Raw genomic sequence first — 58706 nt, 5'->3', positions numbered from 1 at the left:
AACTTGGAGAGATAAAGTGAGAGAAAAAGAGATTCAGAAAGATACTTTTGTGGAATAACATAATCTTATGACCTTTTAAGAGATTGCAACCAAGGAATTTAGCCACGTTGTATTTTTGCAGCCATAGGCATCGGGGATCATCATTTCTTGTACTTCCCAAGTGAAATTAACACAAGGACTGATTTCAAATAGTGTCACTAAAGCACAAGCACTAATTTGCTCTACATTTAATTCAGAATCCAGAAGTCCACAGAATACTCTTCTCTTTTTTATACATACAGATCTGAAAATTTTTTTCTCTTTACCACATAAAGCCATATCACAAGGGTTTTTATTACAGAAATGTAAAATGACTCCACCCAAACTATCCAAGTGATTTAAAAACAATAATTTGACTGTGACATCCCAAGTGGTATATACTTTTAAGGACAAAAAGAAGTGCAAAGATATTTTAAGTAGTCATATTATTGGTGGTAAAATTGGTATAGTTAAAAAAAAAAAGAAAAAAAAATTGGTATAGTTATTCTGAAAGTATTCTAGGTGCTGTTGTCGTTCAGTCGCTAAGTTGTGTCTTACTCTTTGTGACCGCACGGACTGCAGAATGCCAGGCTCCCCTGTCCTTCAGTATCTCCTGGAGTTTGCTCAACTTTGTGTCCGTTGAGTCGGTGTTGCTATCTAACCGTCTCATCCTCTGCTGCGTACTTCTTCTGCCTTCAGTCTTTTCCCAGCATCAGGGTCTTTTCCAACGAGTCAGCTCTTCACATCAGGTGGCCAAAGTATTGGAGCTTCAGCTTCAGTATCAGACCTTCCAATGAACATTCAGAGTTGATTTCCTTTAGGATGGACTGGTTTGATTTCCTTGCAGTCCAGGGGACTTTTAAGAGCCTTCTGCAGCACCACAATTCGAAAGTATCAATTCTTCACTGCTCAGCCTTCTTTATGGTCCAGTTCTCACATCTGTACATGAATACTAGAAATACCATAGCTTTGACTATAGAGACTTTCGTTGGCAAAATTATGTCTTTGCTTTTTAATACACTGTCTAGGTTTGTCATATCTTTCCTTCCAGGGACCAAGCATCTTTTAATTTCATGGCTGCAGTTACCGTCCACGGTGATTTTTAGAGCCCAAGAAAATAAAATCTGCCACTGCTTCCGCTTTTTCCCCTTCTATTCCACTATTTTCCACTATTTCCACTTTTTCCCCTTCTTTTTCCCCACTTTTTCACTTCCCATGATGTGATGGGACTGGATGCCATGATCTTAGTTTTTTGGATGCTGAGTTTTAAGCCAGCTTTTTCACTCTCCTCTTTCACCCTCATCAAGAGGCTCTTTAGTTCCTCTTTGCTTTCTGCCAGTGGTATCATCTCCATATGTGAGGTTGTTGATATTTCTCTGGGCAGTCTTGATTCCAGCTTGTGATTCATCCAAACCAGCATTTCGCATGATGTACTCTGCATAGAAGTTAAATATGCAGGGTGACATTACACAGCTTTGTTGTATTCTTTTCCCAGTTTTGAACCAGCCAGTTGTTTCATGTAAGATTCTAACTGTTGCTTCTAGAGCTGCATACAGATTTTTCAGGACACAGGTAAGGTGGTCAGGTATTTCCTTCCCTTTAAGAATTTCCCACAGTTTGTTGTGATCCACATAAAGACTTTCATGTAGTCAATGAAGCAGAAGATTTTCTGGAATTCCTTTGCTTTCTCTATTATCCACTGAATGCTGACAATCTGATATCTGGTTCCTCTGCCTTTTCTAAACTCAGCTTGTATATCTGAAAGTTCTCAATTCAAGTACTTCTGAAGCCTAGCTTGAAGGATTTTGAGCATAACCTTACTAGCATGCTAAATGAGTGCAATTGTCTGGTAGTTTGAACATTCTTTGGCACTGCCCTTCTTTGGGATTGGAATGAAAACTGACCTTTCCCAGTCCTGTGGCCACTGCTGAGTTTCTAAATTTGCTGACATATTGAGTACAGCACTTTAATAGCATCATCTTTTCAGATTTAAAATGGCTCAGCTGGAATTCCATCACCTCCACTGGCTATAACAAGAGAAATTAGAAAATATTTGTAATAGAATAAAAATGAAAAGAGAATTTGCAAGAATTTGTTGCACTCCCTTAGGCCCACTTGACTTCACACTCCAGGATGTCTGGCTGTAGGTGAGTGATCACACCATCATGGTAATGTGGGTCATTAAGACCTTTTTTGTATAGTTCTTCTGTGTATTCTTGCCACGTCTTCTTAATGTCTTCTGCCTCTGTTAGATCCCTACTGTTTCTGTCTTTTATCATGCCCATCCTTGCATGAAATGTTCCTTTGATATCTCCAATTTTCTTGAAGAGATCTTACCCTTTTTATTGTTTTCCTCTACTTTGCATTGTTCATTTAAGAAGGTCTTCTTATCTCTCCTTCCTATCTCTGCAACTCTGCATTCAGTTGGGTATATCTTTCCCTTTCTCCCTTGCTTTTCCCTTCTCTTCTTTCCTCAGCTATTTGTAAAACCTCCTCAATCACTTAGCCTTCTTGTATTTCTTTTTCTTTGGGATGGTTTTGGTCACTGCCTCCTGTACAATGTCATGAGCCTCTGTCCATAGTTCTTCAGGCAGTCTGTCTTCCAGATCTAATCCCTTGAATCTATTTGTCACCTCTACCATACAATCATAAGGGATTGGCCTTATGGCCTAGTAAGTTTTCCCTAGCTTCTTCAAATTAAGTCTGAATTTTGCAATAAGGAGCTAATGATCTGAGCCACAGTCAGTTCCAAATCTTGTTTTTGCTGACTGTATAGAGCTGCTCCATCTCTGGCTGCAAAGAATACAATCAATTGGATTTCAGTATTGACCATCTGGCGATGTCCATGTGTAGAGTCATCTCTTGTGTTGTTGGAAGGGGTATTTGGTATGACCACTGTGTTCTCTTGACAAAACTCTGTTAAGCTTTGCCCTGCTTCATTTTGTACTCCAAGACCAAACTTGCCTATTATTCCAGGTATCTCTTGACTTCCTATTTTTACATTCCAATTCCCTATGATGAAGAGGACATCCTTTTTTGGTGTTAGTTCTAGAAGGTCTTTTAGGTCTTCATAGAACTGGTAAACTTCAGCTTCTTTGGCATCAGTGGTTGGGGCATAGACTTGGATTATTGTGATGTTGAATTGTTTGCCTTGGAAATAAACCGACATCATTTTGTCATTTTTGAGATTGCACTCAAGTACTGCATTTCAGACTCTGTTGTTGACTATGAGAGCCACTCCATTTCTTCTAAGGGATTTTTGCCCACAGTAGTAGATATAATGGTATCTGAATTAAATTCACCCATTCCTATACATTTTAGTTCACTGATTCCTAAGATGTTAATGTCAACTCTTGCCATCTCCTGCCTGACCATGTCCAATTTACGATGATTCATGGACCTAACATTCCAGGTTCCTATGCTGTATTGTTCTTTGCAGCATCAAACTTTACTTTGACCACCAGACACATGCACAACAGACCACTGTTTCTGCTTTGGCCCAGTCTCTTCATTCTTTCTGGAGCTATTAGTAATTGCCCTCTGCTCTTTCCCAGTAGCATATTGGACACCTTCATATCTTTTTGCCTTTTCATATCGTTCATGGTTCTCACAGCAAGAATACTGGAGTGGTTTGAGATTCCCTCCTCCAGTGGCCACATTTTGTCAGTGTCCACTATGACCCGTCTGTCTTGAGTGGCCCTGCACAGAATGGCCCATAGCTTCATTGAATTACGCAAGCCCCTTTGCTTCAACCAGGATGTGATCCTTAAGGATTGTGGGTATACTATTGGATAAAACAAATGTGTAATAATGTTAGTGTCTTTGTGAACCAGGATTTTTTTTAAGATTTACTTATTTATTTTTGGTTTTGGTGGGTCTTCATTGCTGCGCATAGACTTTAGTTGTGACTGGGGGCGGTGGGGCTGGGCTGCTCTTCCCAGCAGTGTGCAGGCTTCTTATTGCAGTGGCTTCTCTTGTTGCAGAACACAGGCTGTAGGCGCAAGGGCTTCAGTAGTTGCAGCTCCTGGGGCTCAGGGATTGTGGCTCATGGGCTCTAGAGCACTGATTCAGTCGTTGTGGCACTTGGAGCTTAGTTCTTCTGTGGCATGTGGGAACTTCCCAGACCATGGATCAAACCTGTGACCCCTGCATTGGCAGGCAGATTCTCAACCACTAGACCACCAGGAAAGTCCCATAACCCAGGGTTTTTGATGTAGAATAGAGAGATGTAGGAGCTTCCCCAGGGGCTCAGCAGTAAAGAATCCACCTGCAATGAACGAGATGTGGGCTTGATCCCTGGGTCAAGAAGATCCCCTGGAGAAGGAAATGGCAACCCACTCCAGTACTCTTGCCTGGAGAATCCCATGGACAGAGGATCCTGGCTGCCTACAGCCCACATGGTCACAAAGAGTCAGACACAAGTGAAGTAACTTAGCACACATGAGTTTAAATTAAATATAAAGGCATTCATTTTTCATAGTTTGGGATGTTGCTGTTTTACTCATTTGGCGCATTTATATAATAAAGATGTATTCTTTGTGCCACCTCACATTTAATGTTTTTATCAATTCCTGCAAAGGTGAAGAATGCAGTGTTTGCATTTCCCTGTATTAAGATGAGAGCTCCAAAAATAAAATGTTTCTAAAATCAAAGACTGCAAGTGAGCAAAAGATAGGTTTTCTTTTGTTGAACTGCTTAGGATGGTGGCCATATGAGATTACTTGGGATTAAGAATTTATAAATCAATAGTTCTTAATTTTTTTGGATCACAAACTCCTCTTGAAAATCTAATGAGAGATATGAGCCCCATCCTCAGAGAATGCTCAAGTATGTCTGTGCTTTTCCTGTTCCAAGAATATTTTATATTCTCTTTGAAGCAATTCTATTATGGCCATTGTGCGAGTATGCTAAATCCCTTCAGTCACATCCAACTCTTGGCGACCCTATAGACTGTAGCCGGCCAAGCTCCACTGTCCATGGGATTCTCCAGGCAAGAGTACTGGAGTGGGGTTGCCATTTCCTCCTCCAGGGGATCTTCCTGACCCAAGGATCAATCTGGCATCTTCTCCATTGCATGCAGATTCTTTACCACTGAGCCAGTGGGAAAGCCCCATGGTGGGGGTGGGTTGGGGGGCGGTATGCATCGAGTAGTTCTAAAAAACTTACCCCAGTTGCTGAAGAATATCCACTATAGTATATGCCCTCGCAGATTGTGTTTTATTTGGGTTTATATTAATTTCTATCTTGAGGTCTTATAGGGGAGAGAATTAACTAGTTGGATAGAAAATCCTGTCATGTTGCCGTAAAGTGTTTTTATATTTCATGTTTCTTTTGTTGTATATGCAGCATCTGGATCACTAGCACACTTATCTATTTATTTTATGGTCCAGAGGCTCCTGATCTCCATGGAAACTGTGGATCTTCTAACATCTGAAAAAGGATTATCCTCTCAATCATGAGGGTGGATTTGAGAATCTGAGATGGGTAGAGAGCAGAGGCAGTGAAAGTGATGAAAAAGGGATATTAGGGCTCAAAGCATACTGAGGTGTGTCAGAGGGGCCTTGAGTATAAAACTGCCTTCAAGGTTTCTTAATGGGGCCTTATTAACATTATGGGAGGGACAATTTTGTGTGTGTGTGTGTGTGGAACTGTCCTGCCCAGTGGAGTACATTTAGCATTCTTGTCTCCCCTCCCCTGTCAAGTGCCATCCCCAGTCAATGTAAAATTTTAAATGCCCCTACATGTTTCCAAAGGCCCCCCAGAAGGTGGTAGCACTCTGGTTGAGGAATACTGCCAGATAGTCTCAATCCTAGGTGGTCTCATACTACCATGACCTAAACTGGTTTAGCAGAAGTCTTTTCTCTATAGTGACTATCCTTGCTTTAGCAAGATACAGGACATTTCTATCAAAGGATCCCCTATGTAGCCACACTCACTTCCTTCCTATCATCATCTCCACCTTAATATCTAGCAACAACCAATCTGATCTCCATTTCTATAAAAATGCAATATAAACAGGTTAGAGTATATAACCTTTGGGGATTAGCATTTATCACACAGCAGAATTCTCTGGAGATTCATCCAAGTTGTGTGTCTATCAATAGTTTGTTCCTTTTTATTGCTGAGTACTATTCCATGCTATAGATGTACCACAGTTTCTTTAACCATTCACTTGTTAAAGGAGGACATCTGTGCTGTTTCCAGTTTTTGGCTTTTCATTAATAGATTTCCACATAGGTTTTTTTGTGTGAACATTAGTTTTTATTTCTCTGGGATAAATGCCCAGGAGTGTAAACACTGGATCATGTAAAAATTGCATAGTTAGGGTTTTTCTGTAAATAAACTGTTTTTTTTTTTTTTTTTTTGGTAAATAAACTGTTTTCCCCAGTGGTTGTACTGTTCTACATTCCCACAAGCAATGTATGACTGATCCAGTTTCTCTGCATTGTTCTCACCAGCATTTGAGATTGTCATTTTAAATTTTAGCCATTCTGATAGGTATGTTGTGATATCTAGTTGTGGTTTTAATTTGTATTTCCCTAATGGCTAATGATGCTGAACATGCTTTCATGTGTTTATTTGCTCTCTGTATATCCTCTTTGGGGAAATGTTCCATTGTGTCTTTTGATCATTTTCTCATTGTATTTTTTTTTTTTGTACTGTTGAGTTAGAATGTTCTTATATATTCTACACAATACATATTTGTTCCCAGTTAGCTTGTCTTTTTCATTCTCATAATAGTATCTTTTGCAGAGTAAACATATTTACTTTTGATGACATCTTCTTATTCAACTTTTCCTTTTACAGATTATGTTTTTGGTGTCAAATTTTTGTCTAGCCTTAGATCATGAAGAATTTCTCCTCTGTTTTTTTCTAAAAATTTTATGCTTCACATTTAAACTGTTGATCCACTTTGGTGTTAGTTTTTGTATAAGGTATGAGACTTAGGTTGAAAGTTTTGTTTGCTCTTTATTTGTTTGCTTATGGATATCCAATTTCTTCAGCAATATATATTGAAAAAGCTATTCTTTCTCCATTGAATTGCTTTTTCACCTTTATAAAAAAAAATAAACTGGCATATTTGTTTTGGTCTGCTGCTGAGTTCACTATTCTGTTTCATTGATCTGATATTTATTTTTCTGCCAGTACCATACCATCGTTACTGCTGTAGCTTTTAACAAACCTTGAAAATGGATGAGCTGATTCTTCCCACTTAATTCTTTTTCAAAACATATTTTAGCTATTCTAGTTCCTTTGCCTTTCCATACAAGTTTTATAATAATTCTGTCTATGTCTACAAAAAAATCTTGCTAGGATTTCCCTGTTACTAAGTTTTAAATTGTGGCAAAATACATAAAACACAAAGTTCACAATTTTAACCATTTTAAAGTGTACATTTCTGTGGCATTTAGTACCTTCAAAATGTTATACAACCATCACAATTATCTAGTTCCAGAATGTTTTCATCACCCCAAAAGGAAGCCCTGTTCCCACTGTGAAGTCATTCCCCAACTTCTGGCAATGACTGATTGCTTTCTGTCTCTATGGACTGGTCCATTCTGGACATTTCATATAAATGAAATCATATGTGACCTTCTGTGTCTGGCTTATTCCATTTAGCATGTTTTAGAGGTTCATCAAAGTAGTAGCATGTCAGTATTTCATTCTTTCTTTTTTTAAAATGTCTAATATTTATTCATTTGACTGTGTCAGGTCCCAGCTGTGGCACACAGGGTCCTCGCTGCATCATGCAGATCCTTCATTGCAGTGCACTGGACTCTCTAGTTGTGGCACCAGGGCTTAGCAGCTGCGCAGCATGTGAGATCCCAGCTCCCCAACCAGCTATCAAACCCACCCACATCCTCTGCATTGGAAGGCAGACTCTTAACCACTGGACCACCAGGAAAGTCCCTTTATTCTTTCTTATGTCCAAATAGTATACCATTGTATGTATATACTGCAGTTTGTTTATCCATTTATTCATCAATGGACACTGGGGCTATTTCTACCTTTTGGCTATTGCTCATATCATGCTACTATGAGTGTGCATGTACAAGTATTTATTTGAGAACCTGCTCTCAGTTCTTTGGGATCCATACCAAGGAGAGAAATTACTGGATTGTATTCTATGTTTAACATACTGAGGAACTGCCAAACTGTGCTCCACAGCAGCTGCAACATTTTATATTCCTGCCATGAGTGGATTAAGGTTTCAATTTCACCTTCTCCTTACCAACACTTGTTATTTTCCATTTTTAAAAACTATAGCCTTTCTGGAAAGTGTGAGTGGTATCTTACTGTGATATATGTGCATTTCCTTAATGACTAATTGCATTGAGCATCTTTTCATATGCTTGCTGGTTATTTGAATATCTTCTTTGGAGAAACTAAATTCAAATCATTTGCTCATTTTTTGAGTTGTTTGTCTTTTTCTTGTTGAGTGGTAGCCTCTTCATTCTTAAAGGATATTTTTGCTGGATATAGGAATCTGGGTTGACAGTCTTCTTTCAGTGTTTGAAATAAATTGTGCCACTTCTTCTGGCCTTCGTGGTCTTTGAAGAGAAATCTGCTGTCATTCAAATTGCTTATCCCTTGTAGGCAAGGTGTCATTTTTCACCACTTTCAAGATTTTTTTCTTTTTTCAGTTTCCAGCAATTTGATGATGATATGTCTTGGCATAAATTTGTTTGGGTTTATATTCTTTATAAAGAATATATATATATATATATTCTTTATATATCACAGATTCTTGAATCTGTGGGTTTGACTTTTGCTAAATTTGAGGAGTTACTTATTATTTCTTTTAGTACTTTTTTTAGTCCTGTTCTTTTTCTCTGCTCTTTCTGGGAATCTGATGACACAAATGTTAGATCTTTTGTTATAATCCCACAAGTACCTGTGACCCTGCTTTTTTTTTAATTCCATTTTCTCTGTTGTTCAGATGGAGTAATTCCTGTTTTTTTATCTTTCAGTTCACCAATTCTTTTCTCTGTCCCCTCCACTCTGCTGTTGAGCCCATCCATTGAGAGTTTTTGTTGTATTTTTTTAGTTATAAAATTTCTGTTCAGTTTTTCTTTATATTTTCTATTTCTCTGCTTAAACTTTTCTTTGCTGGAACTTTCTAATTTTTCATTTGTTTCAAGCATGTTCACAATTGCTTGTTGAAATATTTTTATGATGATGGCCTTAAAATCTTTGTCAGATAATTCAGCCATCTCAATCATCTAGGTATTGTCTGTTTTCATTCAATTCAAGATCTTGCTTATTGACATGATGAATGCTTTTTAATTAAAGCCTGAACGTTTGGGACCCTGGATCTTATTTAAACCTTCTGTTTCAGTTGGCTGCTTCTGATACTAATCAGGTAGAGAAAGTGGTGGGTGAGATGTCTTATGAAAACCACATAGGTGTAGAATTCTAGGTTCCCCACTTGGTCTCCATTAACACCTGAGGAGAGGGGTTCCTCATTACTGATGGGCAGGAGTAGGAGTTCCAGCTCCCTACATGGCCTTGTTATCAGCAAATGTTGGTGAAAGTACCATGAAAGTATCATGTTTCCTCTGATAGCAATCCGGCAGGGAAGATGAGGAATACTTCCTTACAGGCCTGCTGAGAATGGAAATCTAGGTATCCCACTCAGTCTTTGCTGGTGTGGGTTGATGTGGGCCACAGTTCTTTCTGTAGCATTTGGCTGGAATAGAGCAGTTATTATCTAAAAGCTTTTTATTTTGCTAGGCTACCTCTTTCCCAGTCCTTTGACTAGAGAGAGCAGGCTTTTGTTGTTGTTATTGTTTTGGTTTTGTTTGGCTGCATCCATTGCATTTCCAGGTTGCCAGCTTCTTCAGCTCCAAGTCTGGGATATATGAGGCACTAAGAAAACCCAGGGAAATCATCACTGTGTGGTTCCTTGGGCTCTGAGGCCCCTTGCTAGTCTGCCTCTTTCTATTTTTCAGAGCCTCATATGTTTGTTCTATATGAAATGTTCAGGGTTTTTAGTGGTATTAGCAGAGAGAACAGAGGAAAGTACATCTGCTCAATCTCCTCCTATCTATTCTCTTTTATTCACTTGTTTATTTGGTTTTCCTCTAGACTGTGAGCTTTTTACATGTATTTTTGTATCTTTAGTACCTACTCCGGCACATAATCTGTAAATGTTTGCAAAAAGGAAAAAAGAAAATAGAATATGGAATGAAGTAAATGAATTGCACTCCCCCTCATTCGTCTTTAGGTGTGTAGTGCCAGGAAGGAGGAGGCTTAATCCTATTCTGAATGATGAGATTTCTCCTGGTGCTTTGAGGTTGAGAAAGGAGGCTTGCTCCAAGCAAGAGCTAATACTGCAGTACTTTCCAGTTTTTCCTGTTACTGAAAATTACCAGCAGGTGGCAGAAAAACTGATGAAAGTAGACAGTTGACCAAAACATAAGGAGGCTGATTTCCTTTGTGACACAGAAAAATAAAACGGATTGCCTTGTACCCACCCTGGATACAATCCCAAAATGTTGCCCTGAGGGTTAGATTTTTCTTTCAGCATTTGAATACAGGTAGCTGCCCAGTGGGAACAGAGATGGAGTAAAAGAAAGTGGGCTTTGTTGGGTTCCTTGGTGACTGTGACACCAGGATTACTTGGGTTTTGTGAAAATAAATGTCTAGTGTTTAGTTACTCTTCTCCCTAGGAAAGTGTGGATTGGATGACCAGAGGATTGACACTTTTCTTACACAACTGTTTAATATTGACACTTTGAAAGCAAAACGAAGCAATAAACTCCCCCAAAACATCTGGCAATGGCACCCCACTCCAGTACTCTTGCCTGGCAAATCCCATGGACGGAGGAGCCTGGTGGGCTGCAGTCCATGGGGTCGCTAAGAGTTGGACACGACTGAGCGACTTCACTTTTACTTTTCACTTTTCATGCATTGGAGAAAGCAGTGGCAACCCACTCCAGTGTTTTTGCCTGGAGAATCCCAGGGACGGGGGAGCCTGGTGGGCTGCTGTCTCTGGGGTTGCACAGAGTCGGACACGACTGAAGCGACTTAGCAGCAAACATCTGGCATCCTACCATTCATTTTTTCTATCAGGTCCTGCTGATTTTTGCTTCAATTTTTTAGTTCTCTTTTTCACTTATTATCAGAAGTGTTTTCTGATCTTAAATTATGGAGGCTGTTTTTAAACTTTATATTTGAACTTATGTGCAGAGAATTAATCACAGTGCAGTCTTCTGACCAAAAAATGTCTGAGAGGAGACTTGATTGTCTCTTTCATTTTTGGTTTTCTCAAATTTTTATTTTGGAAAAATACCAAATGTACAAAAATTTAAAATAATAAAATTTCAATTACCCTTCACCAAGATTCATTGTTAACATTTTGCCATATTTGCTTTCTGTCTCCTATAAAGCTAATTTGCATACATTGAGGGGTACGGTTTTTAAGATTCTTTCAGTCTAGGTATGCACTCCAGTTTTCTTTTCTTTCTCCTCTCTCCCTCTCTTCCTTCTTCATATTTGAAATTGCTGAAGCTCCAAAAGTCTTCTCTTAGTCTCCCACAAGCGAATTATGCCCAGATCCTGCTGACAACCAACCACGCATGGGTTGAATCACTTTTACTTGTCTGTAATGTTCGCTTTGGTCAACAGAGTTTGGCCTAAATTCATAAGCGATTTAAAAGAAAAAAACAAAAACAAAAACTGCTATAGGACTTCTATATTCCTTAAGGAAAGATTCCTGGGAGAGCACAGCTAGGGGCTTTTACCTTCCCGCTGATCACAATTCAGGAAATACTGCAAACAGGGGAAGCTGAGAGTTTCCTATTAGTCTTTAGATCTTTTCTCCGGACATTTGTCTTTAATTTTGAAAACTGCGATCGTGTGCATACGATCCTCACTTAGCTCTGGGAGCCAAGCTGGGGTGTTCTTTTCAGGGTTTTCTACTTCAAGAAAAAAAAAAGTAGTTTTTTACGAGGAAAAAGTAGTTTCGGGGTAGTTGGAGGGCCCAGTAGTGAAGAATCTCAAAATCTAGATAGCTGAAAGAACACACGTCACGGAATGGGTAAGCAGAGACACACATTGAATTAGCCTCATATATTTCTATCCGCAAAGCTCTGCCATCGTCCCTGGTGGTCTAGTGGTTAGGATTCGGCGCTCTCACCGCCGCGGCCCGGGTTCGATTCCCGGTCAGGGAAATACTCGTTTTCTCTCCTGAATACTTTTAATGATTAACTTCTTTTCTTCTACTCAGTTTCCCCATGGGTGGCCTTAGCTGAAACATAAAAAATACAGAAGAACATAAAAAATGGCTTCTACCCGTTTTTGAAATACAAAATGGAATATGCTCTACATACTGTTTTATTACAAACTATTTTTAAAGTTATTTCTAACACTTTTTCAGTGGAAATAAATATACTTAAGGAAAATCATATTTCTTTCAATTTATTTAATTTCTGCAAAGGTAATATAGTCGCATGGTTTAGGATTCAAATATGCAAAAGGGCATAACTATTAAACCTAATTTTCACCTCTGCCTTCTAGTTTTCTTCTAATAAGGCAGTCAATAGTAAGTTTTGTAATTATACTGTAGTGTAAGTATACTATAAATATAAAAAATAAATTTTTTCTAAATGCAAGTACATGCATACATACATATATCTAAATACGTTCCTCTTTCTTACACACATGATAGCAATCCATGCACACTTTTCTGAACTTTGCCTTTTTCACTTAACATATATTTTTAAAAATAGCTCCAGATTACATATGAAGACCTTCCTCATAGTACAATACTATGTACTATGGTACATAGTATCCATTGTATTGATACTCCATAATTAATGGAACCAGCTTCCTATTGATGACACTTAGCTACAGCTGCTGCTGCTGCTAAGTCGCTTCAGTTGTGTCCGACTCTGCGCCCCCATAGACGGCAGCCCACTAGGCTCCCCCGTCCCTGGGATTCTCCAGGCAAGAACACTGGAGTGGGTTGCCATTTCCTTCTCCAATGCATGAAAGTGAAAAGTGAAAGTGAAGTTGCCTAGTCGTGTCTGACTCAGCGACCCCATGGACTGCGGCCCACTAGGCTCTTCCGTCCATGGGATTTTCTAGGCGAGAGTGCTGGAGTGGGATTCCATTGCCTTCTCCACTTAGGATGTTATTGTAATCCCTTGCGGCCATAAAGATAATCTTCTACATGTCATTTTGTCGTCATTAGTGGCTAAGTCGTGTCTGACTCTTGGGACCCCATGGACTGAGGCCTAACAGGCTCCTCTGTCCAAGGGATTCTCCAGGCAAGAATACTGGAGTGAGTTGCCATTTCCTTCTCCAGTCATTTTGTACATGTGTAAAATAAATGTCCAAGAACTGAAATGCTGGTTCAAAAAATATGTGCATTTATGGATGGGTAATGCCAATGGCACCCCACTCCAGTACTCTTGCCTGGAGAATCCCATGGACGGAGGAGCCTGGTGGGCTGCAGTCCATGGGGTCTCTAGAGTCCGACACGACTGAGCGACTTCACTTTCACTTTTCACTTTCATGCATTGGAGAAGGAAATGGCAACCCACTTCAGTGTTCTTGCCTGGAGAATCCCAGGGATGGGAAGCCTGGTGGGCTGTCGTCTATGGGGTCGCACAGAGTCGGACACGACTAAAGCCACGAAGCAGCAGCAGCAGCAGCAGCAGCAGCAGCAGCAGCAGCAGTGCCAATATGCCCTCCTTCGAGGTCCTATCAATTTATACTCCCACCAGCAATGTACAATATAAACTTTTTTTTTTTTTTTAAACTCGTGGGTTTTCATAAAAAGAATTTGATCAATTGTGTTTCTGGACTTTTACGTTTTTGTCCTTAAAATTTTGGCTTTACAAATAACACTTTAATGAACATCTGTGTGAATACATCTTTGTCTATCCTTGGATACTACTTTCTGATAAATTCATAGAAGTGGGATTACCATTTCATATATTATATGGATTAAATAATTAAATATAAGAACTGAAACAATTAAAAATAGTGGATAATTATTGGGCTGGAGAAGACTTTTTCAAGATAAAAACAAACATAGAAAGCAAAACTGACAGTTAAAACGACATAAAAACAGAAAACTGCCCATCTGAAAGCCTATAAATAATATTAAAAGACAAATGGCAAACTAGCATGTCAGTAATATACATATAAAACAAATACCCAATAGAAAAAGTCAACAAGTGTATGATTTAGTTCTCAAAACTAATACAAATAATTAGTAAAGTTTATGAAAAATGATCAACTTCAGTAATAGTACAGTAAATACAAGTTAAAATGAGACTCCAAATTTTTATGTTACACTTTCGTAAAAATAAAAAGATTATATCTAATTGACTAATATAATTTGGTAATACACTTTCGGTGAGGTTGCGCCACACAGCAATTTGGCAATATGTATCCAAATCCTAAAAATGTAGCTTTTCAATGGCAACTTTACCTCTATGCCTTTGTGCTAAGGAAGCAGTCTGAAACGCTTAACAATATATGTACAGAGATAACACCCACATTAAGGCCTGAACTTGTCCGCTGGATTGCAGAGGCACGGTTCAAAAGACAATAAATAAGCTAAATCGATTTTCGTTAAACCTCTGAAACAACTAAAAAACTATCACAAAATTTTTAATATACTCACAGAAGAAATCCTAGAGGTCTTCTTTTACTTTTCGTCCTTTGGCTTTGTGTTGAATATTACTCAACCTAAATCCCTAAACATGAAAGTCAGACCAAAATAATCAACTCGTCATAGGGAAATAAAGCGGTTTTGCTTCCTGTGTGCGTTGGTGGTATAGTGGTGAGCATAGCTGCCTTCCAAGCAGTTGACCCGGGTTCGATTCCCGGCCAACGCAGTGCCTATCTTTTCATCTGCCCAAACCTTGCTTGTGAAGGCCAAACGGAGGGAGAGAGATCTTTTGACCACCCTTTGTCCTCAAACTCTAAGCCTTCAAGGAGATTCTAACGAGAGTGAAGCTCCAGTTTTCTTGCAGCTACCAAGCCAAGCCTATCTGCTGGGTTTGGCCTCTTGCTTCGCACCAGTTTACGATAATTGTCCTCTGGGGGGCCCTTAGGTAATGTCTGTAAAGGAGGCTGATTTTATTTGTTTTTCTGAATACTCTGAGGCGACTTAGATTTACTGAAGTCAGCCCAAGAGTCCTTAGTTTCTGAGAGCGGGCGCCAAGGAACGGTGAGGGAAGCAAGAAAAAAATAAAGGGACCTCAAAGCCTTTCGCAACTCACCAGCTCCGCTTCTCTTTCGGTTCCAACATTCAGGAAACAGAAATATCAGCTCCAGGGTACCAGGTGGAGGTGTAAATAGGCAAATGCTCTGGTTACCTAGGCCGAACGCCTTGAATATTTGAAGGGGAAAGAGAGAAGTGGTTTGAGGAAGGCGACTGGGGACGCGGTCCCCGGGCTGCAGGCGACAGACCTCTCAGATCTCGACAGTGCGCCGCCGTCCAGCAAAGGGGGTGATATTGGTGCCGGCACCGCAGGATTCTCGGACCCAGATTCGGGTGTCAGACCTGGCTTCGAAGTTGTGAGTGGAAACATTTGGAATTTTCTGTGCAAATAGCGCCAATTAGGTAAAGAAAGCTACAGTAAGACAGTCCTGTTTCAAAGGATATTAAATCCAGCCGCACTGCGCCGCCGCGAAAGTAGCACGCCGTGATCGTATAGTGGTTAGTACTCTGCGTTGTGGCCGCAGCAACCTCGGTTCGAATCCGAGTCACGGCATATGATTGTAGTTCGCGTCAGCAGTCTGTTTTTCGGAGACTTTTAGCTATTAAAAAAAAAAAAGTTTGTAATCCTCTTTTGCTCAAGACTGCACCGCAGAATATGCAGTCTATGAATTAGACGAATAACTCACTCCGTGGAGCTCACTCTATGGGCTCATCGACCTAGGCGAACCTAACCAGCCCCGGCAGAGGCGCTTCGGGGCGATGTGCAGCGCCTCGGAGCTTCGAGAAAAGCCTGCCTTCACCTGAGCAGAGGAGACAGCTTTTCGCGGGTGACTCGGGAACTCAGCACCTCTTCCAGAAGTTGGAGAAATGAACGTTTCGGAGAGTGGAGAGAAATCTCCCGTGAGCGCCCACGCCTGAGGCTCTGAATTCCATCCGACTTGAAATCTCAGTGGGGCTTTTACACGTAATGAATATGGTCTTTTACTCAGGTCACACGAAGTTTAGTATTTAAAAACAAAATCGTGCCCCAAATGAATAGTGAATTGGACCTATTTTCCGAGAGACGCGTCCGTCAGCTCCACCTCCATCTCACCCCCTGGTCCTAATGGTTGAACCGGGAAAAGGGTTTCGGACCCGGAAGGAAGCAGGAGGCTCAACACCAATATTTCTCGAGAGCAGGTTCCCGCTCCCCTCCTAGTCCCTGCGGCAGTTTGCGCCTGTCATCCCCGTTCCCTCGCGCTTCTTCGCCTCCTTTTCAGTATTCCGGGTCCCAGACACCGGGTTCTCAAAGGAATTTGCTAACCAAAAGGTCTCAAAACCTGTATAAAAGGAATCTGAAGTAACGTCGGGGTTTCAGGATTCGTGATTCCTGGGTCCTCCGCGAGCCCCCTTGGCCTCTCGCAGTCCCGTCACTATCGAAGGGTCGAGTTTTTTGGTGGCAAAGGCTTCTAGTACATTTATAAAATCCTAGAGCCCGAGAATTCTTTCAAATTAAATTTCGTGTATCTTTGACCATGAAGGTAGGCCTTTGAAAGAAACTATACTTCTATAGGAAACACAGCTTGCACTGGTGCCCGGCTAGCTCAGTCGGTAGAGCATGAGACTCTTAATCTCAGGGTCGTGGGTTCGAGCCCCACGTTGGGCGACTTAAGCTTTTGTTTTTCCTACCCACCTTCGGTTTTATTCAATCTTCCTTTATTCGCTGCCAACTGAACCAGCAGCTTCTAAATAACTTGTTGTCACTGCTGTTTTCAACTTCAGTTAACTATTCCAGAAATCGCCTCTATTTGCCCGAATTTCAGCAAAAAGAGGAATCGGGGCTACCGATTCCAGCATCTCAGGTTGAGACCTGGGGTCCCTGATCCACGGCTCCCTGGAACCAGGTTCCTCCGAGGACCGAATCCGGGGCCCGCGGAGCTCGCCCTTTGTTCTGTTTCGACTTGCCCCACCTAGAAGACGTCTTAAGATAGGGGTCCCCAACCCTCGGGTCCGCTGCCTGTTATGAACCGGGCTGCACAGCAGGAGGTGTGCTTCATCGGCTGTTCCCCATCGCTCCCCATCCTTCGTATTACCTCCCGAACACCATCCCCGCACCCCGCACCCCCCTCACCCTCACCCCCACCCCAGCTGTGGAAAAACTGTCTTCTTGGTGTCAGGAACCTACTTCCTGGTGTCAAAAAGTTGGGGCCTGCACTGTCTTAGGACACGACCAAACGGAAACACTTTCGTTCTCTTTTAGTCAGTGGGAAATTCTGGATGAGGTTTTGAAGTGCCTTCTTAGGTAGTTAAAATGTTCGCCGTTAGGTGCTAAGCAAAGTGCCTTTGCTTTCTGGGTTTTGAAACGTCCATCAGCCTCAAAGGACTGATCTCCAAAAGAAAAAGAAGAGAGGGCCCAGGAGAAGACGCTGAGAAGGAGGGACGCGGAAGAGCTAAGAAAGGGGGAAAGGATCGGGAGGAGCAAGGATGAAGGCCTGGAGCAGGGCAGATGGGCAGATTGCAGTGCTGTTGTTGGATGAATACATCCTGTCTCTCTGGAACGCTGCACGCAAGCTTTTTGAATTGGCTATTGATCGGTCATTTTGAGTTAACTATGGATCGAACTTTGCTCTACCCGGAAGGCTCGAAATTGTTTACAATGTCCCTGTTAAATCTCCCATTCAGTGTTGTGATGGGTGGTGTGAGTAAAGTCCGTGTTTTCAAGGTGAGTGGAAGCCGAGTTTGGCACCAGTCATTAGGCTTCTTCATCACAATGCAGAGATTCCCTCTTAATTGGTCATACAGATCTTCCCACTTCTTCAGAAGGATCATTGGCCAGTCCTACTTTTTTTAAAGTTTGTAAATATTTAGACTCCATTATATATGGAACCATCTCCAAAATCATCAATACAGTAGCCAATTCTCAAGGTGTTGTGTCAAGACAAGCACCACCAAAATCATCTGGAAACTTTTGAGAAATGCAAATCCTCAAGCCCTACCTCAGACCTGCAGATTCAGAAACTCTTGAGGTGGGCCCAACAGACAGACTCACCAGGTGATTTGGATAAATGCTCAAGTTCAGGAACAGCTGTATTAGAGCAACTTCCTTTCCTATCAACCAAGATGTACCATGTTCTTGGGTAGGATACTCAACATCAGAAAGAACACCTCTCCTTAACCTGATGTCTGAATTTAACAGTTTTCATTAAAATGTCAAGAAATTTTTTTTAAATTCAAACCAGATAACATAATCCTAAAGTTTAAATGGAAAAATAACAAGCAGTAACTGTCAGGGAAATTCTTTTTTAGAAAGAGGAATGAGGATGGACTAACCCTATGAAATATTAAAATGCCATAAATTATAATGATTAAAGTGATAAAATATCTTGTATGAATGAAACAGCAATCAATAGGACAGCATAAAGTCCAAAAATAGACCAAAATACATAAAAAATGTAATATAGTAGAAAGAGGGACTCAAATCAATAATTCTAATGAACATTTTTTTAATAACTAGGTAGCTGTCTGAGAAAAAAAATAATGGTCAATGAATATCATACCCTTTGTGTGTTCAGTCGCTTAGTCTTGTCAGACTCTTTGAGACCGCATGGACTGTAGCCTGCCAGGCTCCTCTGCCCATGGAACTCTCCAGGCAAGAATACTGGAGTGGGTTGCCGTGGCCCCCTCTAGGGGATCTTTCTGACCCAGGGATGGAAACCGCATCTCCTGCATCACAGGCAGAGTCTTTACCACTAAGCCACACCAAGGAAGCCCAGTGACATCCTTTACATAAAAGTAAATTCCAAATTGATCAAAGATTTAAAATAAAAATGAAAAGGAACATAAAATTCTTGTAGAAACATGAAAATTATTTTTTCTTGGTGTGTGTGTGGAAAAGGCTGTTCTATGACACAAACTCAGTCCTGAGAGAAAATATTGATGAATTTCACTATATAAATGAATGGACTTTCCATAAAAAAAGTTGAAAAACAAATAACAATTTGGGGAAGTATTTGCAACTCATATCGTGTTAAAAACCCTCCATTTTGAGTTAATGCTTCAGTTTATCGACATCCTTCTCACAGCTCCTTGTGACTGCACATACAAAAACAACTGAAACCCTTGAAAAGCAACCCAACCAGGACTCTAACTTTCCCCTCCTCTGTCCACTTCTCTGTCTCCCTGCTGCTCCCTCCTCCTCTTTCCTTCCTCTCTTTCTCCATCTTGGGTTGCTTTCCTTAGATCCCACTCAGGACCCCAGTGAAGGCTGCAGCCCATAGGCCCTGGCTCTCACTGCTCCCCACTTGTTCAACTGAACACCCTACTGATTGCGCTTCTGTGTGGCCCTGCGCTTGCCAGCGGTGACCCCACTCTGGGACCGGTGAGTATAATAACCTCTTCTGGTTCTCCTCCCTTCCTGTGGCTGCACCAAATTTATCATACCATGCTGGACATCTACATTTTTAGAACACACATCATGTACAAAAGACTAATTTCCCTAATATTTACAGAACTATAAGCCAACAAGAAATAAACCAATAACCCAATAAAAATAGCAAACATATAAAGAATAGAAAATATAAAAGGCTTGCCCATATGAGAAGATACTTAACATTCAACATTGCTACTAACAAAAGTAGTGCAATTTAAAACTAAGTTGAAATAAATTTTCAGCTATAGGAAATGGTAAATTTTTTGAAGTTTAATATGTTGGAGAGTGAATAAACATTGTTAACAAGAGGGTAAATTGGTACAAGTTCTACAGGGTGCTTTTCGAGCAATATAAAAAATTTTCACAAACTTTTTTTTACTTCAGCAATCCACATTTAGAAGTTTATCCTACAATATAGCTATACAAGTGTGAAATTGTGTACAAAGTTATTCAAGAAACACTTTTTATTAACTAAAAAATTGGAAATTCTCCAAAGGTCCATCAGTTTGGGGGTGACTAAATAAATGGCAATACAACCACACAATTAAATATAGCTGTAGAAAAGAATGCAATGGCACCCCACTCCAGTACTCTTGCCTGGAAAATCCCATGGACGGAGGAGCCTGGTGGGCTGCAGTCCATGGGGTCACTACGAGTAGGACATGACTGAGCAACTTCACTTTCACCTTTCACTTCCATGCATTGGAAAAGGAAATGGCAACCCACTCCAGTGTTCTTGCCTGGAGAATCCCAGGGATGGGGGAGCCTGGTGGGCTGCTGTCTATGGGGTCGCACAGAGTCAGACACGACTGAAGAGACTTAGCAGCAGCAGCAGCAGAAAACAATGAGAAAGCTCTTGAGAGAAGCCTTACAGAAATTGGTTATAATTCAATAATAAATACATGGAAAATTAAGCAAATGGAAAAGTAACATAATTGTTACTGCCAAGGGAAAAATATATTCAAAAAGTGATCACATTAAATTCTCTGTTAATGGTTTGTATAGTAAAAATGATAATCATTAATTTCTCAAAATTATGACACAAGCATATTGATATATTAGGGTTTCCCAGAGAAACAGAACCAATAGAAGATACCCACGTATGTATATAGAAATTTAGTTTGTATACAGAGATGTTATTGTGGAGGGTGGTAAATCTAAAACTCTTCAGGGTAGGCCAACAGGCTGGGGACCCAGGGAAGAATTGATGTTGTAACTCTCACCTGAAAACAGAATCTAGAGGCAGAATTCTTCCTTCCTTTGGGGATCTAAGTCTTTTTCTCTTAGGGCCTTCAGTGGCTTAGATGAGGCCTACTCACATTTTGGAGGATAATCTGCTTTACTCAGAGTCTACTGACTTAAATGTTAATTTCATCTAAAAAATACCTTCAAAGGAACATCTGGATTAATATTTGACCCCAGTATCTGGGTACCATGGCCTAGCCAGACTGACACATAAAATTAACTGTCACAATTGGGAAAATGGAAAAGTGAAAAATGTATACGTGTGTGTAGTGCTAAGTGTAGTGGGAGTATGTAAAGGAGAGATAAAGTGCCTAAAACTAGAAAATCAAGAGTTAACATTATTTGTTTATAGAAACAGATTAATAGCCAATCACTGATTAAAAGAATTTAAAGTAGTTACTTCTAGGGACCAAGAAATGGCAGAGAGGTTCAGGGGACTGTCGGTTTTCATTACCAGGTTTGTAAGTGTTTGACTTTCTAAACTATGTGCATATATAAGCTTGCTAAACATAAATACTAAATAAAAAAGCTTTTCATATGTTGTAATGATTCAAGTATTTTACCAATTTGTTGTCTTTTGAATATTGTAGAGGAACAGTTCTGCTGTGGCACCCAAGTGACATTCTATGTATTTGCACAGGCCACACAAGCGAAGACTTGAAGTGCAACTATTGTGAAACTTACCACAAGGCAAAGCACCTTGTGATTGTCCCCAAACAGGAGAGGATGGGAGGCCTGTGAAGAGCAGCCAGGAGACAGTTTCCATTCCCCTCCCTGTCTACCCTGGGACAGTTTTTCATTGCCTTGCAGCTTCTAATCACACTTAAGGCATTCTGCTTACCTCCCCACTCCTTCTCTGAGGACAGCTGCAGACTGTAAAACTCTTAGCTGCAGTCTAGAATTAACTCCTCAATAACAGAGTATCCCACAACTTGCATTACAGTCACTGACCCCTTTTGTTTCAGTGACATCTTTTTGGATGTTGGAGATGAGGAGTCGTGAAGTCTATACCTTCAACTACTCTTCCTTTTGTTGTATATGTAAGTAATAAATCGTTTGAATCTAAAAGTGGCTTGTCATTGCAATGAGAAGGCCGTGCACCTCAACTAGAGAAAAGCCTGTGCAGCAACAAAGACCAAGCATAGTCAAAAATAAAAAAAATAATGACAGTAATAATAAAAGTGACTTATATCTTTACAAGCTGAATCACCCAGGCCTTGGCTTTGCCAGATGTTGAGTGCTTCATTTACCTTTTTTTTTTAAGCTACATATGTACATGTGAAAGTGGCTCAGATCTGTTCAACTCAGTCCATGGAATTCTTCAGGCCAGAATACTGAAGTTGGTATCCTTTCCCTTCTCCAGGGGATCTTCCTGTCCCAGGAATCGAATTGGGATCTCCTGCATTGCAGGCAGATTCTTTACCTACTGAGCTATCAGAGAAGCCCTTTTTTAGCTAAACAAATTCTTAAACCTTTTATGTAGGTAAAGGTATTGGGGTTTTTTTCTTTCCCTAGGGATTTTGAGTTTTATGTCATTCTTAGAAAAAAAATTTCCCTGCAAGACAGTAGAAGTTTTATTAGGGGTATTTTCTGAAGGAAGAAAGTTGTAATTGTACTTCTGCTAATGAGCTAAACAGATGCAATGAGCTCTCAGATAACTTTGTGGCATATTCCCTGAGGCCCTCTGAAACCCAGACCTGCTGAGGAGTAAGGGTTTCCTGGGACCTACCAACTCAGTATTCTTGGGCTCTAAGAAGGGGATGCAGTCACTAAACAGATGGTGCAACATCTTAGGGCTAGCTATAGTGAAGAGCAGTTACTAGGCCTGATTGGCCAAGGGGAGAGAGCTGTTTCTAGAACCTGGGAAAGCAATAGTTGTAGGTAAGGCTGTAACTATAGTATAGTGCCACTGAACAGTAACTGTCCTGGGGAGTGGCAAAGAACACAACTACTGCCAACCTGCAGGAAACAATTATCCTGACTTCGTATTCCTCCCACCCTCCCCATTCCCAGTCAGTACATCCCATTGGCTGTAGCCAACAAGAAGCAGTGGGCAGAGTCTTTCTGCACAGTTCAAGAAGACTCTTTCTGGGGTGTATAATAGGGTGGTTAATGATGAGAATATATCTGGAGGAACAAATGCATAATACCCAGCAAATACGGTCTTTCTGTTCTTGAGATTAAAAATAAATAGTCCCATGTGCTCTCTCTCCTCCACCCACACTGCTTCCCCTGTTATTAACTTCCTGAACTGGTGTGGTACATTTGTTACAATTGATGAACCAATATTGATTCATTATTATTAATGTTAATGGTTTCCACTGGGTTCATGCTTTGTGTTGTACAGTTCTAGTCCTGAGATTTTTAATTGTGAAAGCATCTCATTAGCTGCATTTTGTATCAAATAGGTTTTTCAAAGAAGGTTTTTTAATTTCCTGAATTCTTTCATTTATTTGAGAATATTTATTTGTTGTTTTTAGACCTGTATGATATCTGGACTGGAGATATGTATGTATGTATACTTTTAACTGGCTGCTTTTCATGCCATAGCTAGATTCTCTTTTCCACAAAAATACTGGTAATGCAAATGAAATTTCAAAATGTAGAGGTTTTAGATTTTTTTCTTTTCATTTTTGTTTGTTAAATTAATTATCCGTGAGCTTCTAGCTCAAATCAGACAAGCAAACAAGGGGAGAAAGAAGCAAAAGAAAATTCTGTGGGATTTCTAGATCCCAATGCTTTAAGAAGTCATAGAAATTGGCCAGTCATGGCTGGCCTTGTGGCTTCAGCATCCTATAGTCAAGTTTGAGTTACAGCAGGTGAATATAGCCTGGTTTGCCCAAGGTTTTTTATATATTTATAAAGTAGGTGACTATTTTGTTATAAAAATTATAAAGTCATGCTGTTGACTTTATTAAAAATAAATTTTTTAAATTTTATTTAAAATAAATTTGTTTATTGATAACCACCAGGTTGGTATTTGGCCTTTGGGAATGAGTAGTGGAGGTGAGAATTTTCTCAATATATGTACCTTTCTATAATTCCTTGATTTTCTGTGTATAAACACACACACACAATCTCTCCAGGAAGAAAAAATAAAAGAACTACACAGGACAACTTCTCTCCCACTCATGTGACTATTAAGTCTGTGCAATTAAGTCACTATGAAGGCATTTTAGACACTTGAGGAATGTCTATGTTACCACCTATTCTGCACTGAACGTCCCAAGTTCATATGTTGAATCACTAACTCCCCAGTGTAACAGTATTAGAAGATGGAGCCGTTGGCAGGTAGTTAGGTTTAGATGAGTTTCTGAGGGTGTGGCCCTCACTAATGCTGGGATTAGTGTTCTTATAAAAACAGAAGGGGCAGCAGTTTCCTTTCTCAGTGTACAAGCCTTCTGCAAGCCTCTGGGAAGACCCTCACCAAGAACTATATCTGTCCCGGACTCTGATCTTGGACTTTGCAGCCTCCAGAACTTTGAGATAACCTGAAGTTGCAAGAAAGGACTTTGAGCAAGTAAAAGGGTACGTCCCTGGGTGGGCTCGAACCACCAACCTTTCGGTTAACAGCCGAACGCGCTAACCGATTGCGCCACAGAGACACGAGGACTTGGTGCTCTTAATTTGTGTCCTGATCCCAGAAATTGCTTTGCAGCCTCTCTCCGGGACTACCTTCATATTCCCATACTTCGGAAACCGGAGGTGTGCGCGAGACCCTGAAGCCCGGAGTTGGTGTCGCTGGTCACGTTTGGACATCGATAGAACTTCTGAGAGTCAGCTAAGGGGTTCTGACGGCCGAAAGCCAGATCCACAGCCTTCCCACCGGCTCCTCCCCATCTCAATGCCCGCCCTGCGCCAGGTGACTACCGCAGCCTCCCGGACTGAGGGCGTCCACGTTACCACTCCGTGCCAAGGACACGAACCGGCTGTGCCCCCACTGCGTTGCCCACGCCCTGTGCCTCCAGCTGTGGACTCCGACCCGCAGGCATCTCGGAATTGCTCGCGATGCAGCGGGTCCTCCAGGGCAGGGCCTCGCACCTAGTAGTTCAGTTCAGTTCAGTTGCTCAGTCATGTCCAACTCTTTGCGACCCCATGGACTGCAGCACGCCAGGCTTCCCTGTCCATCACCAACTCCCGGAGCCTACTCAAACTCATGTCCACCGCATCATAAATGCTGGGTGAAGGATGCATACTACCCCCAAGGTCCTAGGGCAACGAAGAATTCCAGTGTGTGCTTTAAGCTTTTGGACCTACGAGGAACTCTGGAAACGGAAGGCGGGAAAGGTTTCTCCAAGCCGGAGGCGCTTTTGTTCCCGGAGCTGATTAAAAACAAGGCAAAGGTCCCGACTTTGGACATGTGCGCACTGGGACCGAAGCGAGCTCCCCACCGTGGACTGCGATTCAGCCGCAGTCTGGGGTCGTCCATCCTAAGGGGAAGGGAGGGTCGACCAGGGAAAGCTGAAGAAGAGGAGACAGCGAGTGGGAGTGGAGGCAGCCCGGGGAGGGACGGAGAGCGCGCGTGCTGGTGCTCTGGCCACTGAGGGAAAAGGCCAAAAGAAAACGGAAAATGCCTATTTTCGTTAGATCACTTTGATTACTCTTTCCCTGCCTCCTTTCTGTCCGCCACCGCGCTGACCACGATTGTTTACTGTTGTATGCTCTCGAATTGGAATGACATGTTCCTCTCTGAAATGCTTGGCTAAAGACCACCACGCCGAAGAGTCCAAACCTCTAAGCGGGTGGCTAGGGGCCCGCGGTCCCGCGCGGTAGAGGGAGCACACCCCCGGCTCACCACAGGACTGTTGAAAACGCCCCCCAGGGCGACTCCGACTCCGCCCCAGCCCTCTGCGGCAGGGAGTCGGCGGCGCGCTGCCTCTCCGCCTTCCTTGCCGAGGAATATTAAATGTTACTAACCCGGCGTACTGTCTAGTAGATGCACTGTCAGAGAAGGCCTAGTATCATTCCTGGAGTAATGCTGATTGTTTACTAAAGGTAGGATGATGACAACTGCAGCTTTAATCCCACATTAATAGAGTTGGAAGTCCACAATAGTTTTGTAGTCTTGTGTGGGCTACCTACAAGCAGGAGCTCTGACTTTTTTTCCTCAGTAATAAAATTAGCTAATACTCTATTTATCAATATGTGTGTTCCTTTGAGTCTGGATTTATTTCCCCAACAGCCCCCACAGAAGAGATGGAAGATGCGGCGGTGGGGGTGTGCTGAGACACAGAAAGTGCATTTGGTGCTGCGTGAACACTCACTTGTGACCTTGGAGAAAAGTACTCAGAATTGTCGTGGAGTGTCAGAAAATTCCAATAACAGGACTAAGAAGGTGGATCTGGTAAATCTCATTCTTGGGATGAATTGGAAAAGATCATTCCGTCTTGGATGTCTGAGGTTCCACCTGGGCGGAAATGAGCAGGGAGAGGCCTTTCTACAAGACCGGGTGAGGGTGAAGTTGCCCCCTAAACCCGACCCCACCTCTGGGCAGTAGTTTCCACCCACTAGCTGGGTTTCTGCTTGAGCTCAGAAGCAGCACGGTAGTAGGCCTGGTCCGGGACTTACTGGGGAGGAGGGAATCCATTACACTTATTACAAACCTAGTTCCTCATTAGCAGCTCTCAGAGTTTGCCTTAGGTCTTCGCTAAGCCGTTTTACATTTGGGCCACTGATCCCAAGCTGGTAGGGAGGAAAGCTCATGGCTCTTCGTCATCCTGCTAGCTCAGTTTGTAGCGTGCAAAACTTCTAATTTTAGTCTTGAGCGTAGCCCAGCATCCAGTGCATTTTATTTGGTTTTCTTTGGATTAGTAGCCGCAGTTTCAGGGCTGTAAGGGAGCTTGTGGTCCTTCTCATTGGAACTCTGTTCCAGGAACCACTACTTTTTCTCAGTTTGGATAGTAAAAATAGTGATGTACAGTAGTTTTAATTCCTCTGAGGCTGGCAGATCCCATGATCTCTTATTTTGCACCACCCCAACTCTAGGGTTATCTTGGGTCTAAGCATGGGGAGGTTGATTGTGTAAGCTCAGCCTTCCTGCTCATTCTTTCTGTGATGCTGTGGAAGCCCCAGAGACAATTGTATTTGATTCTGTGCATTAAAATTCATTGATCTAAGAAGGCTGTGCAGGTTTCAGCAGATCACCAGGGGAGGTTTTTGGTAGAAGAAAGATTAAAAACCCAAACACATAGAGGCATTGGTGGGACCAAGCCCCAGGCCCTGGGTGCAGCCTATTTACAGGCGGGGAAGAAATGGAAAGGAAGACTCAGAAGAAAGAAGGGCAGAACTGGGAGGAAGAATAGGAAAGGGGAGGAAAGAAACAGATTCAAAGGAGAAATTTAGTCACTGGTCCCCAGTTATATGACAGCTTCTCTCTCTGGGCCTCCCCTAGCAACCTTTGGCTTAAGGCAGACACCCTTCCACCCATCTGATTCTGGGAATTCAAACATTTCCTATTAGGTCTACCAAGCCTACACCAAGGGCCCTCTTGTCCCTTTTAGATAGCTTTTTGCTAATCCTTTCTTTTGTGGTCCTAGGAGAGTTTGCAGGAGAGGCAAACCTCACCCTAAGCCTCTTGGGGTCTCCAGCTAGGCCTGAGAATTAGATTGACATAAGACAGACTAACAGGAGGAAAACATATTGATTGTCATATGTCCATGGGAACTCCAATAGGAAAGTGAAAACCCAAAGAACTGGCTGCTGCTGCTGCTGCTAAGTCGCTTCAGTCATGTCCGACTCTGTGCGACCCCATAGACGGAAGCCCACCAGGCTCCCCTGTCCCTGGGATTCTCCAGGCAAGAACACTGGAGTGGGTTGCCATAGACCCAAGCATTTATATACTAGGTTGAACAGACAGGTGATGATGAAAAAGTAAAATATATGGGAAGACTAAAGGAAGATATGAGTTAACAAAATCTGTTTGTGTGGATTTCTCTGGGCCTTGACTTCCTGTCTCTGGTGATAAGAATGTACTTGCTGTTTTCCAAATGCCTTTAGCTCAAAATAATTCTTAGGCCAAATTGGCATGTTTTGGAGTAGCATGTAGTTGAAGCATTGGAACATAGCCAAAGAACAGGATACTGAGCCATGTCTCCTTGTGGTACTGTGAGGTCACCATGCTGAAACTGAATTCAGCAGGCCCAGATCAGTCCTAGTAGCACTTGTTAATAAAGTTAAAAAAAAAAAAATTCTTCAGCCAGGTCATTTGTAAATATGGAAAACAATGTTCAGCTTATTTAGACATCATAATGCTCCTGCCTAAACCTTAATTTTAAAGTCACTGAAAATAATCCAGGACTTCCACCTACAGCCATAGTATAATAACGTCAATCCATTAGACTTCTTGCCTGCAGTTCAGTTCCGTTCAGTCGCTCAGTCGTGTCTGACTCTTTGAGACCCCATGAACCGCAGCCGCAGCACGCCAGGCTTCCCTGTCCAGCACCAACTCTCAGAGTTTACCCAAATTCATGTCCATTGAGTTGGTGATGCCATCCAATCATCTCATCCTCTGTTGTCCCCTCCTCCTCCTGCCGTCAATCTTTCCCAGCATCAGGGTCTTTTCAGATGAGTCAGCTCTTCCCATCAGGTGGCCAAAGTATTGGAGTTTCAGCTTTAGCATCAGTCCTTCCAATGAACACCCAGGACTGATCTTCTTTAGGATCTTCAGGATGGAGTGGTAGGATCTCCTTGCAGTCCAAGGGACTCGCCAGAGTCTTTTCCAACACCACAGTTCAAAAGCATCAAATCTTCGGCGCTCAGCTTTCTTCACAGTCCAACCCTCACATCCATACATGACCACTGGAAAAACCATAGCCTTGACTGTCAGACGGACCTTTGTTGGCAAAGTAACGTGTCTGCTTTTGAATACGCTATCTAGGTTGGTCATAACTTTCCTAAAGGAGTAAGCGTCTTTTAATTTCATGGCTGCAATCACCATCTGCAGTGATTTTGGAGCCCCCCAAAATAAAGTCTGACATTGTTTCCACTGTTTCCCCACCTATTTCCCATGAAGTGATGGGACCAGATGCCCATGGTCTTCGTTTTCTGAATGTTGAGCTTCAAGCCAACTTGTTCACTCTGCTCTTTCACTTTCATCAAGAGGCTCCGTAGTCTTCACTTTCTGCCATAAGGGTGGTGTCATCGGCATATCGGAGGTTATTGATATTTCTCCCGGCAATCTTGATTCCAGCTTGTGCTCCTTGCCTTAAACAACCATAAAAATGGGCAAAATGTGTGAAGCACCTGGTTATACACACTGGACAGAGACAGTGCAAGACTGTGAGTGCCTGAGAGAGAGTTGTGGGAATGACCTGATGGTGGTACAGCAAGCAGAGCATGGTGCTCACACAAAGCTAAGGCAGAGATCAGAGGGCAACTGAAACAACCAGAATCTGTAGAGAAGGAGAGAGGAGAGAACAGTTTACAGGCTAGTTTTCAAAAGTCTACATTGGGTCTCCTGCCAGTCATTTGCTGAGTGCTAGGCTGGCTGCTCATGGGTGGAGTGCTTATGCAAGGCTTATGGGACAACAGGTGCTATTGGGATGAAAACCAGAACAGAGATTTTAGAAGTCTCTGCTGGCAACACTGGAATTCAGGCCCTGTTAACTCTGTATCACCCTGAGCATTCAGTTGATACTCCAGAAAGACTGTTTTAGGAAGAAAGACCATACCCTAGTGTAAGGCCTACTCTTGATCCTCCCTCCAAAAGTGTAAAACTAAGACCTGACAAGGTTAGCAGGGTTTGGAGGTTGAGCCACACCAAGGAGGGCTTGGGACGTTCCACAGATCTACCAACACAATCCGTAAATCCAGCCCTACACAAGTTCAAAGTGGTTGGCCAGTAATCAAATTGCTTAGTAGAACAAAAGTTGATACATTTTGGAGAAGATACCAGAATCCAGAATGTCTATAATGTATCATTCAAAGAGTCCTGTGAACAAAAGTGAAACATGCCAAGAAACAGAAAAATGCTACTTATTCAACACATAGTTTTAAAAAGAAAAAAAAAAAAAAAAAGACAACCCCAAGATGTCTCAGATGTTGGATTTAGCAGACTTTAAAGCAGAGTTGTAGATACTAGCTGAGATTTGGAAAGGAGAAATAGAAGTGGTTGTCATATTCGTTTGGACCCTGGGAAGAGCTCCGGAGGTCACCAGCACTGTTACCCCTCACAAAGGTACTTTATCTGCTGATACAAACAGACTCGCAGCAATGTATACTTCCTATCAGATGTCCTCTTACTGTTTCACAGCTCTTGGGCCAGGTAACTGTTTTGTTCTTTGACAAATAGCTATAGAAGGACACTTCTATTTTTAGGGTTGGGAGTTTAAAAGCAACAAGAGACTGAGGCAGTTTCTATCTAGCTCTTTTTTGTGGGCTTCAGTTCTCCATTAGGACCTCGCAAGCGTGGGCTCAGGTACCCAGCAAAAACTGTTGAATCTAATCTATTGCAAGTCTCTGTTATTAAGAATATACCAGGGTGCCTCTAGGATACACGTTTTAAAAACTCAAACTGTGTAAACTCTAAGGTGACACGGAAAGTGCAGTCAAAATGCAAGCAAGAATGGTGCTAAAGTTCAGAGGATGTGTATGAAGAAGTACTTATCTCCTGGCAATAACGTAGAGTCGGGAATGACTTAGCGACTAAACCACAGCAACATCATATTACCAAGTGAGTACGTGCGCAAAGTCGCTCGCAGCCTTAGGCACGACAATCATCAGTAACACCCGTAGCCAAAAAAAAAAAAAAAAAACTGCACTAAAAAAAAAAAAAAAAAAATCACCACTGTCCCGATTACAAGAGATCAAACCAATCAATCCTAAAGGAAATCAGTCCTGAACATTTGTTGCAAGAACTGATGCTGAAGCTTCAATAGTTTGGCCACCTGATGCGTAGAACTGGTTTATTGGGGGAAAAACCCTAATGCTCAGCTCAGTTCAGTCGCTCAGTCGTGTCCGACTCTTTGCGACCCCATGAATCGCAGCACGCCAGGCCTCCCTGTCCATCACCAACTCCCGGAGTTCACTCAAACTCACGTCCATCGAGTCGGTGATGCCATCCAGCCATCTCATCCTCTGTCGTCCCCTTCTCCTCCTGCCCCCAATCCCTCCCAGCATCAGGGTCTTTTCCAATGAGTCGACTCTTCGCATGAGGTGGCCAAAGTATTGGAGTTTCAGCTTTAGCATCAGTCCTTCCAATGAACACCCAGGACCGATCTCCTTTAGGATGGAGTGGTAGGATCTCCTTGCAGTCCAAGGGACTCGCCAGAGTCTTCTCCAACATCACAGTTCAAAAGCATCCATTCTTCGGCGCTCAGCTTTCTTCACAGTCCAACCCTCACACCCATACATGACCACTGGAAAAACCATAGCCTTGACTGTCAGACGGACCTTTGTTGGCAAAGTAATGTGTCTGCTTTTGAATATGCTATCTAGGTTGGTCATAACTTTCCTAAAAGGAGTAAGCATCTTTTAATTTCATGGCTGCAATCACCATCTGCAGTGATTTTGGAGCCCCCCAAAATAAAGTCTGACATTGTTTCCACTGTTTCCCCACCTATTTCCCATGAAGTGATGGGACCAGTTGCCCATGGTCTTCGTTTTTTGAATGTTGAGCTTTAAACCAACTTGTTCACTCTGCTCTTTCACTTTCATCAAGAGGCTCTTTAGTTCCTCCTCACTTTCTGCCACAAGGGTGGTGTCATCGGCATATCGGAGGTTATTGATATTTCTCCCGGCAATCTTGATTCCAGCTTGTGCTTCTTCCAGCCCAGCGTTTCCCATGATGTATTCTGCGTATAAGTTAAATAAGCAGGGTGACATTTGAAAGCATAAGAAAATGTGAGAACAGGAAATTATACAGTTTCATATACCATCACCGATTCAAAGCCGTGAATTTCAGTAACGTTAGGGTGACGGAGGACTACTTAGAACCTAGCGTCCTTCCAGTTCCAATCTGGGGGAGATCAGACCACTCCGTAAGATTTAATCTATAGTCCGGCGAGATAGAGCTGCGGTTTTTCAGGAATCCTGAAGGAATTACGTGAAAAACGAAGCTGAATGTCGAAGGGGCCAGGTCATTGCAGTGGGGCACTTCAGAGGACTGTCCGATAGTCCACAAGGGAAAAAAAACAAACCACTCTAACCAACTAGCCCTGCAAAAAAAAAAACAGTCCTTTGGAACACTCACCGAAAAAGAATAACATATGAACCCTACTTAACCTCATAAACGTAAATAACAGTTAAGTCACACCAATGGGGTTATTAGCGTACAGCACCATAAAAAGGGCTAAAGATCACTTATTAACACTTAAAAAGCCATAGTCTGACTTTCAGCAACCAAAGAGCACAGGGAAAAGCGCGAACGCAGTCCCCCACTACCACAAATTATGCAGTCGAGTTTCCCACATTTGGGGAAATCGCAGGGGTCAGCACATCCGGAGTGCAATGGATAAGCCTCGCCCTGGGAAAACCACCTTCGTGATCATGGTATCTCCCCTGCCAGGTAAGTATGAGTTGCCCGCCTGCCGCCCCACCGCAACCTCAGACGCCCTGCACTGTACACACACGCTCACTTTCCTCCCCGCATCCCCGACCCTTCTTGGACCTTCCACACAGCGCACCCACGCACTTTCAAGCAGAAACTCCTCAGTTCTCTCCCACGCCACGGGAGACCGTATCGTGTTTCAGCACCAGCTGACGGCCCAGCAGCCCCTGCGCTCGGGTATCTACATACGACACGCCTCGTCCGTGACGTCACGGGAAGCCCTCCAGCCCACGCCCCGCCCTAGGCCCCGCCTCCCTCCTCCCACGCCGTCCGGCCCGGCCAACCGGCCGGCGGGCGCCCTCTGGGGGAAGCGACGTCCGCCTCCCGCTCCTGTTCTCCCACCCGCTACGTGTTTGGGACCCGGCGCGCTCGGCTGCCTGCCTTAACTTTTGTCCTGCCCAGCCCCGGTCTGGCGGTCGGCTGAAACCTGTGCATCTTTTTTTCAAATAACGGCGTTCAGCGGGGAGAACAGAACATTTAGCAGTCCAGGGGAAACCGGTTCCTTTCAAATCCAGTTGTCTTTGTGATGTAGTATTGTGTGTATGTCTAGTAAAACGCATTAGGCGTCACGACTGGCCGTGAACTCAGTTCCATTCGTGAAAATTGGGTCATTCATCAGAAATTTCATTCATTTTATTTCCAGTTTCAGGGGTGGTTTTGACTCTGAACAGATTTTAACACCTGTCTGTATCCTCTGTCTTACTGAGACAGGCTGGGACCTGGGACCCTTTGCTGCAGTGTTTGCACCTGGACAGACCGAGGCAGGAATTTGATGGGTCCCAGGGTGAGCAGCTGCAATCTATCCCCTGCAGACGGTTAACTCCGGGCTAAGAGCAGGGACTTCCCTAGTGATCCAGTGATGAACTCCGTACTCCGGTTCAATCTCTGGTCAAGGAACTAGATCCCACAAGGGACAACTAACAGTTTACGTGCTGCAACTAAAGATCCTTCATGCCTAATAAATAAATATTTTGTATAAAGATAAGATGCTCCAAGATAAGGATATTAGGAGGAGTAAGGAGGAGCTGAGTCCTTATTGGATAGAAGATAGAGGCCACCTATTTTGCATTCTTGAGGTCCAGGAGACCTTCACAGACTACACATGCTCAGAAAAATTCCTCCCAGGTTAAAAAGGAGGGGAGGAGCCACCCGGTGATTGTTGGTGTCAACCTCCCAGGAGCCCTCTGTGCTACAGTCCTTCTTAGCAAAAAATTTCACATGCATGTCAGGAAGGGCCCCAGGAGAGGTCAGGTGTGGGGAAAAAAAGATGAGATAATTGGCCAAAATGGAAGAAATGCTCTATATAAGTGATTTGAATTACCTCTCTGATGCACTGCTCCTCGTTAAGGAGGACACCCACACCCTTTCCAAGTGTGCATCTCTGCCTTACTTCTGTCTTAAATAAGCTGTGTATCTATGTGCTCCCTGACTTGTGTTGTGGCTCTAATAATAAACTTTGTACCTACTTTTACAGCTTTTGCCTCTTTGAGAAATTCATTTTTCAGTAGAGGCAAGAGCCAGGCCAACCGTGCTTCTAGCCCTAGCTCCTGATGGAAGGGTGGCTAGGATTCCTGGTTTTCACACAGGCTGCTGCTGCTGCTGCTGCTGCTGCTAAGTCGCTTCAGTCGTGTCGGACCCTGTGCGACCCCATAGACGGCAGCCCACCAGGCTCCCCCGTCCCCGGGATTCTCCAGGCAAGAACACTGGAGTGGGTTGCCATTTCCTTCTCCAATGCATGAAAGTGAAAAGTGAAAGTGAAGTCACTCAGGCTACCCTGGTTCAATTCCTGGTCAGGGAACAAAGATCTTGCTTCAAGCGACCACTCACTGCTTCAAGCCACCACTCACTGCTTGTGTCCTCGAGATCAAAATGTCTCCTCCAGAAACAAAATAGAAAGAAACAATAGGGACTAAAAACAACTGCATGTATGCAGTTGGAGAAAATTATGGACAAGAGACAAAAAGACCGAAGATTCAAGTGTCATCTATGAAGAGCTGGTGGCAAAAAGAGGATCAGTTCCGTTCAGTTCAGTCGCTCAGTCGTGTCCAACTCTTTGCGACCCCATGGACTGCAGCACGCCAGGCTTCCCTGTCCATCACCAACTCCCGGAGCTTACTCAGACTCATGTCCATTGAGTCCGTGATGCCATCCAACCATATCATCCTCTGTCGCCCCCTTCTCCACCCGCCTTCAACCATTCCCAGCATCCGGGGCTTTTCAAATGAGTCAGTTCTTCGCATCAGGTGGCCAAAGTATTGGAGCTTCCGCTTCAGCATCAGTCCTTCCAAAGAATATTCAGGACTGATTTTGTTTAGGGTAGACTGGTTGGATCTCCTTGCTGTCCAAGGGACTCTAAAGAGTCATCTCCAACACCACAGTTCAAAAGCTGAGAGCAAAAGCAGAATACTGCACATTCCCCCTGCACACACCACCATCAAACTCATAGGCAAACCACCTAAGTCACCTTGAAAGCCTGACCCCTCTGTAACAGGAGGGAAAGGGGCAGGGCACAACTTTCGAAATAATGACATAGCCCAAGGACACAACATAAACCGGTTTTAGAATCAAATGGGACCAAGATGGCAGACAAGACTAGACCTTGGTCCTCAATCGGCAAGTGAAATGACACACCCAGAGGTGCCGTGACAGTTCCAAGGCAATGTTAAAAGACCAAGGAGTGGGCGGTGGCCCAAATCCTGGAAATCCCCACCCCTTCCCAAAAACAGTTGGGATAATCCTCCCACTCATTCACATACAAAACTACCCAGCTTATGAAAACTAACCATGCCACACTTGGCGACCGCACTCTTCCTCTGCAATGGCCCACACTCTGTCTGTGGAGTGTGCTTGCTTCTCTTGAATCTGAATAAATCTACTTCTTACCTATCACTTCGTCTCTCACTCAGTTCTTTCTGTGGAGACATCAAGAACCTGACCAGGTACCGTGGGTTTTGGCTGGGGTTGAGTCCCAAAGCAAAAACACCACCCAGTTGTGGATGTCACTACTGTTGGAAGTAAAGTCCAATGCTGTGAAGAGCAATACTGCATAGGAACCTGGAACGTTAGGTCCATGAATCAAGGCAAATTGGAAGCGGTCAAACAGGAGATGGCAAGAGTGAACATCAACATTTTAGGAATCAGCAAACTAAAATGGACTGGAGTGGGTGAATTTAACTCGGATGAGCATTATATCTTACTACTGTGGGCAAGAATCCCTTAGAAGAAATGGAGTAGCCATCATAGTCAATAAAAGAGTCCAAAATGCAGCACTTGGATGCAATCTCAAAAACAACAGAATGATCTCTGTTCGTTTCCAAGGCAAACCATTCAGTATCACAGTAATCCATGTCTATGCCCCAGTCAGTAATGCTGAAGATGGCTCATATGTGAGCAAGGAAATCTCATCCTCGATCTGCATCCTGTGTGCTTTTTGGTTAGTTTTCTTTGGACCTACCCTTAAGCATCACCCCACTCCCAGCACCTCCTCCGATCTCAGAGGCTTTTGGGGGCTGAGCGGATCTACGAGTGCCGTCCCCGAGGCAGCCACGAGGGGGAGGACAGTCCTTCCCGCCATGGTCCTGCCTTTTCTGTTTGGCCCAGTGGTTTCTATTTGCCAGCAGGACTTTGTGAATCAGAAGTGGGAACAACACATCCTGAGAAAGGGGCTGGCAAATAGCCCAGCAAACTGCCGACAACTCGGCGTGGGGTTTTCTTCTAAATTGTAGTTCAATGTTTTCAGATAGAAAGAAAAGGAAAACTACTTTTGACCAAAAGGAAAAAAAAAAAAAAAAAGTACGAATTCTACTGCCATTCAAGAAGGGATGTTAAGGAGGTTTCCTAGTTTGCCAGACTACTGAAGCATGTCAGGTGCACACTCGAGGATGAAACAGAGGTACGGCTTTTAACAGGAGAAGGCCTAGAGAGAAAAGGCGGGGGTGATGAGAGAACTGGATCCAGAAATGGGAAGAGACCCCTTGGGGTGAGAAGGGGTGGGTGGGAGAGTATCTAAGCAGTATCTCCAGCAATGACTGAGGCATGTATAAATAAGCAAGGCAGCTGACCACGCAAGAAATGAAGCCTCTGAAAGCAGGACACTGCTGGGAAAATGGCTAGTGGCAGACTCGCACAAGACAGGCCGACGAGAAGTTCGTCACGGGGCGCCTCCTGATACCTCAACCGACTTCGTGTGTTGGGCTCAGGTAAGGGCTTCTACTGCTTGGATCCTGCGCCCAGAAGAAGCCCTCCCTCACGCACAAACTTTTCAAGAAGAGGCCGAAAAGAGCGTTCAACGGCCGAACCTGCCACGAAATCCGCCTCCACGCGTAGTCCTAGGCAGGTTTCCAATGCCCCCAAAACCGAAAAACAAATGCCTGTTCCTGAACCAGTCCCTCCAGCCGCAAACGCGCGGGTCGTACCGCGACTCGAGCTCGAAAACCGACTATGCCTTTAAAGCGCTCTTATATGCTTCTGGTTTCCTCTATCACACGCAGACTTCACAAAACGACCCAACCAACACACAGAGGAACGTCGCCGGGTGATCAGAGGCGCTTCTCGAGCCTACTCTTGCACAGAGAATAACCAGGGGAAAGCGCGAACGCAGTCCCCCACTACCACAAATTATGCAGTCGAGTTTCCCACATTTGGGGAAATCGCAGGGGTCAGCACATCCGGAGTGCAATGGATAAGCCTCGCCCTGGGAAAACCACCTTCGTGATCATGGTATCTCCCCTGCCAGGTAAGTATGAGTTGCCCGCCTGCCGCCCCACCGCAACCTCAGACGCCCTGCACTGTACACACACGCTCACTTTCCTCCCCGCATCCCCGACCCTTCTTGGACCTTCCACACAGCGCACCCACGCACTTTCAAGCAGAAACTCCTCAGTTCTCTCCCACGCCACGGGAGACCGTATCGTGTTTCAGCACCAGCTGACGGCCCAGCAGCCCCTGCGCTCGGGTATCTACATACGACACGCCTCGTCCGTGACGTCACGGGAAGCCCTCCAGCCCACGCCCCGCCCTAGGCCCCGCCTCCCTCCTCCCACGCCGTCCGGCCCGGCCAACCGGCCGGCGGGCGCCCTCTGGGGGAAGCGACGTCCGCCTCCCGCTCCTGTTCTCCCACCCGCTACGTGTTTGGGACCCGGCGCGCTCGGCTGCCTGCCTTAACTTTTGTCCTGCCCAGCCCCGGTCTGGCGGTCGGCTGAAGCCTGTACACCTTTTTTCAAATAACGGCGTTCAGCGGGGAGAACAGAACATTTAGCAGTCCAGGGGAAACCGGTTTCTTTCAAATCCAGTTGTCTTTGTGATGTAGTGTTGTGTGTATGTCTAGTAAAACGCATTAGGCGTCACGACTGGCCGTGAACTCAGTTCCATTCGTGAAAATTGGGTCATTCACCAGAAATTTCATTCATTTTATTTCCAGCTTCAGGTGTGGTTTTGACTCTGAACAGATTTTAACACCTGTCTGTATCCTCTGTCTTACTGAGACAGGCTGGGACCTGGGACCCTTTGCTGCAATGTTTGCACCTGGACAAACTGAGGCAGAAATTCCATGCGCCCCACGCTGAGCAGCTGGAATCTGTCTCCTGTGGACAGATACTCCAGACTAAGGACAGGGGCTTCCCTAGTGGTCCACTGGCTAAGATTCCACACTTCCCAGTGCCTGGGGCCGGAGCTGGATCCCTGGTCAAGGAACTAGATCCCACCTGGGACAACTAAGAGTTTTCATGCTGCAACTAAATATCCCATGTACCTCTAAAGCTTCTTTAAGATAAGGATATCAGGAGGAGCAAGGAAGAGCTGAGTCCCGCTTGGATAGAAATAAAGAGACCACGTATTTCGTATTTTTGAGGTCAAGGAGATCTTTGCAGACTATCCATGCCTACAAAGCTTTTTCCTGGGTCAAAAAGGAGGTAGACGGAGCCACCCCTTAATAGGTGGTGTTAACCTCGCCCTAGGCCTCTGCGCCCGGAAGAAATGTCCTATATAAGTGATCTGAATCACCTCTCTGATACACTCCTTCTCGTTAAGGAGGACACACACACCCTTTCTCTCTGAGTGTGTCTCTCTGCCTTGCTTCTGTCTTAAATAAATTGTGTATCCGTGTGCCCTCCAACTTGTGCTGTGGCTCTAATAATGCACTTTGTACCTGTCTTTTCAGCTTTTGTCGCTTTAAGAAATTCAGTTTTCAATGAAGGCGCTAGTCAGGCCAACTTTGCTTCTAGCCCTAGCTCTTGATGGACTGGTGGCTAGGATTCCTGGTTTTCACACAGGCTACCCTGGTCCAATTCTTGGACAGGCAACAAAGATCTTGCTTCAGGCCACCACTCACTGCTGTGTCCTTGAGATCCAAATGTCTTCCCCAGCAACAAAATACAAAGAAACAATAGGGGACAAAAAATAACTGCATGTATGCCTTTGGTGGAAATTGTGGACAACAAGATACAAAAAGACCAAAATCCCAACTGTCATCTCCGAAGAACTGGTGCCAAAAACAGGGTGCCCGGAGCAAAAGCAGGGTACTGCACATTCCCCCTGCACACGACACCAGGAAACACACAGGCAAACCCCCTGAGCCAGTCCTGTAGCCTGACCCCTCCACCCACCCCGTGGAAGGAACCAGCACACCATCCCTCCCCCTGCCCCCCACCCAGGGCAAACAAGGGAACCTGTTACTTGTTTTGCTGCAGCAGGGATCCCAATAAAGCCTTACCTGAGTTTCTAGTCTGTCCTCTTATCAATTTCTATCGATTAAGGAAGGCTAAGGGGGTGGTTTAGTCACTAAGTCGTGTCTGACTCTTGTGGCCCCATGGACTGTAGCCTGCCAGGCTCCTCTGTCCATGGGATTCTCCAGGCAAGAATACTGGAGAGGGTTGCCATTTCCTTCTCCAGGGGATCTTCCCCACCCAGGAATCGAACCCGGGTCTCCTAAGAACCCTTGATAAATAGATAAGCTGAAAGCCATCAAACAGCTAGTCTGGACTGGTTGATCTGGTGAAGATGACTAATCAGGTAAATATTCTTGGCTACGTGTGGATGCTCCAAAACTTCTTGAATGTTTAGTAGTGAAATGACTGTGGCAAATTTCCGTGTGTCATACCTGCCAGAGTCCTCCCTTTGACACGTCTGAGATAGCTAAGCCTAGTGGAACTACTTTCCTCATCAGGATTTCTCAACTTCACATACCACCCTTTTCCTTGGCTTATAAGTATTTTTTTCTTCCATAATTATTTATTTATTTTAGTTTTGACTGCTGGGTCTCGCTGCTGCGCATAGGCATCTCTCTAGTTGTGGCAATCAGGGGCTTCTCTTTGCGGTAACGTCTCTTGCTACCGGGCACAGGCTCTAGGCCAGCGGGCTCCGTAGGTGTGGCACACAACACATGGAACATTCCCTCACAAGAGATGAAACCTGTGTCCCTGCATCGGTCGGCAGATTCTTAAATATAATTATTGTAATTAATTATTCTTAAAATAACACCACATTTTCTCTTTGACACAGTATTAACAGTTGAAGGTCAACTTAAGATAATGATTGTGAGCAACATATAAATAAGTAATCAGCTATCTGATAGTGAAGGAAAGCCAAAAGTCTGAGGACAGCCAAAATAGCCCAATAAGTATTTCGAGTTTACTTTGCCTCCCAGCCCAGGCCAAAAGAAAAGAATAAGTATCAACATCACATTAGCCATAACCAAGTGGTTTTAGATGTTTGACAAAATGAGGAATAACATGTGTAAAGTTCAAAGCGTATACGCTTCCAAAACGATTACCGGTGCACACCAACCTGAATAACTAGTGAAGCATTACCAAAGATCTAAGGTATGATAAATCACCAGACCACAAAAGGCTTCCTCATGACGTCCATGAAAGAGCTCAGAGTAATCACATACACACACACCCCTCCGAAGAACTGGGTTTGTTTGTTTGGGAAGGAGGGGTATGGGCCTGACTTCTTTCACTCAGCGTAACGTCTATGAGATTTAACCATAGTTTTCAGGTAGTTCTTTGTCTCTGTGTGTGTTCCTTGGAAGAATATATCTCAGTATACTTATCCAGTTGAGGATATTCTGAAATGGTACGATACGAACATTCTCTTATGACTTTTCAAGGACATACACATTTCTCTAGGGCAGCCCATTCCAATAAAATAATGCCAGGGTTGACCTTTAGAATAAAAATTTTAGGGTTTTTCTCCCCAACAAAGTGGGTTGATTCAGAAATAGCAGGGGAATCACAAAGCAGGACAAGCAAACTATGGCAAAAGCATAGGCAAATTGCACACAAAGGAGAAGAAGGAACGTTCTTTGAGAGAGAAAGAGAAAGAAGCTGAGAGGACTTGTTTTGAACCAAAGGACACTGGGGAAAAGTGAAAGATCAGGGTGGTGACAGTTTCTCATTGGCCGAGTTGCTGATATATTGCAGGAGATACAAGGTACATCTTTTTCTGTCCGGGCCTACAACTGATTGTTCTTTCCTATTGATGATTCTTCTGTTTAGGTCTATGATTGACAAGTCTTCCTGTATTTGAACTTGAGTGGTAATCCATGAGAGCTCCCCCTTCTGGTCTCCTGACTCAATTTTAGTGAGGTTTCCCTTTATTAGCATCACACCTGCTGCTGCTGCTGCTGCTAAGTCGCTGCAGTCGTGTCCGACTCTGTGCGACCCCATAGACGGCAGCCTACCAGGTTTCCCCGTCCCTGGGATTCTCCAGGCAAGATCACTGGAGTGGGTTGCCACTTCCTTCTCCAATGCAGGAAAGTGGAAAGTGAAAGTAGGAAGTCACTTGGTCGTGTCCGACTCTCAGCGACCCCTTGGACTGCAGCCTGCCAGGCTCCTCCGTCCATGGGATTTTCTAGGCAAGAGTACTGGAGTGGGGTGCCATTGCCTTCTCCGAGCGTTACACCAGTCACCTGGAATTTAAAGTTTTCAATTACAACCTATTTTAAAAGTTTGTGAGATTTACTGCGTTAAAAAAAAAACAACAAACAAACAAACACTCATCATTACCACGTGTGACACTAGAAACACTACAAGTGTTCGGTAGTTACCCGTGACTTGTACCTGTCTCATTGGACAGCAGAGGTCACATATATAGCAGAGATAAAAGTACGATTTCTGGGCCACAGCACGTGATAGTGTATGTACGACCCTTAGCTGATGCTGCCAAATTCCTCTCCAACTTTGTTGACCTTACTAACACTCCTTTTAGAAATGAAAAAGAATTTACAGTGCTCTCCATCCTGTGAAATTTTGGTATTGTTTGCCTTTTTACTTTTCTTTCTTGAGTTTATTGAGGTGTAATCTACATAGTAAAATCTGCCAACATTAGACTATTTTACACTCTTTACTATGGTATCATATCTCTGCAAAGCTGGATTTTGGTAGTTGCTATGATAGAAAGCAAGTGCCATGCGAAAAAATGGATGCCTAATAAGAAATAAGGTGACGCTTCAAAAAAGTTTGAGAAGCTGTGCAGCGCACAACATTAAGGTTATGATTCTGAAATGTCAGAGCACTAAAAACAACAAACCACTGCACCGAACTTTCGTCAAGGGAACACGTAGTAATATGCCCGGCATCAGCCATATACGAACAAGATATAGAAATATTTGTAAACAACAACAGCATTCCCCAACTAAAGCGGTATTTCTGCTGTCAGCCAATCTACCAGGAAATTAGGACAAATGGAAAGGACAAAGAGAGAACAAACTTGCAGGCAACGAAAGATGATTCGTTCATTAAATCAATTTAATAGAGTCAAAGGAAACTATAGATCATGAATCTGTCATTTAAGCAGACACATGTCGGAACACAAGAATGTTGGAATCATATATTGGTGTATATATGGAATCATATATTAATTACAGGACACCTAAAAATATAAACCAAATATTGTAGGGGGAATGATTGAGTCCTCTGGTGTCTAGAATTGTAACTATTCATTCCCCTTTACAGATATTAGTATATTCAGTATACTTCAAGACATAAATTTAAACTTTTAGAAGTTTAAATACTCATTGGCTATGTTGGCTTATCTGAGCAGTACAACCAGCATAGGAAACTTAGGAAGTCCAATGTAATTCAGATTTTCAACCTAAATAAACCCAAGACTTAAATACTAAAATATTATACCACCATTATTTTCTACACCTTTATAAGATAATCTGAAAATACATATAGAGTTGGTGTTAGACCAAAATGAGAAAAACAATGTAATTATTCTGAGTCGCTTCCATTAAAAAAAAAAAAAAAAACGAACATGAGTAAACATTTTGAAGGCCATTATGTAAGTTATTTAAATTGTTTAAAAGTATTAAGAATAATCTGTTATCAATTTCATTCCTTCATGGTTGCTGTTCCAAGTAATCAAGACCATTTACTCAATCTACAGTTAAATCTATTTTTTTTCCTTGTCACAAATTTAGCAACAAAATTTTCCTTATATAAATACCACATGGAAGCATAAACAGTAGAGTATTTTCTCCAGAAAGTCTTCATTTTTTAATTTTACATTTACGGAACTGATTATCACTTTCCTTAAGAGGAGTGACATCTTTAAATTTTGAGAGGCCTAACTTGTCTGTTCTCCCCAGAGTGAGAGAAAGTGTATTGACTTGTTTCTGAGAAAATATATTTAAACAGGGGAAAAAAATACATCAAAGCAGTGGGCCTTGCTTGACTTCCCTGGGGGTACAGTGGATAGGAATCTGCCTGCCAGTGGAGGGGAAACAGGTCCGATCCCTGGTCTGGGAAGATTCCACATGCCACAGAGCAACTAAAACCCTCGAGCCACCGCTACCAAGCCTGTGTGCTGCCACTACTGAAGCCCATGCACCTAGACTCTGTGCTCTGAAACAGGAGAAGCCACTGCAACGAGAAGCCTGCACGCGCCAACTAGAGAGAACCCACACAAAGCAACTAATACAGGGCAGCCAAAAATAAATAAATTTTTTTAAAAATTAGCGAGCCTTATTTAAGGTGAAAGCAGAGTCAATGATGTTTATTAACAACACTTGCCAGTGTGAGAAACAAAATGAAATACAATTAAGCGATATTGGAGGAATCTCACTGAGGAAAATAGGAATTCTGTAATACACTTATGAGTCCCCAGTGTATAAAACTGTGCTTGAAGTCATGGCTAGTCATTCCTTTTTCTTGAGGGCTGAACTTGCTTATGGTTCTGGAAGTATTCAATCTTGATTTGCAGGGTTGTCAGAAGTGTTCACGTTGCTGACTTCATTGCTTCTTTGCAAAGATATGTCTTTTCCTCTGCATTCTGTAGTCTGATTTCAACAATCCTTACCTCACTTGTTGACTATTTTCAGCTATTTAGAAACTTTCATATACCAGTGAAAGAAACTGTCTGTTCCATGCTAAAAATTCAGTATCCTTCCTGTGTTAATCTCTTACGACACTTGTGCAGTGCTTGACTAGGATAGACTGGGCCCACCTGGATTTGACCAAACAGTGGAAAGAGGAGAAGTGGACAACTTCTCACTGGGGCCGTGCCACATCCCAGGAAATACCAGAATCATCAAGACAAGCAGCAATGAAAAAAGCCTCATGGTCCAGTGTAACTGTCTTCTACCTCACAGGGAACGGACCCCTGTCAACCACCACTCAATGTGGATTATCCCCAGAGGTTCACTTCCTAAAATGAGACCAGATTCCCACATTGATAGGAGAAATTGCGGGTATGCGCGCTGAATCGCTTCAGTCGTGTCCAGACCCTGTGCAACCCTATGGACGGTATCCTGCCAGGCTCCTCTGTCAGATGGGATTCTCCAGGCAAGAATACTGGAGTGCGTTGCCGTGCCCTACTCCAGGGGGTCTTCCTGACCCAGGGATCGAACACCATGTAACTTAACATCTTCCGCAATGGCAGGCAGGTTCTTCGCCACTAGCGAGCGCCATCTTATCAGTGATGAACAAATCAGAGAGAGAACATATTTGTCCCCAAACCACACGGTACAAAAACGTCAAAACGCACAGTCTCTGCACATAAGATTTAATAGAAGAACAGCGCAAACAGGAGCCAATGGCTCTAAGGGTCCGGGCCTGAAGCAGGAGCCTGCGAGGGGCAGGATTCCGCGGGCTCTCACGACATGTGAGTTAGCCCATGTGATGGGCTAACTTTTATCAGTTCCCGTTCAGTCGCTCGGTCGTGTCCGACTCTTCCAAAAAATAACCAAACCAAAAAACTGTCAAGGAATAAAGTAAATGGGGTGTTCCGTGGTAACACCCCACTTTATAGGAGGAGGGACAGGCACCGAATTTTCTTTCCTCACGTTAAAAGTGTAACCAAAGTTTGTAAATAAAAGAAGAAAGGGGAGAAGGAAAAAGGCTCTGGGATCAGTGAGAGTCTTCTCTTTGGATAAGTTGCTCGGCAGAAAGAGGCCATCCTGGCCATCTTCTCTGGACCCGGTTGACCAGGTCACCGGACAAAACAATGGACAGTTACTGGAGGACTTTAAAAGTGGTCAGTGACTAACTCTCCACCATAAGCAGTAGAGCACCTCTGTGTAATGCCACAGCGTCCCTCTATTGTCTTTCCCCTTAGTTGGGTCAGGAGGCCACTGCTCCCTTTGTTAGTTAAGAGAATCATAGAGAGATGTATAGAAAAATTGTTGTGTTGCCAAAGTAATTGAAGAAAGGGACACCGAACGACTGGGAAATAATTTGAAATACGACTCAGTCCCGCTTCTGTGGAAGGCAAAGTTGCAGGACTTACCAACTTAAGAAGCATATAAACACTCAAGGAAGCGACTGCACTTCCAGGTTTCTACACTGTGGAAATAAATACCTGCACGAATGGTCAGAAGTGTGAGTACAATAATGATGGTTGCAGCATATCTGTCATCATAAAACCATGAAACCAAATAATACATGAACCATGTAGGAAATGCCTTTCTGAAAAATAATGCAGAGGCTAATGATGACGGTGGGTTCACTGATAACATTATTGACAGAACAATTGCTAAGTGCTGGCCTCCTTTTACAGGTGAAAAACCTGGGGCACATAAGGTATAACTTACTTGTCTAAGTCTATGTACTTGGCAGAATAAAGACTTGACCCCACCAGAAACTGGATCCCTTGATCTGTCTCAGGAGGTCCTGCCTTAGGCAAGTATGAGTGAATAGGAATACACTTGCACTTGCAGAGTACAGGGTGGGAAAGGTGAGGTGGCCCAGACTGGCAGCAGTCCGGACCCCGAATGCAGGAGAGCATATTTTTGTGTGGGCCAAGAACCGCTTGAATGGTCGTCGGCACGGAAAACCTCGAATGGGTTCTAAAACCTCGACCGCCCGTCCCTGGGTGGGCTCGAACCACCAACCTTCCGGTTAACAGCCGAACGCGCTAACCGATTGCGCCACAGAGACAGGACCACACCGGGCCCCCTCGACTCTTTGTGCTGGAGACAAGAATTCCCAGGACGTGCCTCCTGCTCCGCAGAGAAACGGTGCCGGTTCCAAAGCCTCGGGAAAACGGAAAGATGAGAACGGTGAATCACATCGGACCTGAGACTGGGTCAAGACCAGGAGAAGACTACACAAAACACCATTATCCCAGGACAGCCACCCAAGCAGACAATTCCGGAAAGCTCTCGAGAATACTTCCCCTCCCTCTGATGCATCTCCCACCTGGTCCACTCATCCTCCCACCACAGGAAAGAAGGCTTCCCCTTTGTGTTCTGGGCACAGAGAGCCAGGCAAGAGCCAAGGGGGCAGCTGCACTTCCCCATGGGTCTTCCCGAGGCAGGTGGTTCTAGCGCTCAGGCTGACCCAAGACCCCACTGTCCATCAAGACGACCCGGAGGAGTCCGGATAGCAGACGGTCCTGGGGTTGGGGGTGGGGGTGGGGTGGGGTATTCCTACAAGCGCAGAGCATGCCTGGCCTGCACTTCCTGGAGATCCGAATCGAACTCCCCCGGAAGCTTCTCCGCATCCTAAAGAGAATGGATTTCAGGTTTCCATGGAGAGAGTGACAAAGCAAACGTGGGAAAATGTGAACTGTGCGGCTGAGTACAGAATACACGATGTTACTATTCTTGTAACTTGGATGTATGTTTTGGAGGGTTTGGGGTTTGGTTTTGAATGAATCTTTGGAACTCGAGTCCCTGATTCTCTTTGGATGAAAACTCTGTAAGGAAGACTCTGGGTTTCTAACAAGCAGAGAGAAAAGAGTGGAGAGGAGAGCTGGGCAGCCCAGGCTGTTCACTGCATCCGGGGAGTCTCCTCCAGCCTGCCTGATGTCAAGGACCCTGAGGCCGGGACTCAGTGCAGACGCTCTACTGCACTGGACCTTGAAGCAAAAGACAATTCTGATCTGGACAGGAAGACATCGAGGAATGGAGAAGAAAACAGCTTTCCCTGACCGGGAATCGAACCCGGGCCGCGGCGGTGAAAGCGCCGAATCCTAGCCACTAGACCACCAGGGAACCGCGGAGGAAAGTGGACTTGGCTGTCCAGGTGAAAACTGAGAGTGCAAAGATGAAACCAGAGATGCAGAGAACAGGAAAGGAAATGTCCCAGCGCCCCCACGGCTGTATGCAGCTGTGCAAGGCTCGCAGCCCTTCAAATCCCCGTTCCTGGGAGACGCTTCTCGTTCTGAGACCAGGTCACAAACTATCCGGTTGGGTCCCTCCTGGTCCAGCTCTAGCGCTGTGTGCTGCCGAGCCCAGGGCATGCTCTCTTTGTGAACCTCGGTATTCCCTCGAGTCAGGGACTCGACTTGGCTTTCAGCGGGTGATGAGCGGATCCGTCTACCTCCAGATCTCTGACCTGGCTCCGGGGCCTCTCCTGACGACCGCACGGGTACCGGTTCCTTTCCCTCCGCGACCGGCTCAGTTCGTGGAGCCTTAAATTCTTCACTTCCGTGTCTTTGGCTGGAGCCCACGGTGAGACCTTGGTGCGGTCTCTTTTCTTCTACCAGGGAGATAAAACTGCTCCTCAGGTGTTCCGAGGTGGGGGAAAGCAAGTGAGCGTCACGGGAATGAACTCCATGGTTTTCAGAGACAATCTGTGAACACGTGGAGGAGACCCAGGGGCCCGACAGGGAGCCAAGGCTCGGGGTTTCAGGACGTAAGGGTGACTCGAAGTCAGTCTTGTCCTTGCCCGCCCCGGGGATGAACTGGGCCTGGATTCACAGGGACTCGGAGCAGAGAAAGGAGGGCTGCTTGCTAGTGCTGAGTAGACTTCCAGGTGGTCACCAACTCCTCCTACAGCTACGTCCTCTGCTTCACCCCGAGCCTTTGGAACCTTGTGGTTTTGCCAATCAGAAAACAAATCTCGGTAGGAGAGGGCGGGGTGGGAAGAAAATAAGCGGTCTGTTTCCGCCCGGTTTCGAACCGGGGACCTTTCGCGTGTGAGGCGAACGTGATAACCACTACACTACGGAAACAGGACAACCGGTACCGCTTAACACCGTATCCATGAAAACCCGAGGTCCCGCCATCGGTATCTAGACCACCAGTTTTTAACACTCAAACGGGAACCTTGAAGCCCCAGGCTCTCTCAGGCACGGAGACGGCGGCTCCCGAGGGCTCTGCTTTAGGGTTCCTCCTCTCCCCCCAAGTGAGGACCCTCGGGCCCCCACAGGCTGCCTTCGGGTTCCCGCACCCAACCCAGAGTCGTCAGACCCTAAGCTCCGCACCCGATCGCAGGGGTCGCCCACCACCGCCCCTCCCCCCACCTCCCCTCCCCCCCCCCCACCTCCCCTCCCCCCCCCCCCCCCCCCCGCCGACTCCCCGGCTCCGGGAAGCCGCAGGGGGTGGGGGGTGCGCCCGAGGCCCAGGAGACCCCGCAGCCCAGCAGCGTGGACGCCGTCCCTCCGCCCCTGCGGACCCGCGCCTCGGTGACCCTTTTCACGGCGCCGGCGGTCAGCGCTCTGGGCTCTCAGGAATGACCGACGCTTCCAATCCACCCGGGACCCGCCCTCCCCGCTGCTCCTTTGCACCTGACTTCTGTGCTCTTTCTCCGCAAGCCGGCTCGCCGCAGCCCTTCTCCGGTGTCCTCTTGGCAAAAGGGAGTCTCTTTGGTGGTCTCTAAAATCTCACCCCACCGTCCCTGGGTGGGCTCGAACCACCAACCTTTCGGTTAACAGCCGAACGCGCTAACCGATTGCGCCACAGAGACAGCACTACAGGCCTTTTCTGGACTCTGTATGGAGTAGACACGTACTCATTCCCAGGGTAAGTCCCCTGCCCCCAGGGATACGGCACCACGTCCTTGCCCCCTACCCGCCACAGATGCCAGCGCCCTCAGAGATACCGGGATCCAGGGTTCGGACCCTCCGGGCCTGAATCGAACGAGATCCAAGGACAGCTGAACACCCGGTGGGCTCCCATGATGGCTCTTCCCGTATCCTCGCCTACACTCAATGAATGAGAGTTTGCCCACCCTGGCAAAGGCCTCCGGGGCCGAGGTTGTGCTTAGGTTTCCTGTGTCCACCAGGCGATTTCCACCAGGACAGAGGTCGTGGGGATGGTCGCCCCGTGTCCGCACGCCCAGGACAGGGTCTGGCACTCACCGGGACGCTCTAGGACTTGGATGAATATACATTGTCGTCTTTAGCCCTTCGTCCCATTAAGACCCCTGAGAATGGAAATACGGAAAAGTTTTCGAAGAGCGAAAAGTTCTTTTGAAATGCCTTTATGCCGGTTGTTAGATTTCGCGGCATCCCGTGAGGCGGGCAACGGAAAGGTCTCGGGTGCTCCGGCTGTGCCCAGCTGGGTAGGCTGCGTCCTGTGGGGTCCACGTGGGAGCGGGAAAGGGCGGGAAGTGAATGCCAAGCTGGGAAGGTGGGTTTGGGAGGAAGGCATTGAGACCTGTCAGGATCTTGGGCAGGGATCCCGAGAGAGGAGCATTGTCCCAGTCCGGTAACAGGGTGGGGAAGGAAGGAAAAAGCTGGTGCCCGCAGGAAAGCAGGAGGCAAGACGAGGAGGGGAGGGGAAAGCTGAGAGGGGAAGGCCAGGGAGGGCAGGATCAAAGAATTTGTGCTTCCACCGGTCCCTGCTCCTTCTCTTGCCTTCTCTCTTCTTCTTGCTCTTCTTCCCATCCCTCCAACTGAGAGATGTTGACACAGCCACATCTGAGAAGAAAGACCCAACGAATCTGTGCTCAGGAGCACAAGCTCTGGGTTGTAAAAATGGTTCTGCCCTGTGTGGCCTTGAACAAATAAAGAAAACTTTGGGTATCTCCCTACTTTCTTGTGCAAAATGGGAGCAATAAGAGCATTCTTCTTCACGCTGCTGTTGTCAGATGTGCCTCGGTTTAGAAACTACTGGATCAATAATGCTATAGGCAGCAAAATCATAAATACTATTATCATAATCCTCTGAATCTTTTGACAACCACGATCCTTATTTATTTTACCTGAAAGTCGCCTTCTGCTTCTAGAAATTTCTGTAAACTGATTGCTCTTGCGGTTTGCTCCGCTGTGGCCAGACCACCCCCTTGATCGCCAGTTCTCTGCTTGCTAGACGGGGACCCATGTGCAGGTTGGAGGAAATGAGAAGAGTACGGAGCGGTGGGGGAAACGAGCCTTTGCGCACCCTTTGGAGAGGCACCCCTCTGGGACCGGTGGGGTCCTCCCACTGCCTTCTTTGGTTTCAAGGGAGCTCCAGGAGGGCAGGGATCTGGTGACGGTCGCTCTTGTGTCCCCTCGCCGAGAACAACTTGAGGGCCTCCTCACTCAGTCTCCCAGAGACCCTCAGAGTGTCCTGCCCAGAGAGCAAGGTATTCGTGCTTCCTGGGATGGTGGGAAATATTCCCGCATCCTCCTCCCAACTGTGGAAATCGGAGGTGGTGGAGGAGCGCTAGCGACAGAAGAAGGAGGTCCAGAAAGACAGGGCGGAATGGGAAGGGAAGGAGCTGCAAACAGGGGATGAGGAGAAAGAGAGCGAGGAAGAAGGGGAGATGAGGAGAAAGAGAGCAAGGAAGAAGGGGAGATGAGAGAGAGGTGGAGCCGTACAAAGGGAGGACCAGGATACAGCGGGAGGACCAGCGAGAGGGAAGCGGCAGTGGAGGAGAGGGAGGAGGAGGAGTTACGTCCCCAGGGTAGTTCCGTTCACTGGCCCCCAGCACAGGCAGCTCCCACCACATCCCCACCAGCTCCTTAGCTCTCAGATCCAACACCCAGGCTTTCGTCCCTCAAAGACCGTCTCTCCACCCATTGCGGTTCTAACCTCATTTGATTTTTCTCCCTGCCCCTTGTGAGAGCCTGCTTCTCTAGGTTTCCTGGCCATTCCGTGATCTGTCAACATACTTTCTGTGCATTTCTTCTGTATCAGCCAGAGACCATTACTGGTCCTTGCACTCATAAACTTTGACCGACCTTCAAGGGCTCCTGGAGGAGCACTTTGTGTTGTTAGTTACCCCTCAGCTTCTTGATTTTCCAAAAGGAAGTTTCATCTTTTCATCCCGGAGCTGTGAACTTCCTCCTCCTAAGAGGAGCCTCCCCTTTGTCTCCTTCCTCCTGTGTCAACCTCTGTTCCAGTCTCTGGGAAACAAATACGTGTCTCCAGGCAACACTGGCCACCTTTCCGACTCCTTTCTTTGGGCTGCAGCTCTCTTCTTCAGATGCTGTTTTTTTTTCTGTTCTGTGTATTGGATGAGGGAAGAAATGGCTCTGGGATAGAATGAAGAAGTAAAGATTATTACTTTGAGACATCATGTGGATGTATACTTGTTATACATGTAAATATTTAGTGTGGTGGTATTTTGTGTACATAAATACTGTCTACACTGTAAGACAACTTGGATACATACCTTCTAAATATGTGTACACTCTTCTTTTTTAAATCGTGCCATTTCTGGATATGTTAAGAAATTGGAATGAAACTGACGTGACCAAGCTCTGACAAGAATCTGTGACTGCTTAAGTGTCAGAGCCCTGCCTCGTGGGCTCCACGACACGTGGTTGATTTTGAGCCACCCCAGGTGCTTTCGGCCTGGTTTGTCTGAGGGTTTTGTGTAAATGTTCATCTTTCCTTATACTGTAAACCTGACAAATTTTGGGAGAAAAGCTTACCCCCCAAATCAGAACTGTATGGAGAAGAAAAGGAGAGTTCTCCTGCCTTCATTTGCGCTCCACACACTTTATATATTACACATAAGAGGCGGAGGCGGCGGCTTTGGAGTGTAATGGGTGCTACAAGAAAGCCAAGGGACCCAGGAGATCCCACCTCCTGCCCTGACGATCACCTGCCCTCTCTGGGCTCTGGGGAAAGGGTGAAGGCAAAGGAAAGGAAAATAACACTCTTATTTGCAGAAATTTTACCTCAGCATGGGACACTCTGGCAAACCGAGGCAGAATATGCGGTTGATGAGGGTGACTTAAGGGGCCCTTCCCTGACCAGAAACCCAGAGTGGAACGTTTACTTCATTTTCTGAGGTGCCAGTGAACTGAGAGATGTCAGTCAAAGGAGAGGAGCAGAGGGAAATCAAAGAGGGATGAACACCAAAGCGGGTCATCCGTATTCAGATCTTGTCGGGTCCTTGGAAGAACTTCCCTGAGATTATGGGTGGGGAGTATGGAGCCTAAAGAAGCAGGTACCCTTCTCTGGCGATGGAAGGAAGTTGGCTTTCAAAGGGGTTCCATGGTGTAATGGTGAGCACTCTGGACTCTGAATCCAGCGATCCGAGTTCAAATCTCGGTGGGACCTTTCTGTTTAACTACAAGAAGGACACGTTTTACTCCCCTCATAGGACCTGCTTTCCGGCTCCCGCGACCCCCAGCGGCGTAGCTCACACGGACCCTGCGGACAGGTGTGGGACCGACCGGGACCGGGGGCGTCCTCGCTGGGCCCGGGCGGCTCTGCCCATCCCTGGGCATCGGAGGGCCGGCGCCTCTCCTGCTCCCCGCCCCGCCCCCCTCGGCCAGAGGCGCAGCGACCCAGCCAGTGCCGCTCCCTCGTCGGGTCCCCTGGGTCTCGGGGGTAAAAGGCAGAGGCTGCGCCCACCGAGTCCTGCCCCACGAGGGGGCTTCACACCGCACGCCTTGTAACTGCACGGTAGTCCCGGTGCGTAAATGGCGGCGGGGAGGGGCTGCGATGTCGCTGATCAACCAGGATGGCAGCTTTCGGGTGGAAGGTTCCAGACCTGACTGGAATGAACTGTGTTTTATTCAGGCTCTCTATCATTCCGAATATTAATTGATCTTGTCCCAGTTTATTATGATTTTATTCAGAGTTTCTCGCTCCTAAGTCTCCGCTGGGCACGCAAAGCCGCTGTTCGGCCAAGATTTGAACCTTGACTCCTGGAAATCGCGTCCTCTGGTCCCAAGCTCAGCCCGAAAGAGGAGCGGGAGTCGCGGATTCCGGCGTCTGAGGAGACCCCAGGTCCCTGACCCACGGCCGCCCGGCCAGGCTGCTCCGGGGCCGAAGGCGCGACGAGCCGCTCGGAGTCCGCACCCCCGGCCGGGCCCCCTTCGTCCTGCCGGGACTCTGCTCCACCGAGAAGACGCCCCACTTGTGTCCTCTACTGCTCGGGAGAAAAATATGGATGAGGCCCGTGATGGACTTGAAAAGCCAGTGAAAGTGCTCCCTTCGCGGTGCTGAGGAGCATCTCTCTGATGCTTGTATTTTGGAACTTTCAGCGGTTACAAAGGACTCAATGACGCAGCTGTCTTTGGAGGACGGGAAAAGAAAGGTGTGAGGCCGGCGAAAAGATCCGAGGAAGGGCAAGGGCAGGAGAGAAGAGAGGATGAGCCAGAAGGGAGAAAGGGACTGGAAGGGAGAGGAGCGGGCGGGTACCGCGGCGGGGACGGTCGCTGAGTTGGGGCGACCAGAGCGAGCGCCTCACTCTGGAGCAGTTCCCACCCTTTACTGACGCGTCCGGGAACCCGGTTCACCCTCAATCGCAAAGCTGCTGGCCTGGCATTTGTCCTGGCCAAGTTTCCTTCGCGGGTTCCGTGCGGAGCCGGTGAGGTGGGCTGTGCAGAGTCTGCAGGTGAGTGGAAGTCCTGGCGGCTGCTTTGGGGATGACTGGCGGGCAGGGAACCGCACACACTCCACTTTTCCCCTTTGCAGGCCGGTCTGCAGGGCCTGGGGTGGGAAACTGGAAAACCGGAGCGTCAGTATTTATTTAGAGATAAGGAGATAAATAGCCAAACAGTTGGTTACCTGAACCGAAAGTGTTTATTCTTGGAAAAAAAAGAAATGTGGGATGGGATCAGGGTCCACTTTCTCCCATAACAAGTTTTGGGGCATATGTAATTGACTTTCTCCCTCTCTCTCTCTCTCTCTCTCTCTGTGTGTATATATATATATATATATATATATATATATATATATAACTGTATATAATATATATGTACATATATTACTGCATATAATGTATACCTATCTATTATATGAGTAAAACTCACTGCTTGTGTGTCCAACTTAAATTTTTATGTAATTATATGTGCCAAGCTTTTAAAATTTTGGGTCTAGTACCATGTGTAGGAATGTTTTCCACTGTAAAACCGTAAAAAAAAAAAAAAAAAAGGATGGGGGGGCATTCTCGAAGCAAGCAATTGGACCATTAGTCCCCCTTTGATGAGCTGATCACATGAGGTGGTAAACAAACTGGCAGATCCTCTCAGCCCAGGAGGTCACTGCTTTCGTCTCTCTAGGAAGGTTCACAGTCACTGAAAAGTGTCAGTAACAAATAAAATCACACCCAATCTTTATGCAGTGTTGCTCCCAAAATGCAAGAGCTTACACCCAGTGAAGACATGCAAAGCGCCAAGTGCCCAGGCATGGTCTACAAGTTTTAAGTGGGTTTACTCACTTAATCCTTTCAAAAGGCTTGCATCATGTCATCATCCTCATTTCACATATGAGGAACCTGAGACATAGAAAGGTTAAGTAACTTGTCAAGTCAGTCAGTGAGTGGGATTTGAAAGCAGGAATTTGAACTGAAGCCTTCCTGGCTCCACAGGATATCCTACCAAAGAGGAACACAAACCGTAAAGATGCTTGACAAGAAATTTAAGTCCGTATATTTCTTTTGAAAAAACACCCAAGAGGAGTCACGTAACAGGCATTCAGTTCAGTTGCTCAGTCGTGTCCAACAGGCTTCCCCGTCCATCGCCAACTCCCGGAGCTTGCTCAAACTCAAGTCCATCCAGCCAGTGACGCCATCCAACCATCTCGTCCTCTGTCGTCCCCTTCTCCTCCTGCCTTCGATCTTTCCCAGCGACAGGGGCTTTTCCAGCGAGTCAGTTCTTCGCATCAGGTGGGCAAAGTATTGGAGCTTCCACTTCAGCATCAGTCCTTCCGAAGAATATTTGGGGCTGATTTCCTTTACGATTGACTGGTTGGGTCTCCTTGCAGTCCAAGGGACTCTCAAGAGTCTTCTCCAACACCACCGTTCAAAAGCTTCAGTTCTTCGGCACTCTGCTTTCTTGATGGTCCAACTCTCACATCCATACACGACTACTGGAAAAACCATAGCTTTGACTAGACAGACCTTTGTTGGCCACTGCTGAGTGTTCCAAATTTGCCGGAATAATGAGTGTAGCACTTTCACGGCATCATCTTTTAGGATTTGAAATAGCTCAGCTGGAATTCCATCACCTCCACTAGCTTTGTTCGTAGTGATGCTTCCTAAGGCCCACTTGACTACACACTCCAGGATGTCCGGCTCTAGGTCAGTGATCACACCATCGTGGTTATCTGGGTCATGAAGATCTCTTTTGTATAGTTCTTCTGTGTATTCTTGCCACCTCTTCTTAATATCTTCTGCTCCTGTTAGGCCCATACCGTTTCTGTGCTTAATTGTGTCCATCCATGCATGAAATGTTCCCTTGGTAGCTCTAATTTTCTTGAAGAGATCTCTAGTCTTTCCCTGAGGAAGGCGTTCTTATCTCTCCTTGCTATTCTTTGGAACTCTGCATTCAGATGGGTATATCTTTCCTTTTCTCCTTTGCCTTTCGCTTCCTTTCTTTTCTCAGCTATTTGTAAGGCCTCCTCAGACAACCATTTTGCCTTTTTGCATTTCTTTTTCTTGGCGATGGTTTTGATCACTGCCTCCTGTACAGTGTTACGAACCTCCGCCCACAGTTCTTCAGGCACTCTGTCTAAATATATGTATGTAAGAAAATAAGCTGCCACCCGTAGTCCCGACCCCCGGAATTAACTACTGTTATTCTAAGTTTTGGCAAAACATATATATGCTTAGTTTATAAAATTAAAATGATGCAGAAAATACAAATATGTAAAACTTTGAGACATGTTAAATTCAAAAATAACTTCTGTTAAGGTAGTTACATATTGACGGAGTCATTTCGGTATATCAACAGAGAGGAAAAAAATACATCGTAGCTCAGTTGGTAAAGAATCTGCCCGCAATGCAGGACACCCGGGTTTGATTCCTGGGTCGGGACGATCCCCTGGAGAAGGAAATGGCAACCCTCTCCAGTATTCTTGCCTGGAGAATCCCATGGACAGAGGAGCCTGGCAGGCTACAGTCCACGGGGTCACAAGAGTTGGACACGACTTAGTGACTAAACCACCACCATACTTTTATAAAATAGAGCTCTTATAGATTCTATTTTTAAGCATTCAACTTAATAGTGCATAAATTTCATGGAAGAAAAATAAAGAAAAATGAAGAAATTGTTGAACTTTCAATTAAATTGTCTACACGAGAGATGCTTTTCTGAAAGGATTCCCTAAGGCTTATAATAATAATTTAATTAAGACATTAAATTTGGGAATGATTCTTCTCATTACTTTTAAAAATCAAACGTCTTAAGGTATAATTTGAAAATAATACAACGCATCCATTTCAAGTTTGATGACTTTTGACAAACGAACGTACCCATGGAACCACTATCCTGTTCAAGGAAAAAGAATATCTCCAGAAGTCCAGACTGTCCTCTGTGCCCCTTTGCAGTCAGTCCCCCTGCGGCTCCCTGACGCAGGTCATCAGTGATCTCGGTCCTGTCTCTGTGGATCGATTTTTCAGTTCTCGAAATTCACATAAATGGAACCACAGAGTATGTTCTTTTCCCCTCACTCAGCATGATGCGTTTGAGAGTAATCCAGACTGTTGCCATGTATCAGGTATTTGTACCACTTTAGCGAGGAGTACTATTCCTTTGAGTGAATATGTCACAATCCTATATATCTATTCACCTCATGATGGACATTTGAAATGTTTTCAATTTGGGGACTATTACGAACAAAGCTGCTACAAGCAAGTCCCTTTTTGTGGGCTTATGCTTTACAAATTCCATTTACATTTTTAAAATTCTTTAATACGAATTTACTTTGAATGGATGTTACATTCACAAAGACAATTTATTGCAGAGTTACAAGTTCATCTTTGATTGTTTCCTATCAGGACATAATCCATTCAAAGTAATATAAGCCACAGGTGTATTTTTGATTATCCCATTTAATCTACACAAGAACTTTATGAAGTACTTTATGACTATTACTTTCATATGACACTTGCAAAATTGGCCTAGCAAATGGGAGTCGGCCCAAGGTCAAACCGGAAGGCCAGTGGTGGCAACATGATTGAAAAGGAGGCCCCACCCCGCACCCCCCGGAAGCTGCGTTCCTAACTGCAGACCCACCCCCAATGTCTTCCTAATAACCTCGGTGTGTCTGACAGGCCTGGAAACCAATACCCAAGCCGGTCCTCCTCACGGTATTGTTTACTGATCGGCTTCTTTGGGTCAGAAACTCCTCCATCAGGGGTCCAGAGCCTAACGGCGTGCACAACCTTGAGGGTGAGGAAATCTGTTAAACACTCCTGAAACCGGTTTTCTCATCGGTTCAGTTCAGTCGCTCATTCGTGTCCGACTCTTTGCGACCCCATGAATCGCAGCCCGCCAGGCCTCCCTGTCCATCACCATCTCCCGGAGTTCACTCAAACTCACGTCCATCGAGTCGCTGATGCCATCCAGCCATCTCATCCTCTGTCGTCCCCTTCTCCTCCTGCCCCCAATCCCTCCCAGCATCAGAGTCTTTTCCAACGAGTCAACTCTTCGCATGAAGTGGCCAAAGTACTAGCGTTTCAGCTTTAGCATCATCATTCCTTCCAAAGAACACCCAGGGCTGATCTCCTTCAGAATGGACTGGTTGGATCTCCTTGCAGTCCAAGGGACTCTCAAGAGTCTTCTCCAACACCACAGTTCAAAAAGCATCAATTCTTCGGCGCATCAGTAAGCCACTAAAAATTAACCTTGGTCTTGGTGCAGATATTTCATATTTGAGCAAGGAAATCTCCCGCTGTTGGGGAGATAGAGTAGGATGTTCTACTTTCACTTTCAATGATCTAGATCCTCGATCTGCATCCTGTGTGCTTTTTGGTTAGTTTTCTTTGCATCACCCCACTCCCAGCACCTCCTCCGATCTCAGAGGCTTCTTGGGGCTGAGCGGATGGACGCGTGCGGTCCCCGAGGCAGCCACGAGGGGGAGGACAGCCCTTCCCGCCATGGTCCTGCCTTTTCTGTTTGGCCCAGTGGTTTCTATTTGCCAGCAGGACTTTGTGAATCAGAAGTGAGCACAACACATCCTGAGAAAGGGGTTGTCGAATAGCCCACAAAACTGCCGACAACTCGGCCTGGGGTTTTCTTCTAATCTGTAGTTCAATGTTTTCACATAGGAAGAAAAGGAAAACTACTTTTGACCGAAAGAAAAGAACAAAACAGAACAAAAAAACGTTAGGTGCGACTTCTACTGCCATTTAAGAAGGGATGTTAAGGAGGTTTCCTAGTTTGCCAACTACTGAAGCATGTCAGGTGCACAATCGAGGCTGAAACAGACGTACGGCTTTCTGACTGGGAAGGTAACAGGAGAAGGCCTAGAGAGAAAAGGCGGGGGTGAAGAGAGAACTGGATCCAGACACGCGAAGAGGCCGCTTGGGGTGAGAAGGGGTGGGTGGGATGGTATTTAAGCACTATCTCCAGGAAAGACTAGTGCGTGCAAAGTAAGCAAGGCAACTGACCACGCAAGACCTGAAGCCTCCGAAAGCAGGACACGGGTGGGAAAACAGGTAGTAGCAGAGCCGCCCAAGACCGGCAGACTTCGAGAAGTCCGCCACGCGGCGCCATCCTGATTTCGTGGGCCTAGCCCAGAAAACGGACCTCTCTGGCTGTATCTCGCGCCTCAGGAAAGTCTCTCGACAAGCGAAAAGACGGTCCTGGTACTCTTTATTGAGCAACCACATTCAACAACACTCCTAAGGTTACAACTACAGACCACTGTTACCTGCTTTTAGCCACAAAGAATAAACCAGGGGAAAGCGCGAACGCAGTCCCCCACTACCACAAATTATGCAGTCGAGTTTCCCACATTTGGGGAAATC

General features: G+C 45.1%; 2 long non-coding RNA genes and 13 other non-coding genes across 15 annotated transcripts in view; 5 read left to right on the top strand and 10 right to left on the bottom strand.

The window, feature by feature from the left end:
• Positions 1–10793: 10793 nt before the first annotated feature.
• LOC109557022 (uncharacterized) lies at positions 10794–16287 on the bottom strand. Its single transcript, XR_002180464.2, has 3 exons — positions 15261–16287; positions 14660–14732; positions 10794–12271 (listed from the first exon to the last, which is right to left on the bottom strand). It is a non-coding gene; the product is annotated as an uncharacterized lncRNA (long non-coding RNA).
• Positions 12123–12194, top strand: TRNAE-CUC (transfer RNA glutamic acid (anticodon CUC)). Its single transcript has one exon. It is a non-coding gene; the product is annotated as a tRNA-Glu (tRNA).
• On the top strand, positions 14802–14873 carry TRNAG-UCC (transfer RNA glycine (anticodon UCC)). Its single transcript has one exon. It is a non-coding gene; the product is annotated as a tRNA-Gly (tRNA).
• Positions 15684–15755, top strand: TRNAH-GUG (transfer RNA histidin (anticodon GUG)). The gene has a single exon. It is a non-coding gene; the product is annotated as a tRNA-His (tRNA).
• A 487-nt stretch (positions 16288–16774) lies between the features above and the next one.
• Positions 16775–16847, top strand: TRNAK-CUU (transfer RNA lysine (anticodon CUU)). The gene has a single exon. It is a non-coding gene; the product is annotated as a tRNA-Lys (tRNA).
• Positions 16848–24386: 7539 nt separating this feature from the next.
• On the bottom strand, positions 24387–24460 carry TRNAN-GUU (transfer RNA asparagine (anticodon GUU)). Its single transcript has one exon. It is a non-coding gene; the product is annotated as a tRNA-Asn (tRNA).
• Positions 24461–31859: 7399 nt separating this feature from the next.
• On the bottom strand, positions 31860–32607 carry LOC139182138 (uncharacterized). Its single transcript, XR_011565700.1, has 2 exons — positions 32485–32607; positions 31860–32008 (listed from the first exon to the last, which is right to left on the bottom strand). It is a non-coding gene; the product is annotated as an uncharacterized lncRNA (long non-coding RNA).
• Positions 32203–32366, bottom strand: LOC139182416 (U1 spliceosomal RNA). The gene has a single exon (XR_011566079.1). It is a non-coding gene; the product is annotated as a U1 spliceosomal RNA (small nuclear RNA).
• A 4372-nt stretch (positions 32608–36979) lies between the features above and the next one.
• Positions 36980–37143, bottom strand: LOC139182414 (U1 spliceosomal RNA). Its single transcript, XR_011566077.1, has one exon. It is a non-coding gene; the product is annotated as a U1 spliceosomal RNA (small nuclear RNA).
• An 8562-nt stretch (positions 37144–45705) lies between these two features.
• Positions 45706–45779, bottom strand: TRNAN-GUU (transfer RNA asparagine (anticodon GUU)). Its single transcript has one exon. It is a non-coding gene; the product is annotated as a tRNA-Asn (tRNA).
• A 986-nt stretch (positions 45780–46765) lies between these two features.
• On the bottom strand, positions 46766–46837 carry TRNAE-UUC (transfer RNA glutamic acid (anticodon UUC)). The gene has a single exon. It is a non-coding gene; the product is annotated as a tRNA-Glu (tRNA).
• An 889-nt stretch (positions 46838–47726) lies between these two features.
• On the bottom strand, positions 47727–47799 carry TRNAV-CAC (transfer RNA valine (anticodon CAC)). Its single transcript has one exon. It is a non-coding gene; the product is annotated as a tRNA-Val (tRNA).
• A 660-nt stretch (positions 47800–48459) lies between these two features.
• TRNAN-GUU (transfer RNA asparagine (anticodon GUU)) lies at positions 48460–48533 on the bottom strand. Its single transcript has one exon. It is a non-coding gene; the product is annotated as a tRNA-Asn (tRNA).
• Positions 48534–51991: 3458 nt separating this feature from the next.
• Positions 51992–52063, top strand: TRNAQ-CUG (transfer RNA glutamine (anticodon CUG)). The gene has a single exon. It is a non-coding gene; the product is annotated as a tRNA-Gln (tRNA).
• Positions 52064–58634: 6571 nt separating this feature from the next.
• Positions 58635–58706, bottom strand: part of LOC139182413 (U1 spliceosomal RNA) — a 164-nt gene continuing 92 nt past the window's right edge. The window contains exon 1 of the small nuclear RNA XR_011566076.1: positions 58635–58706. This exon is cut by the window's right edge and continues 92 nt beyond it. This is a non-coding gene — a small nuclear RNA (U1 spliceosomal RNA).

Source organism: Bos indicus, chromosome 3 (assembly GCF_029378745.1).
Source record: "Bos indicus isolate NIAB-ARS_2022 breed Sahiwal x Tharparkar chromosome 3, NIAB-ARS_B.indTharparkar_mat_pri_1.0, whole genome shotgun sequence".
In the NCBI taxonomy this organism is placed as follows: Eukaryota; Metazoa; Chordata; class Mammalia; order Artiodactyla; family Bovidae; genus Bos; species Bos indicus.
This window is presented reverse-complemented; position numbering and strand designations above follow the sequence as displayed.